General features: G+C 38.6%; 2 protein-coding genes across 3 annotated transcripts in view; both read left to right on the top strand.

The window, feature by feature from the left end:
* The window catches only part of LOC115520467 (guanylate-binding protein 5-like), a 14,294-nt gene extending 13,691 nt beyond the window's left edge, over positions 1 to 603 (top strand). For both annotated transcript variants that reach the window (XM_030324839.1, XM_030324838.1), the window contains exon 11: positions 1 to 603. This exon is cut by the window's left edge and continues 543 nt beyond it. The gene's annotated coding sequence lies outside the window, so the exon portion shown is untranslated.
* Positions 604 to 36,249: 35,646 nt separating this feature from the next.
* On the top strand, positions 36,250 to 53,497 carry LOC115520623 (guanylate-binding protein 4-like). The gene is made up of 11 exons (XM_030325161.2): positions 36,250 to 36,325; positions 40,371 to 40,566; positions 42,608 to 42,735; positions 44,933 to 45,042; positions 45,230 to 45,423; positions 47,208 to 47,453; positions 48,719 to 48,999; positions 50,447 to 50,659; positions 51,621 to 51,723; positions 52,063 to 52,256; positions 53,130 to 53,497. Exons 2-11 carry the CDS (start codon positions 40,377 to 40,379, stop codon positions 53,346 to 53,348), a joined length of 1,878 nt encoding a protein of 625 aa, XP_030181021.1. The 5' UTR covers positions 36,250 to 36,325; positions 40,371 to 40,376; the 3' UTR covers positions 53,349 to 53,497.
* Positions 53,498 to 72,089: the final 18,592 nt, after the last annotated feature.

Here is a 72,089-nt window from a genome sequence, read left to right as displayed (position 1 = left end):
TGCCAAGTGGTCTTATGCTGGATGTCATCAGAGGGAGACACCAATGGTGAGGACAACTAACCTCGCTTCTTACGGAAATAGCGTATGGTTCTCAAGTGCGTGTAGGCTCTAGGGGCAATGATGTGAATCCTAGGTACAGTTAGTAAACAGTCTGCTTAGATTTTAAGCTGAAAAAAAATCCCACATGGTAATAAAATAGGGGTACTCCAGAAGATGGAAAGAACTACCAGCATAGAAACTATGCCATTAGCTGAGGGCTAAATAAGACTTTTCTTTGTTCATCCTCACAAAGGGCATAACTTAAATGGGACAGTTTATATCATGAGGCAATTTATATTAGACTTAATGACTGTGTGCCACATGTTTATAATCCTTTAAGGCCTATAAATAAAAGGTATATGGAATGCTAGATAAGGCGTCAAAAAATCTGATGGGGATCATTTAATTTTATGCTTACCTTAGTGCTTAAGTTAAATCATCATAATTTTTTGCAATAACATATAAAAGCCTACTGATTTTTCTCTAAAATTATGGATTGTGTAAACATATTTGTTCGCATATATTTTTAACTGTAAATAACGATTAAATTTTTCAAAAACGTAACTGTACTCCTTTGTTTCTATTTTCTCCAAAATTGGAAACATTTGGAAGGTCCTAAATGTTTCAGACACAAGGTTATCCACTTGCATCCACTGCTCTCTCTCTCTACATGCGCCAAACATGGCCTCTGAACAGCAGGACACTCTCACGTGGCTAGCTTCCAAGACAGAGTGCTCCAAAGAGCAAAATAAGAAATTAAAGATCTCTTAAGACCCAGTGAACTCAACAGCCCTTTCGCTGCATTCTGTTGATCAGGATAGTTCCTAGGGACAGCCCAAGGCAGGAGAAATGAAATCTACCTCACTCTGTGAAGTATGGCAATATATTTGCAGCCATTTTTAATCCATCACTCAATTATGTACAGAGCAAAGGTGGTACATTGATCTCAGCATTCAAAAATTAAGTAAGACTGAAGCTGATGGGCTATTTGGAATACTGACTATGTACAGACACAACTGCATTGTTGAGGGATTTTTTACTACTCAGATTTACAATGGAAAGCTGGTTCACAGACCCAAGGAAGTAAAGGCCACTCCTTAGCTTCTGCCAATCCATAGCAAACTGCTATAATGACAGTCTTGTCTGCTGTCCTAGCAGCAGCAAGGCTTGGACTGAGAAGAAGGAAAAGAAGCAGCAGCAGCAGCAAGGGGCGCCTGGGTGGCTCAGTCGGTTAAGTGTCCCACATTGGCTCAGGTCGCGATCTCACAGTTCGTGAGTTTGAGCCCTGCATCAGTCTCTGTGCTGACAGCTCAGAACCTGGAGCCTGCTTCAGATTCTGTGCCTCCCTCTCTCTCTACCCCTCCCCTCATTCACACACACTTTCTCTCTGTCTCTCTCTCTCTCAAAAATAGACGAACATTAAAAAAAAAAAAAAAAGGCAGCAGCGGCTGCAGCAGGTTGTCCTTACGTATGTCACATTGGCGCACTGGCTATAGTTGCTTCCCAAGTGCTCAGCATGCCACATGCATGCCTCAGATTGTGCAGGCAGAGAGAGAACCTGCAGATAACCTTCTCATCACCTGAAGAATTTTGCCTAAGATAGAATGCCAGCTGGACGTTCTGAGTCCTGTTTTATTTACGTGGAATTTTAATTGAGATTCTATGTAAAGACATAGGCCTCAACTTATTTACACTCGACTAAAGTAGAGGTCACACGAGAGAAGAACTGCTATTAGGCTGGCATTCCAATGACTACTTTGCTTTCGACTTAACCACTTATCTATATTCCTTGAAATTTTCCCCATTTTCACTCACTTGCTATGTGTCGAAAAGTGGTTTCTGTTCCTTTTGTAAAAACTCTAATTTTAGGCTGCTTACAGTTGTGTGGTATGGTAAAGTCTCTATGCCCACATTCGTTACATCCAAGCATTTATACATTGACTAAACTATCATTGAACTGGTTAAGTCTTCACAATGAGAAATCCAGACCAAAGGTTTTCATGGTATTAGAGGGGTAAGTATACATATAGTTTTCAAGAGTTTCACAATGCCTCTCATTAGCAGGTATATATACACTGTGTACTTATACATAAACACTGTGTCAAGTCTATATATACACACATATGTATATTCATATGTATATATACATATGTATACACACACATATACATACACATACTGTGTAGCTACATACACATACTGTTTCAAACATGCAATATATACATATACATATATATATATATGTATCTATATGCTGAGTAGCAATGGTTCAAGCTGAAATACATTAGGTGATACATTAGATAATCTTCAAAACTATAATGATTTTGAAACAGAAATAGCTTTCCAGAAGTGCTTTACTTTAACAAAAGTGGAAAAAGTATATATACATATATATTTCTATGATTATAAAAATAATTCAATCATTGAAAAGAAATTCATAATATACAGAAAAGTATAAAAACAAAATATACCCTCTAATCCTTTGAAACTAGCAAAAAATGCAGGGGATATACTTTGTTATAAAAAATATTGCTGAACTAGAAATACTGTTAATTTTGGACTATATATTCTTCTAGGAATATATATTTATATATTATTGATTTATAGGGCTTTTTTTTTTCAGGGACAGAATGATCTTATACACACCATGAATTATCCTTTTTATTATTTATGTATTTATTTATGCATTTATTTATTTTTATAATGTTTATTCACTTCTTGAGAGACAGAGTATGAGCAGGGCAGGAGCAGAGGAGAGGGAGACACAGAATCTGAAGCAGGCTCCAGGCTCTGAGCTGTCAGCACAGAGCCCGATGTGGGCCTCCAACTCACAAACCATGAGATCATGACCTGAGCTGAAGTCGGATGCTTAACCGACTGAGCCATCCAGGTGCCCCATGAATTATTCTTTAAAAAAAAAAAAATGTTTAAGAAAGAGAGAGCATGAGCTATGGAGGGGCAGAGAGAGAGACAAACAGAATCCCAAGCAGGTTCCATACTATCATGCAGAGTCCAACACAGGGCTCCATCTTGCGAACTGTGAGATCATGACCTGAGCCAAAATCAAGAGTCAGACACTTAACCAACTGAGCCATCCAGGTGCCCCCACCTGTTGATGCATTATTCTTCATCAACATTTCCAAATTTGTCTACAGACAATATGTTTATCAGAAAGCAGTATTATACACTGATAAATTTGAAACTTCCTTAACCTTAAATGAACTATCCTTGAAAAGTTTTAAAAATGTATAACAGACACATGCAATTTTACAAGAATCTACTCACATGTAATATTCACCACCTGGAAACCAATGTCAAGTCCAAACAGTTACTGTTTTAATTTCACAGTTTGGATCTTGAGACCAAAGGTGAAGATGTTCTTTCCAACTGGCCTCACTTACAAATCACTAAATCTGTTCTTGGGGAAAGAGGCCAAGGCAAGCGAAGGAAAGACCAAGAGTCTGGGCAGTCCCTGCAGGTAGTACCTGTGGTCACCATCGACGATGTGGCATGAAATGAATAGAAGAAGTTAGGTGTAAAAGAGGAAAAAAGGTACAGTCAGCTGAACCTGTGCCAAGGAACAAGGAACCCAAGTGTCTCTCAGAGGGTGACATAAAAGATCTTTTTCATATTTACAAATAGGTGGTACCATATTTGGAAGGAAGCTACTTTTGTTCTCTAACCATTCATCCTACAAACAGGAAATCTTCCTAAATTTTCGTCTTAGTGGTCTGCCATTCATTTCCCTTAAGGCTGCTGCTGATGAAACCTTGGCTGAGGACAGCAGGAGTTCTCATTACTGCTTCCAATATGGCCCCTGCTGTTACTCACAGTTCGGTGGCCTCCTTACTCCTGAAAGTCTTGCCTGTCCACTATACCTTCTCTGACACCACCCAGTGAGAAGGGGGAAGGGTGCCTCATGATCACACAAAAAGAATGAGAGCCTAGGGGAGCCTGGGTGGCGGGGTTGGTTAGGCATTCCACAGGTCATGATCTCACTGTTTGTAAGTTTGAGCTTGGGATTCTCTCTCTGACTCCCTCCCCCCTCTACTCTCTCTCTCTCTCTCTTTCAGTATAAATAGAAACTTAAAAAAAAAAAAAAAGAATGAGAGTCTACATTCCTAGTGGATTTTCTGACACCATTTAGGCAGTGGATAACGGTACCTCTTTACTCCTAGGTGAGGCAGAAGTCTAGGCCTTTCCTTGCTGTATGGGAGTCTGGAGGTTGGTCCACAGATTTTACTGTGCTGTTGGGTTGGAACAAAGTGCTTTGCCTAAAATTTTCTTTGTCTTGCCAAGTTGCCTCTTTTGTAGGCTTCTGGCTAAAGAAAATGTGCTTTGCTGAGGTTTTTTGTTTGGGAGCCTACTGATATTTATGGGTTATCAGCTTTTCCAGCACTAAAACTGGTACACAGCTAATTTGCCTTCTCCTCCTCCCCTTCCAGAATCTTCTAAGGTTTGTTATGCCAACAATATCCAGGACAGTTAGTGGTAATTAGTGGGGAGAATAGGGAAAGCATTTCTCCTTTATCTTTCTGGAAACAGAAGTCTTCTCCTCAACACTGAATATTTTTAACTTAGGGTAAAAATAGTGGGGAAGATAAAAAGGAAAAGGGGAAGGAAAAAATAAATCCTCTCTTGACCCATATTTCAATCACAACACAATCTTTTGCTCCTTTTCAAAGCAATATTTTGACAAATGGCATCCCCGTTTTTGAAGATTTTGAAATATGACACATACGTAAGAGTGCACAGAACATAAATGTAAAATATACAATATAAATATAATTTTAAAACAAATACATAAATTACCACTAGGTATAGAAATTGAACATTTCTAAAATTCTAAAGGCACACATTTCAACTTCTGACAACCCTGCTCAGGGCCAACTAACATCACATATTTCACAATCTCTTTCTAGGATCTGATCATGTACATCTGAGCCCTAAATAACATTATTTATTTTGGCCTGCTTTCAGGCTTCACATAACTAGAATTACATTGTATGTATTGTATCTCGCTTCATTTGTTCAATAAGCTATTTGTAAAAGTCTCCTAGTTCATCGCGTGAATTGTAAGCTGCAAACATTGAGCTGTACGAAGATAATTTATTCATTTTACTATCAATAAGTATTTGGATTTTCAGGTTTATTTTTTATGAAATAGTAAAGATTTGTTGAACACAGGTATAAAACTCCCTTGCATAATAAACTCAGAAGTGGAATCCTAGGTCATAGAGGAAGGTTTGTCTTGGTACTGCCGAGTAGAAGGACCAGAAAATGCTTTATAAGCTGTACCAAAGCCTCCTGAATAAGCTCTCTCTCCGGTGTCCCCTCTCTATTCCCCCTCCCTCTTCTCCTCCCAACAGGGTGATGGAACTCAAGCACAGCTCTGAACGTGTCTAACAATCTTCAAAGACTACCTGCCCTGGAATAAAGTGTATGATCCAGGTAGCAATTGATATATTTTTTAATTTTTTTAATGTTTATTTATTTTTGACAGAGCGCGCAAAGCAGGGGAGGAGTAGAGAGAGAGGGAGACACAGAATCGGAAACAAGCTCCAGGCTCTGTCAGTACAGAACCCAACATGGGCCTGGAACTCATGAACCGTGAGATCATGACCTGAGCCAAAGTTGAACATTCAACTGACTGAGCCACCCAGGCACCCCAGCAATTGATCTTTCAACCTCAACCTCAAAGAGCCCACTGGCTACAATAGACTCCGGCTGATTCCTAGCATTTACTCACTACCTTTACATATTTGCTTATTCCCTTCCTTTGCTTTCCAATCTCTGTTTGATGAAATCAGAGTCGTTCGTCCTTCAAGATCCAGCAGAAATGGTACCTTCTTGTGAAGCCATCTACATATAATTTTTCCAAGTACAATTAATTGTTGCTCTTAAAGAGACTCAAATGTTTCATTTGTAACATATTAGCACTGATCACTTCTTATTTAATTTACAGTATCTGCCCCTTCAGTGTATGGTTTCACCAAGAGTAAGAACTCTGCTTTGGTCGTTTTTAAATATCCATTAACAATGAGTTCCATCTTGAGTTACACACATTAGTAAAATGTGCCCTGGAGTGTTGCAGAAGGAAAAAAAAAACCAACAAAAAACAAAACAAAACAAAACAAAAACCTCATTGCCCAATTTGAATAATCCCAAATAAAGACAACTGAAAAAAATAAGAATTTACTTTCACCATGATACTACCTAAGAAGAGTACACTTTAATATTTAATATGAGGAAGTATGGTATACAGGCTCGTTGAGGTCAACTTTCCAATAAAAATGTGATTAATAGCATTACATAATACATCAAAGAAAAAGAGATTTTAAAACAATATGAAATTTCATATTGAAATTCTTTTTATATGGTAGGTTACACTGTTATGATACAAGTTTGTCACATTAGGAACTTTAAAAAGCTATGAAAGTGAATCTCTAATATCTAAATGTTGGTACTTAGTTTCTACCTCATTATTGTCAGTCAATTTCACAAAAATATACTGGTGAAATTGGGTAAAATCCTTAGTATCTTCTCAATTCACTCAGAACATTCTGGACATAAAAAAGCAGCGGACGAACCAGAGACCACATGGGTCTATTAAAACAGCTCCTACCGGGGCGCCTGGGTGGTGCAGTCGGTTAAGCGTCCGACTTCAGCCAGGTCACGATCTCGCGGTCCCTGAGTTCGAGCCCCGCGTCGGGCTCTGGGCTGATGGCTCAGAGCCTGGAGCCTGTTTCCGATTCTGTGTCTCCCTCTCTCTCTGCCCCTCCCCCGTTCATGCTCTGTCTCTCTCTGTCCCAAAAACAAATAAACGTTGAAAAAAAAAATTTTTTTTAAAAAAAAACAGCTCCTACCTATATCCATCCAGAAGACAACATAATGTCGTGAAAGACTAATTTCAGTTCCTGTTCTGTTGCTCAGTATAAGGGAATACAATTTTAAGATGCATTCAAATAGTTCACCTGTATGCCTCAACTTTATATGCCAGAATTATTGCTCAAACTGAAATTCAAATATGACAGGAAGGAAGCACCCTAACAGAACTAAAAACTGGAAACGAAGATAAAATGTTTGTAGCATTTGTCAGCTTTAAAAAAAAAAAAGTTGCTTATGATTCCTTTGCTCGTTTTAAATATTTAGAGTTTTTATTCGTTATTTTCTTTAAAGCAGAACCCGAAATTATATAAGCTTCACGATACCAAAACTCATATGAACACATAGAGTAAAACTCAAGAAAAATATGCAACGAAATCATAGTGATTACCTCTGGACTGTTAATACTAGGTGTTTTATATACGCATGTGCATATATGTATTTTATTATGAAAACAATACTCACGTTAACTACAAGCGTACTTTTTAAGGTAAGCGTGAGAAGAGAGAAAAAATACGAAATGAGTAAGTAAATATTACAACCCCCACCCCCACCCCAAGCCCATTCAAGGAAACCAGCCCCAAGGCATCCCGGGAAACCGGCGGGTTCCTGAGGAGCCAGACGCTGGCGGAGCGCGCGAGGGGCGAGCGAGAGCTGCTGAGAACTTGTCCCCTGACCGCAGCGCCAGCGCCACGTAAGTTCGCTCCTAAACCCGGCTTTCCGCGCGCGCTTCGGCTACCAGACTAACAACACAGGCCCAGGCGCAGGCTCCGCGCCGCCCGCGGGAAGGCAGCGGGAGGCCGGCGCGGGGCGCTTTGCTCCCGCCACTCAGCGAGTGCGCGTCCACGCGGGCGCCTGGGGGGCGACGGCGCACGCGCGCCGCCGTCCCGGGAGGCGCCGCTCCCCCTCGGGCGTCCCGGGGAGCCCGGCGCGGGAAAAGGACCCGTGCGGGCCGCCGTGGCTGCGGAAGAGGGGGCCTTAACCTTCCTCCGGCTGGCTGGCGGACAGACCCCCGACCCCTCCTCGCAGGGACGCCCTCCCTCCGGGCAGCCCCTCCCTCCTCAGGCCGCCACGACGGTCCTCAGCTCCCCAATAACTTCAATCCCAAAAGATGGTTTCTGGTTTATTTTGTATTAACTATATTGAATTCCATAGAGGCTACAAAGCTGTGTTATGTGAACAATTCAGTCTCGTTTACACTGATCAACTGTTAAAAAGATAAAGTTTATTCATGTTTATGTATCATGTACTTTTTAAATACATGGTCCATGCACAAACTACATCAGAATTAAGTGGTTGCAAATATGGATGGAACACTTTAAAAATTTTTTTTAAACATTTATTCATTTTTAAGAGACAGAGAACACGAGTGGGGGAGGGCAGAGAGAGAGGGATACCCAAAACCCGAAGCAGGCTCCAGGCTCCGAGCTGTCAGCACAGAGCCAGACAGGGGGCTCGAACCAAGAACCATGAGATCACGACCTGAGCGAAGTCAGAAAGCCTAACCAACTCAGCCACCCAGGTGCCTCATGGATGGAACATTTTTAATCATCACTCTAGATTACTCTTATGAAAAGTTTCTTTTGGAACTGTTGATTGGCTACAGATCTAATAGAATCATCTCATTCTACTTGCATAATTTGGCGTTAAACGCTTCTTTGCTTGGATATCTCAGCCCTCCAATAATATTTAATGTTATTGATCACTGCCTCCTTTGGGACATCCGCTCCAACAAGGCTTCTGAGGCATGTTCTCCTGGAACTCATAAGACCATTTCTGACCACTCCTTCTCAGTTTCCCTCATGTCTTATTCTGTCTGTAGTAACACCCAAAATATTAGTGTTCTCAGGGCTCCATCACCATTCCTTTGCTTTTCTCATTCCAACTTTATGCATCCTCTGGGCAAAGTGTTATAAGGATATTCCTACTGTTTCCATGCAAACACTAGAGTCTTACAGATATATAATGCATGTGTATCTAACTTCCCAGGGAGAACTTTCTCCTAAGCCACACATTAGTTCATGGTAGCAATGTTTACTTAGTATCCTGTATGAACTGAGAATTGGCTTCACATCACAGAACAATACATATAGCCTCTGCCCCCTTGAACTATCAGGAGATACAGATAAGTATGATAAACTGTGAATAAATGCTTTTCTATCAGGAGATACTTGTATTCAGGGTTATGTAATTCCATTTGAATGTTCTATGAATATACAAGAAATTAAACATTTCTAGAAAAAATTCAACATCGACTGAATTTTATTTTTGTTACTTTTTGACATCTACTTAGTTATTCAAGCTAAAAACCTAGGAATCATTTAGATACCTTCTAATCATCTTAATCCTTTAAATCATTCTATATTCTGTTACTTTTCAATTTTAACTCTCTTCATCTTTACTAACTTGCTCCTTCTAGAAACTTTTTTTGCTCAGTTTTCCTTCAGTGATATTAGATTATCCTTCTATTTTGAGTATAGTTGTCACACAATGTTAGTTTTGGGTGTACAACTTACTGATTTGGCAAGTTTATACGTTCTGCTATGTTCATCACAAGTGCAGCCACCATCTGTCCTGCTACATTGCTATTACAGTATCATTGATGGCTTCTTTTGAAGCTGTTCCAAAAAATAGATATGCAAAGAAAACTTCCAAACTCATTCTATGAAGCCAGGATTACCTTGATTCCAAAACCAGACAAAGACCCCACTAAAAAGGAGAACTACAGACCAATTTCTCTGATGAACATGGATGCAAAAATCCTCAACAAGATACTAACTAGCCCACTGGATTCAAAAATACATTAAAAGAATTATTCACCACGACCAAGTGGGATTTATGCCTAGGATGCAAGGCTGGTTCAATATCTGCAAAACAATCAGTGTGATACATCACATCAATAAAAGAAAGAATATGAACCACATGATCCTCTCAATAGATGCAGAGAAAATATTTGACAAAATACAGCATCCTTTCTTGATAAAAACCCTCTAGAATGTAGGGATAGAAGGATCATGCCTCAGGATCATAAAAGCCATATATGAAACACCCACTGCTAATATCATCCTCAATGGGGAAAAACTGAGAACTTTCCCCCTAAGGTCAGGAACACGACAGGGATGTCCATTCTCACCACTGTTATTCAACATAAGTGGAAGTCCTAGCCTCAGCAATCAGACAACACAAAGAAATAAAAGGCAGCCAAATTGGCAAGAAGGAAGTCAAACTTTCACTCTTCACAGATGACATAATACTCTATATGGAAAACCCAGAAGATTACACCATAAAACTGCTAGAACAAATCCATGAATTCAGCAAAGAGCAAAGTCTCAGGATATAAAATCAATGCACAGAAATCGGTTGCATTCATATACATCAATAATGAAGCAACAGAAAGAGAAATCAAGGAAGCGATCCCATTTACAATTGCACACACACACACACAAAAAAAAACATAAAATACCTAGGAATAAACCTAACCAAAGAGGTGAAAAATCTATACACTGAAAACTATAGAAAGCCTATGAAAGAAACTGAAGACACACAAAAAATGGAAAAACATTCCATGCTCATGGATTAGAAGAACAAATATTGTTAAAATGTTGATACTACCCAAAGCAATCTACATATTCAATGCAATCCTTATCAAAATAACATCAGAATTCTTCACAGAGCTAGAACAAACAATCCTAAAATTTGTATGGAACCACAAAAGACCCGAATAGACAAAGCAATCTGAAAAAGAAAACTAAACCTGGATGCATCACAACTCTGGACTTCAAGCTGTATTACAAAGTTGTAATCATCAAGACAGTATGGTACTGGCACAAAAACAGACTCATAGATCAATGTAACAGAATAGAGAACCCAGAAATGGACCCACAAACATATGGCCAACTAATCTTTAACAAAGCAGGAAAGAACATCCAGTGGAATACAGTCTCTCCAGCAAATGGTGCTTGGAAAACTGGACAGCAAAATGCAGAAAAATGAACGTGGATCACTTTCTGACACCATAACACAAAAATAAACTCAAAATGGATGAAATACCTAAACATAAGACAGGAAGCCATCAAAATCCTTGAAGAGAAAGCAGGCAAAAACCTCTTTGACCTTGGCCACAGCAACTTCTTACTCAACACGTCTCTCAAGTCAAGGGAGACAAAAGCAAATACGAACTATTGGGACCTCATCAAGATAAAAACTTCTACACAGTGAAGGAAACAATCGGCAAAACTAAAAGGCAACTGACAGAATGGGAGAAGATATTTGCAAATGACATATCAGATAAAGGGTTAGTATCCAAAATCTATAAAGAATTTATCAAACTCAACACCTAAATAACAAATAATCCAGTGAAGAAATGAGAAGACATGAATAGACACTCTTCCAAAGAAGACATCCAGAGGGCTAACAGACACATGAAAAAATGCTCAACATCACTCATCATCAGGGGAATAAAATCAAAACTACAATGAGATACCACCTCACACCAGTCAGAATGGCTAAAATTAACAACTTGGGCAATAACAGATGTTAGCGAGGATACAGACAAAGAGGATCTCTTTTGCACTGCTGGTGAGAATGTAAACTGGTGCAGCCATTCTAGAAAACAGTATGGAGGGAGATTCCTCAAAAAATTAAACATAGAACTACCCTATGACCCAGCAATTACACCACTAGGTATTTATCCAAGGGATACAGGTGTGCTGTTTCCAAGGGGCACATACACCCCAATGTTTATAGCAGTGCTATTGACAATAGCCAAAGTACGGAAAGATCCCAAATGTCCATTGATGGATGAATGGATAAATAAGATGTGGTATGTATGTATATATATACATATACATATATACATATATATATGTGTGTGTGTGTATACACACACACACACACACACACACATAATAGAGTATTACTTGGCAATCAAAAAGAATGAAATCTTGCCATTTGCAACTACATGGATGGAACTGAGGGTATTATGCTAAGCGAACTTAGCCAGAGAAAGACAAATATCATATGACTTCACTTATATAAGGAATTTAAGATACAAAACAGATGAACATAAGGGAAGGGAAGCAAAAATAATATAAAAACAAGGAGGGGGACAAAACATAAGAGGCTCTTAAATACAGAGAACAAACTGAGGGTTACTGGAGGGGTTGTGGAGGGGGGCTAAATGGGTAAGGGGCATTAGGGAGGACACTTGTTGGGATGAGCACTGAATGTTATATACAGGATTGAATCACTGGAATCTATTCCTGAAATAGTATATTATAATCAGGAATTATAGTACTATATGTTAACTAACTTGGATGTAAATTTAAAAGTAAATAAGTAAATTTTAAAAATAAAATTAATTTTTCAGGTGTGGAGTTTGGTGAGTTCTTTATAGATTTTGGATACTAGCCCTTTGTCTGATATGTCATTTGCAAATATCTTTTCCCATACCACCGGTTGCCTTTTAGTTTTGTTGTTTCCTTTGCAGTGCAGATCTTATGTGGATCTTGAGAAACTTAACAGAAGACCATGGAGGAGGGGAAGGGGAAAAAAAAAGTTACAGAGAGGGAGGGAGGCAAACCATAAGAGACTCTTACGGACTGAGAACAAGCTAAGGGTAGATGGGGGGTAATGGTGAGGGGAAAGTAGGTGATGGGCAGGGAGGAGGGCACTTGTTGGGATAAGCAATGTGTGTTGTATGGAAACCAATTTGACAATAAATTATATTTTTAAAATAATAATAAAAAATAAAATTAATAAAATAAAAAATAAAAAACAACACCCGATTTTTACCTGGGCACATGACACATAGGTTGCAATGACAATGAGAAATTAGAATTTCTAATTTAAGTAGAATAAGAAATTACAACTAGAGAGATTAAACTCCCCAGGCTTCTTTGCAGATAATCTTACCATGAGATGTAATGCTAGTAAATAATTGTAAGGAGATGTTATTATATATAATCATTTAAGAAATGTATTAAAGGGAGGCAACATTGCCTCTTTTTCCCTATATTCTTCTGCTGAGTTGAAGGTACATGTGAAGATAAGAAAATTTTGACCATGATGTGGCATGTTAAACAGCTAAGGCAGCATATGAAAGGAACCAGGGATGTTTAATTCTTATAAGAGAGGGGGAGAAAAAAAAACACATACACACACATTAGGCCACCGAGGCCAGCTGAATGGGTGCGGACTGCACATGCATTGGACTCTAAAGTAAGGGGAGCCAGGGACCAGGAACAGGATGAGTGTCAACAAAGCCTAATCACAGGAGCAAGCTCTTAGGGCTATAAAGTATCAACCTAATTCCAAGACATGACCTACAGAAAAGCCCATATTCTCCATGAAGGCAAAGCAGAAGGAATCAGAGCTCAATGCCAGTATAAGGCAGGGGGAGCTGACAAGGGGTTTTATCCAGTAAAACAAGCTAATCAGAAAGGTCCAAAAGGGGGACAACTGTAACCCATTTGCAGCAGCCCTTTCAGAACAACTTTTGGGGAGTGGCCTCCCTCCCTGAATCCATGCTGGTGGTTGGGGCCATGCTGGAATGTCACAGGCATGAAGGATCCCTGGGAGCAAGGCGGTGGGAACAAGGCCTCCCACTGATCACAAACCCTGGCTACCCAGTGGGGAATATTGCCCCTGAAGGCAGAATTGGAGTCAGTGGCCTTGCCAGGGAGGTGCCAGGGCCTGCTGGCCAGGTGACCCTCTAATAAGTGACACCTGGGGGCCCTGGCTGCTGGAGAAGCCTGTGATCTCTCTAGTGCACAAATCCAAATGGGGATTGGCTGTTGCCAGTTTAAAGCCACCCCTCGGAATGATTTTCACCAAGTGAACTTCCTCCACCCTGGAGTCTCTGAGGGGGCTAAGAGACTGGCCCAAGCCCCACAGACAAGGAGGGCTTAGGCTGCCCCAAGCCAGCTGATGAAGTGTCTACTACCTATGTGTGGTCTGAGCGGGGCAGGGTAGCCAGGCACCTGGAGCAGGGTTAGTGCGGGCAGAGGCTGACTCACAGCGCACACTCTTGGAAGTACAAGTCATCTGCCTAATTCCAAGCCCTAAATGTGCACATTCCCCCTGAAAGCAGAGCTGGAGGAATCTGGATTGCCTTACCTGGTTCTGGATGGACTGGCTAGTGCGCTGACCTTCCATTAAGATATACCTGGGAGACTTGAATCTTGGAGAAGCCAGGACTCCATTATGCAGCAGGTTCAAACGGAACCTGTCGCCCAGTAGCACCTGAAACCTCAGGATTTTCAGGAGATGAGCTGCTTCCACCGTGGAGGGTACACCAGTAGTCACGGAGAGTCGAGCTCTACAGGTCGGGAGAGCCTAGGCGCCCCAGGCCAGCTAATTGGGTGCTTTATGCGCGTGCGCAGTCTGCAAGGAGCCAAGAACCAGCAGCCGGCAATTGGCCAACTAAGCATGTGGATATCACAAACTCTACCTACCCAATGGGGCATAGTTTCTTTGAAGCCAGAGCTGGGGCAATCTCCATTGCCTTCCCAGGTTCGGGCGGCACTGCCTGGCTGAGATTCCTCCCGTGACAGACTCCTGCAAACCTTGATTGCTGGAGAATCCTTGGATCGTATCAGGCAGCCAGTCTAAATGAGAATTCACTGTGGCCAGTTTAAAGCTACTGCCTCAAAAAGGTTTCAGGATATAGACTCTCTCTGCCCTGGAAGCTACGGAGGTGGCTGGGGCCTAGCGGAAGTTCTGCAGGTACGGAGGACCCCGGCTACCTAAGGATGGCTGATGGGAGGCTTACTGCGCATGCGCAGGCTTTGCAGGGTAGCATAGCCCTGGGCCTTGGAATAGTGCAAGTGTAGGCAGGTGTCCGGTCTCAAGAACAGGCTTTTGGAGGTGCAAGGCATCTGTCTAATCCTACGCACTAGGTACCCAATAGGGAATATTTCTGAAGGCAAACTGGAGATTTTTCACAGCTGCCTTGCCAGGGAGGGGCCGGGCAGGCAGGATAGGGTATCCTCTGTTAGGAAAAACCTGGGAGTCCTGGTTCCAGGAGAAGCCTGGGTCTCCATCAGGTGGGAAGGCCACATGGGGACTGACTGTTGCCAGTTGAAAGCTCCTCCCTCAGAAAAATTTTCTTGTGGTCAACTTTCTCTACCCTGAGACTATGCAAGTGTGTGGGGATCAGCTTGAGCCACACAAGCATGAAAGGGACAAGCGGTCCGAAGCCAGCCTATGGATTGCATAGTTCACATGCATGTGCCCTTGCAGAACAGGGTAGTCAGGGGTCTGGATAAGAGTGTCAGGATAGGCCAGGTCACAGAAATGGGCTCTTTGGGATACTAGGCATCTGCCTCATTCCAAATATTAAACTACACAAACGTGCATATTCTCTCTGAAGGCAGACCTGGAGGAATCTGGGCTGCCTTGCCAGGCAGACTTGTCATGATATCCTCTAATAAGAGACACCTGGGACTCTTCACTGGTGGAAAAGCCCAGAACTCCATCAGGCAGAAAATCCAAATGGAGACTGACTGTCACCAGTTTAAGGCTCCCGCCTCAGAAAGATTTTTAGTGACCCAGTTTCTTCCACATTTGAGGTTATGCAAGTGATTGGGGACAGGCCTGAGTCTCTCAGCTGCCCAAGGCTCGTTGACAGAGTGTGTACTGTTCGGACATGGGCCAGAAGGTCAGAGTAGCCAGGGACATGGATCAAGCAAGTGTAGAAAAAGGCTGGGTCACAGGAACAGGTCTTAGGGGTTCCGGGCATTGGCCTAATTCCAACCTCTCAGTTAAACAAATGAGCATATTCCCCCACCTGAAGGCAATACTGGAGGATACTATGCTGCTGACTTGCCAGGGAAGACGTGGCTGGCTTTCCAGTCTATTCCAATAAATTATACCTTGGAGCTCTGGTGGGGAAAGTCTGGTCTGCAATCAACAGCAAGTCTAAATGGAAAATGACTGTAGCCCACTTGCAGCTGCCACCTCAAGAGTAGCACCTTTTGAGATGTGGGCTCCTTACATCCTGGGAAGCAATACAAATGTTTGGGCCCAGGCCGTAGATTCCCAGTTCTAGTAAGTCCCAGCTGCCCAGTTTACTAAAGGGGTGTGTACTGTACATACACTTGCAGCTCATTTCAGTATTGTCAGTGATGTGGAATATAGCAAGGGTTGAGAGAGGTTGATCACTAGGAGCAGAATCTTGGCTAAGTAAGGCATCTGCCTAATCATAAGCCCCTACCTACTACCTACTGGTTAATATTCCCCCTGAAGGCAAAATGTGAGGTTACTGGCATGGAGGTGCTTGGCTGGTTCATCCTGGTTTCCTCCAACAAGAAATACCTGGGATTATGGGAGAAGCCTGGGACACAATCAGACAGCAAGTCCATTGGCGCCTGGGTGGCTCAGTCGGTTGAGCATTTGACTTCGGTTCGGGTCATGATCTAGTGGTTCTTGAGTTCAAGCCCCACATCAGGTTTGCTGCTGTCAGCCTGTCAGCGCAGAGCTCACTACAGATCCTCTGTTCCCCTCTTTCTGCCCCTCCTCTGCTTGAGCTCTCCCCAAATAAATATTAAAAAAAAAAAAAAGACAGCAAGTCCAAATAAAGACTGACTGTTCCAGTTTAAAACTGTTGCCTCAAAATAATTTTTAGCAGGCTCTCCATCGTGGAGTCTATACAGATAGTTAATCATGCGCCTGAGCTCCACAGGCCTAGGGACCCTGGATTCCCAAGGCCATAGGGTGGAATATGTACTGTGTTTGGGGGAACAAGGCATCTGCCATTCATAAGCTCTAACATACCCAGTGGATAATGTTACCTATGAAGGTGAAAGAGTTTACTTGACTGTCTTGCCAGGGAGTTGAGTGGACTGGCTATAGTAACCTTCAAAAGGAGACACCTGTATGCCTTGATGGGCATATTCTCATGGGAGTAGGTAATGGCAACCTGGGTAACTTCCATTTCTGAAAGTCGATTTGTATCATGTAACCTAATCGTGGGTTGAAAATCCAACAAATTCCCAGGGATGATGCAAATGCTTTCTTTGACTTAACCTGGAGCTTGATAACTAGTGTTCTATACAGGATCAACAGTTCTTATTATTTGTTATATGCATGAGCTTATGCTACCTCAGTGGAATTGAGACGTAATTAGGATCAAACTTACAGTCCCTCCCCAACAGGAATAACATATTAAGGGGATGGTACTTAGGCCTGACCCAGACCCAGCTCCTCCCCACTCTCAGTGGGATGGTACCGACGGTATCATGGGAAGGTATAAACCCTGGACACTTCCACTTTTCATGTGCATTCATATGCAAATATTGGACAAACTTATCAAAGAGCACCCTAAAGTGGTAGAGAAATAGACATAGTACTTGTTGAAATTGTTAAATATGAAATCTTGACTCTTCATAACTAGGGGTTTTCAAAAGTGGACCCTTTCTCTTTTATAGAACTGCTTAATGAAGAACTGCTTAATGAAAGATTTAAAAAACTGAGCAGTAGGGGTGCCTGGGTGGCTCAGTTGGTTAAGCCTCTGACTTCAGCTCAGGTCATGATGTCACAGTTTGTGGTTTGTGAGTTCAAGACCCGCATCGGGCTTTCTGCTGTCAGCACAGAGCCTGCTGCAGATCCTCTGTCTCCCTCTCTCTCTGCTCCTCCCCAGCTTGCATGTGTGCATGCTCCTTCTCTCAAAAATAAACAAGCATTTTAAAAAGTCAAAAAAAATAATAAAAACTGAGGAGTTGCATTTAGAGATACATTGACTAAAAGAAGAAATTGAAACAACTAAAAAAATAAGTGGTTATTGATTTCAAGGTCATTGATATGTCTGGCAGTGTTATAATTGTTTTACTATTTGGTGTTGGGATAAAAATTTTCAGTTCACTAACAAAACAGGTGTATATTTCCTGGCACGGATATTATAAAATGAAGTGTCTTTTGTTTTAATAACATAATACTGTAGCTCATTTTTGAAGTCTGTACGTCCTGCGACTTTCATTCAACAAGAGTTCAAAAATAAAGAAATTATAACAAAAAATATTAGTATATTATAATTATTAATATTATCAGCATTTTGCTTAATTTCTCTTTTTATATTTAATGCACATTTGTAAATTCTATTCAACTTTATTGCAGACCTTATTGTAGAGTTTTCTTCTTTGTAAAATAATAATCTTCTAAATACAAGTTGTTAGAACCATGGATTTATAGACACCATATTCTAATTAAATGACTTTCCTGTTTTTGTCCAATGGTCATAGGTGAAAACAGCACAGGGGAACAGCACAGTGAACACTCAAAAATGTTCACTGACAGGCTCAGCTGATAGAGAATGTGACTCTTGATCTTGGGGTTGTAAGTTCAAGTCCCATGTTGGGTGGAGAAATTACTTAAAAATAAAATCTTTAGGGGTGCCAGAGTGGCTCAGTTAGTTACGCATCCCAGTCTTGATCTCAGCCCAGGTCTTGATCTCAGGGTCATGAGTGCAAGCCCTACATTGGGCTCTGTGCTGGGTGTGAAACCTACTTAAAAAATAAAATAAAATCTTTAATAAAAAATGTTGGAATCCTTCTCTATTGGAAGTTTATCCTCCTATGATGTTGGTTCATCAGTATGGATTTGGTCAGGATAAAAGGGCTACCACCATGCATTAGAGAATTAGGGAATTATGTCAATATAGGACTAAATGATGCAGGAGATCTGGGGTGTGAAGGTCTGTATAGGGGAGACATGGTGGGATAAAGAGTTACTAAGCACTTCTGCCCGAAGCTTTTGTGCAGCTATAAAAAGGGGAGTTTGTAAGAAAGTCCAAAAACCTGTGCCCATCTGACTATCAACATAACACTGGAGAGATCTTCTGAACAGTTGCATCTGACCAGCACTGTGAATGAAGAAGCCAAAATTGCTCTAGAATAATGGTGTTGGCTCCACATCTGCCTTCCAAATAACCCTTGAAACTTGTATCTAGAATGTATAAAGAGCTCTTACAACTCAATAATAAAAAGAGAAATTACCCAAAGAACACATGGGCAAAAAATCTGCATAAACATTTCTCCAAAGAAGAAGATATACATGTGGCCAACAAACACATGAAAAAATGCTCAACATCATTAGCCATTAGGAAGATTAAATCCAAACCACAATGCGATACCACCTCACACTCACTAGGATGGTAATAACCAAAAAGACAGAGAGTAACATGTGTTGGTGAGGATGCAGAGCAATTGTGACCTTCATACGTTCCTAGTGAGAACGCAAAGTGGGACAGTCACTTTGGAAAACAGACTGGCATCTTCTCAAAAGATGAGACGTACAATTCCCATATGACCCAGCAATTCCAATTCTAGCTGTATACTAAGAGTAATTAAGTCAGGCACACAAAACCTCATATTGTATAATTACATTTATGTGAAGTTAAGGTTGAGATACATTTAATTTGGTTTCTGTTTGGGATGATGAAAAAGTTCTGGAGATAGATAGTGATGATGGTTGCACGACAATGTGAATGTACTCAATGCCACTGAACTATATATTTAAAAATGGTTAAAATGGTAAGCTTGGGGCGCCTGGGTGGCGCAGTCGGTTACGCGTCCGACTTCAGCCAGGTCACGATCTCGCGGTCCGTGAGTTCGAGCCCCGCGTCGGGCTCTGGGCTGATGGCTCAGAGCCTGGAGCCTGTTTCCGATTCTGTGTCTCCCTCTCTCTCTGCCCCTCCCCCGTTCATGCTCTGTCTCTCTCTGTCCCAAAAATAAATAAAAAACGTTGAAAAAAAATTTTTAAAAAAATGGTAAGCTTAATGTTACATGTATTTTACCACAATGGAAAATTAAAGAATCTGTTTACAGCCTTATTGGGCCAGCAACACCTAAATGGTCTGTTTTATGGTAGAATCCATTGAATCCATGGTCACATGAATTTAAACTCATTCTGTATTGTGTCAGTACCCAAGTTCATCTGCAAGAATTGAAGAGAAGCACACCTTGAGAGGAAGCCGTTGATGTTATGTTGTCCTCCTGGTATCCAGTGTAGAAAAGGAGCTAGCCAAAGAGCTATGGCTTTAACAGCAAATTAATAAGATGACTTTTAAGAATGAGCTACTTTTATTTTCTTATCATTTTGATGTGCTAGTACATGTGTGGAGGAAAAAATAAAGAGTCAATATAAGTTGAAGATAATATTGATAATATTGAAGAATTGAACATGCTGAAAATATTGAAGAGTTGGGGGTGCTGAAAATAAAACTATCTGATTCCTAATCAAAGTAGACCTCTGGCAGGTCATTAGTGCAGTTTCTGGTTTTTTCATAGTCTAGGAAATGTAACAACCAAGACAAAGGAGGTTGGGTTTAGTGATGTCTCTAATTTCCTCCCACTGAAGAAATTGTGTGAAATGATAAAATGTAGTCTAAGTGCTGCACTCTACTTCTATATTTGTGACGTGATTGTTAGAAACAGTATTTTGAAAGAGTAGTGGAGATGAGTAAGAAAGCAGACACTCCTGCTGGTGTATGTCTTGAGCTAGGAGGCTTAATGGAACCCATGGAACTGAATGTGAAATTTCCATTACATTATGAGCTCTTTATGGTGAAGAGGACAGAGACACTTAGGTCTTCAGGTTTTGTATTAGATTTGTTTTATCATCATTATTGTGGTAGGAACACTCAATATGAAATATACCCTCTTAACAAATCTTTTTTTTTTTTTTTAATTTATTGTCAAGTTGGCTAACATACAGTGTATACAGTGTGGTCTTGGGTTTTGGGGGTAGATTCCCATGACTCATTGCTTACATATAACACCCGGTGCTCATCCCAACAAGTGCCTTCCTCAATACCCATCACCCACTTTCCCCTCTCCCCTGCGCCCCCCCATGAGCCCTCAATTTGTTCTCTGTATTTAAAAGCCTCTTATGGTTTGCCTCCCTCCCTCTCTGTTTGTAACTATTTTTTCCCCTTCCCCTCCCCCATGGTCTTCTGTTAAGTTTCTCAAGTTCCACATATGAGTGAAAACATATGATATCTTTCTCTGACTGACTTATTTCACTTAGAATAATACCTTCCAGTTCCATCCACATTGCTGCAAATGGCAGGATTTCTTTCTTTCTCATTGTCAAGTAGTATTCCATTGTATATATAAGCCACATCTTCTTTATCCATTCGTCAGTTAATGGACATTTAGGCTCTTTCCATACTTTGGCTATTGTTGAAAGCACTGCTATAAACATTGGGGTACATGTGCACCTATGAATCAGCATTCCTGTGTCCTTCGGATAAATTCCTAGTAGTGCTATTGCTGGTCATAGGGTAGTTCTATTTTTAATTTTTTGAGGAACCTCCACACTGTTTTCCAGAGAGGCTGCACCAGTTTGCATTCCCACCAACAGTGCAAGAAGATTCCTGTTTCTCCACATCCTCACCAGCATCTGTTGTTTCCTGAGTTATTAATTTTAGCCACTGTGACTGGTGTGAGGTGGTATCTCAGTGTGATTTTGATTTGTATTTCCCTGATGATGAGTGGTGTTGAGCATCTTTTCATGTGTCTGTTGGCCATATGGATGTCTTCTTTGGAAAAGTGTCTGTTCATGTCTTCTGCCCATTTCTTCACTGGATTATTTGTTTTTCCAGTGTTGAGTTTGATGAGTTCTTTAGAGATTTTGGATACTAACCCTTTATCCAATATGTCATTTGCAAATATCTTTTCCCATTCCGTCAGTTGCCTTTTAGTTTTGTTGATTGTTTCTTTTGCAGTGCAGAAGCTTTTTATCATGATGAGGTCCCAATAGTTCATTTTGCTTTTAATTCCCTTTGGAGATGTGTCAAGTAAGAAATTGCTGTGGCTGAGGTCAGAGAGGTTTTTTCCTGCTTTCTCCTCTAGGGTTTTGATGATGTCCTATCTCACATTCAGGTCCTTCATCCATTTTGAGTTTATTTTTGTGAATGGTGTAAGAAAGTGGTCTAGTTTCATTTTTCTGCATGTTGCTGTCCAGTTCTCCCAGCACCATTTGCTAAAGAGACTGTCTTTTTTCCATTGGATACTCTTTCTTGCTTTGTCAAAGATTAGTTGGCCATACATTTGTGGTCCAATTCTGGAAGATATACATGTGGCCAACAAGCACATGTTCTGTATTCTATTCCATTGGTCTATGTGTCTGTTTTTGTGCCAATACCATACTGTCTTGATGATTACAGCTTTGTAGTTGAGGCTAAAGTCTGGAATTGTGATGCCTCCTTTTTTTGTTTTCTTTTTCGACATTACTTTGGCTATTTGGGTCTTTTATGGTTCCATACAAATTTCAGGACTGTTTGTTCTAGCTTTGAGAAGAATTCTGGTGTTCTTTTCATTGAAATTACATTGAATGTGTAGATTGCTTTGGGTAGTATTGGCATTTTAACAATATTTGTCCTTCTAATCCATGAGCATGGAATATTTTTCCATTTCTTTGTGGCTTCTTCAATTTCCTTCATAAGTTTTCTACAGTTTTCAGCACACAGATCTTTTACATCTTTGGTTAAGTTTATTCCTAGGTATTTTATGGTTCTTGGTTCAATTGTAAATGGGATCAATTTCTTGATTTCTCTTTCTGTTGCTTCATTATTGGTGTATAGAAATGCAACCAGTTTTGGTACATTGATTTTGTATCCTGCAACTCTGCTGAATTCATATATCAGTTCTAGCAGCTTTTTGGTGGAGTCTTTTGGGTTTTCCATGTACAGTATCATGTTATCTGCAAAAAGTGAAAGTTTGACTTCTTCTTTGCCAATTTGGATGCCTTTTATTTCATTTTGTTGTCTGATTGCTGATGCTAAGACTTCCAAAACTATGTTAAACAATAGTGGTGAGAGATGACATCCCTGTCATGTTCCTGATCTGGGGTGGGGGGGATTCCCCATTGAGGATATTAGCAGTGGGTCTTTCCTATATGGCTTTTATGATCTTGAGGTATGATCCTTCTATTCCTACTTTCTTGAGGGTTTTTATCAAGAAAGGTGCTGTATTTTGTCAAATACTTTTTCTGCATCTATTGACAGGATCATATAGTTCTTGTCCTTGCTTTTATTAATGTGATGTATCGCATTAATTGATTAGTGAATATTGAACCAGCCCTGTAGCCCAGGAATGAATCCCACCTGATCATGGTGAATAATTCTTTTTATCTGCTGTTGAATTCGACTTGCCAATATCTTGTTGAGAAGTTTTGCATCCATGTTCATCAGGGATATGGGCCTGTAATTCTCTTTTTTTGTGGGGTCTCTGTCTGGTTTGGGAATCAAGGTAATGCTGGCTTCATAGAATGAGTCCAGAATTTTTCCTTCTGGTTCTATTTTTTGGAACAGCTTGAGAAGGATAGGTATTAACTCTGCTTTAAATATCTGGTAGAATTCCCCTGGGAAGCCATCTGGCCCAAGACTGTTATTTGTTGGGAGATTTTTAATAACTGATTCAATTTCTTCATAGTTGTGGGTCTGTTCAAATTTTCTATTTCTTCCCGTTTGAGTTTTGGTAGTGTGTGGGTGTCTAGGAATTTGTCCATTTCTTCCAGGTTGTCTAGTTTGTTGGCATGTAATTTTTCATAGTATTCTCTGATAATTGCTTGTATTTCTGAGGGCTTGGTTGTGATAAATCCATTTTCATTCAATGATTTTATCTATTTGGGTCCTCTCTCTTTTCTTTTTGAGAAGCCTGGCTAGAGGTTTATCAATTTTGTTTATTTTTTTGAAAAGCTAGCTCTTAGTTTCATTAATCTGTTATACTGGTTTTTGGGAAATCTATATTGTTTATTTCTGCTCTGATCTTTATTATTTCTCTTCTTCTGCTGGGTTGGGGGTATCTTTGTTGTTCTGCTTCTAGTTCCTTTAGGTGTGCTGTTAGATTTTGTATTTGCGATTTTTCTTGTTTCTTGAGATAAGCCTGTATTGCAATGTATTTTCCTCTTAGGACTGCCTTTGTTATATCCCAAAGGATTTGGATTTTTGTGTTTTCATTTTCATTTGTTTCCATATATTTTTAAATTTCATCTTTAATTGCCTTGTTGACCCATTCATTCTTTAGTAGGATGTTCTTTAACCTCCATGCATTTGGAGGTTTTCCAAACTTTTTCCTGTTGTTGATTTCAAGTTTCATAGCATTGTGATCTGAAAATGCACATGGTATGATCTCAATTCTTTTATAGTTACTGAGGGCTCTTTTGTGACCCAGTATGCATTCTGTCTTGGAGAATGTTCCATGTTCATTTGAGAAGAATGTGTATTCAGCTGCTTTTGGATGAAATGTTATAAATATATATGTTAAGTCCATCTGGTCCAGTGTGTCATTCAGGGCCATTGTTTCTTTATTGATTTTCTGCCCAGATAATCTGTCCATTGTTGTAAGTGGAGTATTAAAGTCCCCTGCAGTTACCATATTCTTATCAACAAGATTCCTTATGTTTGTGATTAATTGTTTTATATATTTGGGTATTTCCGAATTGGGTGCATAAACGTTTATAATTGTTAGTTCTTCTTGATGGGTAGACCCCATAATTATAATATAATGCCTTTCTTCATCTCTTGTTACAGCCTTTAGTTTAAAATAGTTTGTCTTATATAAGTATGGCTACTCCAGCTTTCTTTTGACTTCCAGTAGCATGAAAGATAGTTCTCCATCCCTCACTTTCAATCTGAAGGTGTCCTCACTTCTAAAATGAGTCTCTTATAGACAACATATAGATGGGTCTTGTTTTTTATCCATTCTGATACCCTATGTCTTTTGATTGGAGCATTTAGTCCATTTACATTCAGAGTCATTAATGAAAGATATGGATTTAGTGTCCTTATGCTATCTGTAGGTTTCATGCTTGTGGTGATGTTTCTGGTCCTTTGTAGTCTTTGCAACATTTCACTCAGAGTCCCCCTTAGGATCTCTTATAGGGCTGGTTTAGTGGTAATGAACTCCTTCAGTTTTTGTTTGTCTAGGAAAACCTTTATTTCTCCTTCTATTCTGAATGACAGCTTTTCTGGATAAAGGATTCTTGACTGCATATTTTTCCTATTCAGCACATTGAATATTTCCTGCCACTCCCTTCTGGCCTGCTAAGTTTCAGATGATAGGTCTACTACTAGCCTTATGTGTCTACCCTTGTACGTTAAGACCCGTTTGTCCCATGCTGCTTTCAGAATTCTCTCCTTATCTTTGTATTTTGCCAGTTTCACTATTCTATGTCATGCAGAAGATCGATTCCTGTTATGTCTGAAGGGAGTTCTCTGTGCCTCCTGGATTTCAATATCTTTTTCCTTCCCCAGATTGAGGAAGTTCTCAGCTATAATTTGTTCAAGTACACCTTCTGCCCCTTTCTCTCCTTCTTCTTCTTCTGGAATTCCTATGATATGTTTATTATTACGTTTCATTGAATCACTAAGTTCTCTAATTCTCCCCTCATGGTCTAGAATTTTTTTTATCTTTCTTTTGCTCAGCTTCATCTTTTCCATAATTTTATCTTCTATTTCACTTATTCTCCCCTCTGCCTCTTCAATCCTCACTGTCACCACATCTAGATTTTTTGCACCTCATTTACAGCATTTCTTAATTTGTCATGATTATTTTTTAGTTCCTTGATCTCTGCAGCAATAGATTCCCTACTGTCTTCTGTGCTTTTTTCAAGCCCCACAATTAATCTTATGACTATTATTTTAAATTCTTGATCAGATATATTGTTTATATCTGATTTGAGCAATTCTTTAGCTGTCATTTTTTTCCTGGAATTTCTTTTGAGGAGAATTCTTCCATTTCATCATTTTGGCTAGTTTTCTGTCCCTTATATGTTTTTTTTTAATTTTTTTAATGTTTATTTATTTTTGAGACAGAGATAGACAGAGCATGAGCAGGGGAGGGGCAGAGAGAGAGAGACACACAGAATCCGAAGCAGGCTCCAGGCTCTGAGCTGTCAGCACAAAGCCTGATGTGGGGCTTGAACTCATCAACCACGAGATCATGACCTGAGCCAAAGTTGGACGCTCAACTGACTGAGCCACCCAGGCGCCCCATGTCCCTTGTGTGTTTTAAAAGCTTGTTATGTGTCCTGCACTTACAAGCACTACTATATTAAAGAGGGGTCATACAGTGTCCACAGCCTGGCCCTTCAGGAGGTGGTTTTTGGAGTGTGTTACTTGCTCTCTGTTGTTGTGACTCTGGTTGCTTTATCTCCCTTCTCGTAGTGATGTTTTGGGCTCTCCACCAGGTGTGCTTTGATTTGTTCATTGAAGGGAGCTCTTTGTATTTCCAGTCATAATCACAGAACCAGGTCCAGGTGCTCCAAAAAGGATGCACAGGTGAATGATTAGCCCTTTGGTGGCCTCGGCCAGTTTTCCCAGAATACCTTCTGCCGGCCGTGGAGGGAGCAGGATACCCCTGCATTTTCACCCTGGTCCCCAGATACTTTAGAAAAGGAACAAAAATTTTCCCTCTGCCCTTAATGGTGAGTGCTTGGCTGAGACACCTTTTCCTGTAGGGCACCTCATAGATGCATGAGCTTATCTAGGACAGAAGTTCTCCACCATGGCTGCTGTAACTCAAGATTGTCTTTGGTGGGGTTAACCTGCTATTTCAGCCTTCCAACAAAAGACTCACTGGAGGCCTCACACCAGATCCACTCTGGCACTGGAACCAGTCAGTTTTTAAAATGGACGCAGAACAACCCTTACCCTCTTAACAAATCTTTAAGTGCACAGTACATTACTGTCAGCCATAGGCATGTAGTTACACATCAGATCTCTAGAACTGATTCATTTTGTAAAACTGAGACTTTATGTGTGTTAAGCAGCAACTCCCTGTTACCTCCTTTTATTAGATCCTGCTTTTTCCTCTGGGGTGGCTCTAAATACAACCTTTCCAAAGTCTATCAACTTTCATTATGTGAACTCTCTGATACTCAAGAAATGGTAACATTAATCCAGGGATAACATTTTCTCCCTTATAAGTTGGGCGTAAAGAGGCTTTAGAGTGAGTACTGCCTAACAGTGAGACCTGAAACCAAAGTCAAAAATTTCAAAATTTCTCAACTTAAAGTGAACCAGCCCTGACAAGTGTTGCAAACACGTAAGGGGGAGTACTTCTTGAGGTGTGGCCCAACAACAGTGCACTTACATATGTCTTCACAGCAAAACAGATGTGCTGGGCCATGGTGGGGCCACACAGCTGACTGTTGTAAAGGTATTTTCCAGATTGGGTCTCTGGGACAAGGAAGAAATGTTTTTTCACTTCAGGCCCACTTATAGTCACTGAATTGTTCTCTGGGGGAGTCAGGGCAGTGTCTCTGAAGGGTGACCCTGAAGCAAGAATAACCAGGTACTTGGAGCTATAGCCCAGGGAGTGCAGTGATATGGCACCAGACTAAGTCTCACATCATTTAAGGGTGAATGAATGAAGGGAACACACTGGACTGAACTAGTATGGAAAAAGGGAACAGGGGATCTCCCAGGGCCTCTCAGAGAGTGACACGAGAGGTACTTTGGACTTTGATAAACTCATAAATATGTAATAATAGCTTTCCAGTGTCCAGACATTCCTCATGGCTCTTTCTTCTCCTAAATATCTATCCTACGAATTAAAATCCTCTGTAATTTTAGTGTCCGTGTGTTCCAAAAACATCATCACTGAATTGAATATGTACCCTTCCCTCTAGTGATGTAACCGTTGCTCTAGCTTCCTGGCAAGGTGACATATTTATTATAATCAACACCCAAGCAAGATCCATTGCCTTACAATTTGCATAGTTCTGAATTCTCTTCTTTTATTGTGTTTTTCTTTTTGTGTGTGTGTGGCAAAAATACCATCTATCCTTTAAGCAAATTTCAACAATAGAATACAGTATTGTTAGCTATAGTCACATTGTGGTAAATTAGATCTCCAGAACTTATCTTGCACGGCTGAAATGTTGTACTCCTTGACCAATATCTCCCCATTTCCCCTCCCCCAGCTCCCAGCAACCTCCATTCTACTCTCTGCTTCTATGATATTATTATTTTCGATTTTACACATATAAGTGAGATCATGCAGTATTTGTATTTCTACATCTAGCTTATTTGATTTAAGATTTGTCCTCTAGTTCATTCCATGTTGTCACAAATGGCAGGATTTCCTTCTTTTTTTTTAAATGAATAATATTCCATTTCATTTATATGCCAATTTTCTTTATCCATTTATTGATTAATGGGCATTTAAACTGTTTCATATCTTGGCTATTGTGAATAATGCTGCAGTGAACATGGGGGTGCAGATATGTCTTTGAGATCCTGATTTCATTTCCTTTGGACATATATCCAGAAGCTGGATTGGTGGGTAATATAGTAGTTCTGTTTTTAGTATTCTGAGGAACCTCCAATTCATAATAGCAATGAAAATAATAAAATACTGAGAAATAAACTTTACCAAAGAGGGGGAATATTTGTACACTGAAACTTATAAAACATTACTGAAGGAAAATAAAGAAAACACATATAAATGGAAATATATACTACATTCATGGATTGGAAGAATTAATATTGTTAAAAGGTCTGTACTACCCAAAGTGATCTACATAGTCAAAGCAATTCCTATTCAAATCCCAGTGGCATTCTGTGCAGAAATAGAAAAATTATCCTAAAATTTGTGTAGAGTCACAAAAGACTCTGAATAGCCAAAGCAATCTTGAGCAAGAAGAACTAATCTAGAAGCATCACATCTCCTGGTTTCAAAATATATTTTAAGTCTAACAGTAATAAAAAGAGTATATACTGGGGCGCCTGGGTGGCGCAGTCGGTTAAGCGTCCAACTTCAGCCAGGTCACGATCTCGCGGTCCGTGAGTTTGAGCCCCGCGTCAGGCTCTGGGCTGATGGCTCAGAGCCTGGAGCCTGTTTCTGATTCTGTGTCTCCCTCTCTCTCTGCCCCTCCCCCGTTCATGCTCTGTCTCTCTCTGTCCCAAAAATAAAATAAATGTTGGGGAAAAAAATTAAAAAAAAAAAAAAGAGTATATACTGGCATAAAAGCAGACATATAGACTAATGTAACAGAATATAGAGGCCAGAAAGAAACACACATATTTAAGGCCAACTAATCTTTTACGAAGGTACCAAAAACACACAATATGAAAAGGATAGTCTCCTTTAAAATGATGTTTTGGGGGCACCTGGGTGGCTCAGTTGGTTGAGCATCTGATTTTGGCTTAGGTCATGATCTCGTGGTTCCTGAGTTCAAGCCCCACATTGAGGTCACTGATGTCAGCCTGTCAGCACAGAGCCCACTTCAGATCCTCTGTACCCATCTCTCTGCTCTTCCCCCCACTTGGGATCTCCCCCAAAATAAATATTTTTTAAAAATAAAATAATAAAATAAAATGATGGTGTGAAAACTGGGTATTCATATGCAGAAGAATGAAATTGGACCCTTACCTTACATCAGATGCAAAAATAAACTCAACATGGATTAAAGGCTTAAACGCTGTGGGTTTTGATGCTCAAAAACACCCAACATGCTTAGTTTTCAGTTGATTTTTATAGTAATATCACAGTGCCTACCCTTTATGATTCTAGAATTCTTTAAGTCCTGTGCATCTTGTCTCTAAAGGACCCACATTCCTTTGCACACACATTTTTCTCAGCAACAGAATTGCATTAAACAGATTTCTAAACAAAAACCACTTTAAGCTTGTGTTCCTTCGGAAGGGCTAGGACATCCGTAGATTTATCACCAAGCTTGGTGTAGCAGGATGTTAAAATGAAACTCTTCCTGTCTGAGAATTTCCATCAAATAAACAGTTCCTAAAACACCCCCATTATTTTTGGAGTTAAAGTAGTATAACATGAAAAAAATTTCACTTATCTAACCTGTTTCATTAACTTCCATAAGTTTAGGAAACTATTCAACCATTCTTTCATTACTAACATTATACTCTCATTATTACTTGGACTATAATTTTAAATTTAAACCTTCAGAGATTTTTTTTTTTGCAGTAATTACAAACCTGGAAAGCTGGAAGAAAGACTCAAAATTAATTTTCTTCCATTGCTAAATAATAATTATTATTACCTTATTATTATAATTTTTAAAGTAAATATATATTTTACTTAAATATATAAAATATAAGCATCAAATTTAAAAGATATAAAATAATAAATTAAAATAACTTTTTAGATCTTTTAGGCAAAAATAACTAGCTTGAAATTCTTCATCCCTAGATTTGCATTTTTATAGCCTCATGAACAAAAACAAAAGAGACAGAGAGAAGCTTTTAATCAAGTTGGCTGAAGGATTGTACTCATGGGACTTGGCTCATGTGCCCACCCCTCCTCCAACACAAACCTCCGTTTCTCAAGATATACAGGATCATTGTATTCAGCCCAGCTAGGGTTAAAGTTTTGAAGCTGCCATGTTCAATTTCACAACTTAAAAACATCTGTCTGTGATATTTTTGCATAGACTTTTGAATGATAACCGACCATTAAATTCTAAATTTTGTATTTTTCTATTTTACCAAGTATCCCACCCCCCAGCAAAAAACCTGAATCCATCCTAATATAAGCTGAGAAGAAAACTGGAAGACAATGAAACAAAATATTGATGAATATCTCTGGAGTATAAAATTAGGGATCTTATATATACACACATGTATTTTTTGTTACATATGGAAAAAAAGCAGTATTAAAATAAGAGTACTTCTGAAAAGGGGGGAAGAGAAAAGAAACTACTAGGTAAAATCTTTTTAAAAAAATGCCTTCTCACTAACAAAAAATACTCTCAAGAGAGACGCTATAGAAGTCTTCTCAACCTGCCACTATTTTGTTCACATTCACACCTGGTTCTCTAGATTTATTGTGCTAGATGAGGACGTCTAAGGCACTTGTGGAAATTCCATTAATACTTCTTTGTAGATGGGTAGAGACAAGAAAACAGGGGTAAATACTAATGTACAAAGAAGACTTTAATAGACTACAAGAGACAAGGAAGGACATTAAATAATAATGAAAGTATCAATTCACCAAGAAGATATAACAATTATGAATATGTATGTACCCAACATCCAAGCTCCTAAATATATGAAGCAAACATTGACAGAATTGAAGGAAGAAACATTTACATAATAATAGGAGAATCAATACCTCCCTTTCAAGAATGAATAGAATAATCAGACAGAAGATCAATAAGGAAAGAAGGACCTGAGCAACATTAGAGGCCAATTGCACCTAACAAACATTTATAAAACGCTACACCCAACAACAGAATGCACATTTTTCTCAAGTGCATATGGAACATTGTCAGGGTAGACCTTATGTTAGGACACAAAATAAATCTTAAAACATTTAAAATTATTGAAATCATACCACCCGTCCTGATCATAGTGGAATGGAACTAGAAATAAACAACTGAGGGAAAATCGGAAAATTCACAAACATGTGGAAACTATACAACACATACCTAAACAACAAATGGCCTAAGATGAAATCATGAGAGAAATTAGAGACAAATGAAAAGTAAAACATAACATACCAATAAATAAATAAATAAATAAATAAATAAATAAACAAATAAATAAATAATAAAACATAACATACCAATGCTTATAGATACAGCAAAATAAGTGTAACAAGGGGCACCTGGGTGGCGCAGTCGGTTAAGCGTCCGACTTCAGCTCAGGTCACGATCTCGCGGTCCGTGAGTTCGAGCCCCGCGTCAGGCTCTGGGCTGATGGCTCAGAGCCTGGAGCCTGTTTCCGATTCTGTGTCTCCCTCTCTCTCTGCCCCTCCCCCGTTCATGCTCTGTCTCTCTCTGTCTCAAAAATAAATAAACGTTAAAAAAAAATTTAAAAAAAAATAAGTGTAACAAGGGAAAGTTATGGCTATAAATGCTTACATTAAGAAATAAAGAAGATCTCAAATTAACCACCTACCTGTACACTTTGAGAAACTGTAAAAAGAAGAACAAACTAAATCCAAAGCTAGCAGAAGGAAATAAAGATGGGAGCAAAGACAAATGAGATAGAGAATAGAAAACACAGAAAATCAACAAAATCAAGAGTTGGATTTCAAAAATATCAACAAATTTGACAAATGTTTAGGTAAAGTAACCAGATAAGAAAAAAGGAGAGAAGACTCAATTAAAATCAGAAATGAAGGAGAAGACATTACAACCAATTTTATAGAAATAAGGATTATAAAGAATGAAAAATTGTATGCCAACAAATTAAATAGCCCACATGAAATGGATAAGTTCCTAGAAACACAAGGCCCACCAAGACTGAATCATGAAGAAATAGAAAATCTGAACAGACCTCTAATTTGCAAGGAGATTGAATCATTAAACAAAAACCTCCCAATAAAGAAAAGCCTAGGACCAGATGGCTTCACTGGTGGCCACTACCAAATACCATTACATTCTTTAAAGAAGTAAAACCAAACCTCTTCAAACTCTTCCAAAAAATTAGGAGGGAACATCTCCAAGCTCATTCTATAAGTCTAACATTATTCTGATATTAAAACCAAACATCAAACATACAGAGAAATTGAATCACTCTGTTATACATCTGAAAGTAACATAACATTTTGTGTCAACTATTCTCAAAAAGACCAATATCCCTGATGAATATTTATACAAAGGTCTTCAACAAAATACCATCAAACAAAATTCAAAAGCACATTAGGAGGAATATATGCCAAGTGGGATTGACTCCTGCAATGCACAGATGGTTCACATTTCAAAATCAAGCAATGTAACATACCACATAAACAAAAAGAGGAAGAAAACCACCTAAAAATATCAATTAATGCAAAAAGCATTTGCCAAAATTTGACAGCGTTTCATGATAAAAACACACAACAAACTGGGAATAGAAGAAAACTACCTCAACATACTAAAGCCCACATATGAAAAGCCCACAGGTAATATCATACTCAAAGGTGAAAAACTGATTTTCCTCTAAGATCAGGAAAAAGACAAGGACCCTCACTTTTGCCACTTCTGTTCAGCATAGTACTGGAAATCTTAGCCAAACAATTAGGCAAACAAAACAAATAATAGCTGCTAAAATTGAAAAGGAGGGGACAAAATTATCCCTGTTTGAAGACAATATAATGTTATATCTAGAAAACCCCAAATATTCCACACACACAAAAAAAGATGTTGGAATTAATTCATTCAGCAAAGTTTCGGGATACAAAATTAACACTCAAAACCAGTGGCATTTTTATAAGTTTATAACGAACAAATCGTAAAGGGAGTTAGGAAAACAGTTCCATTTATAATAGCACCCAAAACCAATAAATTCTTAGGAATAAGCTTAAATAAGAAAGCTGAAGATGTATACACTCAAAAACTACAAAACATTGCTGAAAGAAATTAAAGAAGACAACAATAAATGGAAACACATCTTGTGTACATGGATTGATTGCAAGAGTTAGGATTGTTAAACTGTCAAGACCATCCAAAGAGATGTATACATTCAGGGCAATTCCCATCACAATCGCAATGTCACTTTTTGCAAAATTAGAAACACAAACAACAAAGCGTAATAAACATCCTAAAATTTGCATGGAATCTCAAGGAACCCAGAATATCCAAAACAATCTTGAAAAGAAACAATGAAGTTGGAGGTCTCACAGTTCCTGATTTCAAAATTTATTTTAAAACCACAGTAATCAAAACAGTGTGATACTGGCATAATGACATATAGACCAATGGAAAAGAAGAGGGAGCCTAGAGAGAAACCCGGCTTATGTGGTCAAATGATTTTCACCAATGGTGCCAAGACCATTTAATGGGAAAAGAGCAGTCTTTTCAATAAATGATGTTGTGAAAACTGCATTTCCACATGTAAAAGAATGAAATTAGACCCTTACCATATACCATATACAAAAAATAATTTAAAATGAATCAAAGACCTAAACATAAACATAAAACCTAAAAGTGTAACACTCTTAAAAGAAAACATAAGCAAAATGCCTCATGACATTGGCTTTGGCAAAGATTTCTTGAAAATGCACAAAAAGCAAAGACAAAAAATGGCATATGAAAATTAAAAAGTCAAACATCTGTGCATCAAAGGACACAATCAACAGAGTGAAACACAACTTTCAGAATGGGAGAAAATATTTGCAAACCATATTTATAATAAGGGGTTAACATTTAGAATATATAAAGAATTCCTACAACTCAACAACAAAAAACAACCCAATTTTAAAAATGGGGAAAGGACTTGAGTACACATTTTTCCATAGATGATACACAAATTGCCAACAAGCATATGAACGGATACTCAGCATCCCTAATCATTAGAGAAATGCAAATCAAAACCACAATTTTACCTCACACCGTTAGGATGGCTAGTATCAGGGGGAAAAAGACTATAACAAGTGTTAGCAAGGATTTAGGAAAATTAGAACCCTCGTGCACTGTTGGTGAGAATGTAAAATGGTGCAGCTACTATGGAAAACAGTATGGTAGTGCCTTAAAAAAGAATTACTGTATGACCTAGCAATATCATTTCTGGGTATACATACAAAAGTCTTGAAAGAAGGATCTTTTTTTTTCAATGTTTGTTTATTTATTTATTTATTTATTTATTTATTTATTTATTTATTTTGGGAAAGGAGGGGGCACACAGAGAGAGAGAGAGAGAGAGAGAGAGAGAGAGAGAAAGAATCCCAAGCAGGCTCTGTAAAGTAGGATTTTAAAGAGACTTGCACACCCATGTGCACAACATTATTCAAAACAGCCAAGAGATGTAAACAACCCAAATGTCCATCAATGGATGAAAAGACAAACATAATGTGGCATTATACATGAAATAAAATATTATTCAGACTAAAAAAGGAAGGTAATTCACATGCTACAATATGTGGAAATTAGGCTAGGGAAATAAACCAATCCCAAGATTTATATGGGGTATCTAGAATAATCAAATTCACAGAAAGAGAATGTAGAATGGTGGTTGCCAGGGACTGAGGGAGAGGGAAATTCGGAATTACTGTTTAATGGGTATAGTTTTGCACGATGAAGAGTTCTGGAAACTGATCTTTAACACTATTAAACTTTACGCTTAAAAAATAGTTAAGATAGTTATGTTATACATATTTTTACCACAATTAAAAAGAAATGTGATTGGCTGCATTCCATCAAATATCACAGGAAATGGGTCTATTCAAAATTGACAATTAAAAATTTGTTTTCTGATACTCCATGTACTTTCTTGATTCAAGTCTGTGATTTTAAGAAGCCATTTTTGATAGCGTTATAAACAATGAATCTCTAACATCTCTTAGTACTTCGTTTTTACCATGTTATTTTCAAAGAGCTGATTTCACACAAACATATTAGCAAAAACGTAATTAATACTCTTAACATCTTTTCAATTCACTCAGAACGTTTTAGGCAGAGGAAAGCCGTCAATAAACCAAAGCGCACAGATTCCATGGCACAGCTCCTGTCTATATTCATCCAGAAGGCAACACATTGTAATAACAGAGTAATCTGTTACACAGTCCAGTTCTGTAGCTCCATACTATGGAATGCCTTAAATTAACATATTTTGTTATTTTTCCAGAATTCTTGCTCATACTAAAGTTCAAATATGATAGGGAGTACCCTAATAGAAGAAACACTGAAAACGGGGGGGGGGGGGGGAATGCAGCATTTGTTAGATTTAACTTTTTTTTTGTTCTTATTTCTTTGTTCGTTTTAAATACCTGCTTATGAAATTTTCCTGATATTTGAGTGACCCCCCCTCCCAAATATATAAGCTCCAGTTTCCCAAAATCTGCATCCACCTAGGGGAAAAAATTGGAAAAATATGACTTAAAATAATAGTGATTATTTCTGAACTATAAAATAATTATTTCTAAACTACATGTACATATCCCCCAATTTTATACGTATACATACATATTTTATTATTATTTTTAAAGTACTTACGTTAATACCAAAAAGACTTTTTTTTTTTTTAAAGCAGTGGGATAAGAAATAACCAAGTAAAAACTTAAAACAGACAAACAAAAACTTGTTCCCTGACAAAGTACCGCTGCGAAAACCGGCTGTTGAAATATTCACAACCTACTGTTATTTCGCTCACATTCGCTCCTACTGCTCTGTATTTACTGGGGGACCAGGGAAGCCCAAGCCAACTGTACAGGAGGGACCGGTGTGGAAGCTTCTACTTCTAGGATTTCCTGCTTCGCCTCATTCACACACTCCAGAGTCCTGACTTAGCTAAAAGTGAAAATCCACCGCAGTTGAAACACGACTAAGCATGTCGTTTCGATTTCAGGACTCCTTCATCCCGAACCTGCAAAGAATGGCTGTAATATCCGGTTTGCTTTTCACTTCTAAAGAGAACGGTCCATATCCGTAGAAGGCAGACGCTGCAGGAGCGCGAAAGGATAGGCGAGGGCAGCTGAGAACTTGTCCCTGACCGCAGCGCCCGCCCTAGGTAAGTTCGCTCCTAAACCTGGTCTTCCATGCACAAATCCATTAACTAACAACAACAAATTCCCAAGCGCAGACCCCACGCGGGCAGGCGGCAAAGACGGCATAAGAACGGCGAGGGTGCTCCGCGGTGTGTGGCCCTTGGGATGGTTTGCTCTGCCTGAAAAGCGACAGCGCCTGCACCGTGTCCCCGGGATGCGTTGCCCCTCTTCTGGCACCCACCCGGGTTTGCACCAAAAGCCCTGCATGGAAGGACTGCATCCGACTGCATCTTTAGAAAGGGGGATTGCAGTCCTTTCTTAGACTGAGGGACCAAACCCCGACCCAGTCACAGAGGTGCGGCGTAGACTCGCCCCCTCCCTTCCCAACGCCCTTTTTCAGACAGGTCCTGCCTGCGCCCCTGCTGGGCATTGGGAAAACAGAGAAAAAAGATGATCCTTACCTTAGGGACCGTGTAAATCTAAATTTGGGACTGTTGGTTGTTCTTTCATTAATTACACTCAATATTCTGAAGTTGCTACAAAGCTATGTTACATAAAATAATTCAACATTCTTCCTAATCGATTGTTAATCAACTGTTAAAAATAACCGTATGACCGAACTATATGGTTTGCTCATCACGCACTGTTTCTAAACGCACCATCCACACAAATAATAACCTGCAGTATTTATTAAAAATACAGGTTTGGAGCATTTTTAACCATCACTCTAGATAACTCTTACAGGCAGTAACTTTGGAAAATAATGATCATTTATCAGTATATAATACAGCTATCTCATTCTACTTTTTATTTTGGAGAGAAAAGCTTCTTGCCTTGTTTCCACAGTCCTGCTTTGCATTAAACATTTTTTAAAAGAAAATCACTTTGTAAGATCATCTCTTTCCCAAAGCTTTTCATAACATTAACTATGAGAACTCCACATTTCCTCCTAACACGGCATTACAAAGGCTCATGTTTTACTTCTAATTTCTCCTTGAACAACCATAGAAGAAGTCTCATGAGAATCAGGTTGAATTTTTTAACCAAAAAATATTATAGTTACCCTCTTACTCCTTGGTAATTTCCAGTTTACAGAATCCTATTGACACAGAACTTGTCTCACTATTCTGCGGCTTCACAGGCTCATTATTGAAACAGTACATTAATTGTGGAAAATTTAATGTATTGAGAGGTTTTGTCATTGATCCAGACAGTAATGAATTAACCAGGAATTACCGTTTTACCCATAACACTGATAAGAAAGTTGTAATTTACCGAGGCGAGTTCCTTTTTCAAGGTCGTCCAGGCAATAGATGACTAGAACTCTAGGTGTTAATTCATAGCAGTCTCCCTCCAGAATCTGTACTGTGACATCCCAGGTGTCTCTGGGTTGCCCCTGCCTAACACTCTCCACAGTTCCCTCCTTGTCTGTGGTTCCCTTGGGGTCTGATTCTGCCAGCTCATACTTCTCATGGGACAGTTTGTTTGTGGTAATCCTTCCTTCCTTCATACCAGCTTTAACTGTGGGAAGGAGTTGTCACCATTTCTACCCAAACCAATTCTTTGCCTTCTTTTGGAATTTCACCCTTCCTGCCTCTTTCAATACTTATTATTTAAGCAATACTTACATTGCATTTATTATGTATCAAATATAATTTTAAGTGGTTCATATGTATGCAGTCTGGGATACTTTTTATTCTAGTGGCCCTACAATTTAGTTATTATAAGAATTCCCATTTCACAGATGAAAAAAAGGAGACAGAGAGATATCTTTCCAGTAATCACGCAGCTTGGAAAGTATGGATCCAGTGTTTGAGCCCAGGCAGTTGAGCCCCAAACAAACAGTATGATGCTGTCTCTCTTTAACTTATCAGCCATCCGTTTCTTTCCAGGATCTTCAAATAATCTCTCTTTCTCTGTCTGTCTGTCTGTCTCAATCTTTATCTCCTTGCTCTTGCTCTAATTTTAGCTCTACTCTACATCTCCCCCTCTGCCATCAACACCTTTGACAAATCCCTTTTATGGGCCTGAAAATTCATGGATATCTGCCATGTAATTAATCATTTTTGTTTCTCATAAGAAACAAATGGACAATATTTTCTATTCCCCCCAAATGTAGAGAGTAAATATAATATTGAAAAGTTATGTAAGGATGCATTTTTTATCCAGAAATTATTCTTAGTTGCAGACTGCTATTTCAATTACTATCCCGAATTAGCTAAGAAAGTTGTAATTGCGTGTTACCACCTGTCCCAAACTATACTGGATCATATTATCCAGACTCACCTATAATGATACAGGAGTGGTGAGCTCACTTCTGTCTCCTGAAGGAGGTGCCCAATTGTGCCCAATGAGCATTTACTTGAGGGCATGCCCTTGTAGGGGCACCTTTTTGCATGAGACCTCCTACCATTTTGGGTCCCGTACTGCCTAAATGACTATTCAAGTAACCCCACCTTAGGCAGAGGACTGGAACCAGTGTGGGGACATGTGAATGTTGCTTAGCGTTATCTTAGAATAAAGGCACAGTAAATGTTCTTTGGATGGTCTCTATCTTTTGGTATGATGAAATGTTCCATTCATTTAGATGACAACAATCAAAGCAGAGTCTAGCTCAGATGTGGAGCTCTGTCAGATCCGGGAAGATCCTCAAACATCCTCACAACTGGCTCTCTTTGCTGTAAACTTATAAACGAGAAATGTTTTTCAGTACATGAATGAATCCTGGCCCCATATATTTCCTTTTTTAATCTTTCTTTCTTTCTTTCTTTCTTTCTTTCTTTCTTTCTTTCTTTCTTTCTTTCTCTCTTTCTTTCTTTAGAGAATGAGCAGGAGAGGGACAGAGAGAGAGATTGAGAATCCCAAGCAGGCTTCTCGCTGTCAGCTCAGAGCCCAACATAGGGCTCGATCTCACGAGTCCTAAGAGTCTGACACTTATAACCAACAGAGCCACCCAGGAACCCCTGGACCCATATATTTCTTTAAGCACTGTGTATAAAGGTTTTGGATATTGAGACAAGCTGCATTATTTCTTTTCCCTTCTTCTACACTCACTCCCCCAACCAATCCACCTCCTGTCCTCTTCCTTTCACTAAATCTATCCTTATCACGGGCACTGTTCACCTTCATTTTCTCTTTCTCAGAATATTTTGTGTATAATTCAACCCCCAATAACCCTATCTATTGCCGTGTATTTCATCTCTTGCTTACTTTTCTCCAGACCACTTACCATCATCTAACACATGTAGATCTTTTCTCATTTGTTTTGTTAATTACCTGACTGCCCCTACTAGACTGGAGCTCCACGAGGCAAGAATCTTATCCATTTTGTTCATTTCTGGATACTGAGCACCTAGAACAGTGCAGCATACAGTAGATACTCAATAAATATTTGCAGAATTGATGAGCCACTATATTGTCCTGGAATTCTTAGAAACTCTATGACCACTCTTCTCATTTCCTTCGTGTCTCATTCTGCCTTACCCCCAAAATGTTGGTTTTCTCAGGACTCTATCATCAGTCCTTTGCTTTCTTCATTCTGTTCATTTTATGCATCTCTTGGATGTGATTATTTTAGGATTCACTTTAAGAACAATTAAGATAATAGATACAGGTTTTCTGTACCAAGCCTTAAGGCACTAACTAGGGTACACACTTTTCCCTTAGGAATGATGTCTATATTCCATAAGCAGAAAGCTGATATGTATGTAATTTGTACAACCATTAGAGGTGACTTCACAGAGGGGGGCGCCTGGGTGGCTCAGTCAGTTTAGCATCCCACTTCGGCTCAGGTCATGATCTCGTGGTCCGTGAGTTCAAGCCCCACGTTGGGCGCTGTGCTGACAGCTTGGAGCCTGTTTCAGAATCTGTGTGTCTCTGTCTCTCTGACGCTCCCTCGTTCATGTTCTGTCTCTCTCTGTCTCAAAAATAAATAAACATTAAACAAAAAAAAATTTTTAGAGGTGATCTTGTGTTTTTAGAGGTGATCTAGATCACCTCTAAATAGAGGTGATTTAGAGGTGATCTTCAGGATCTTGTGTTATATTGAACAGTTCTTCTGGATTACAGGTTACCATGGCATCTGGACTCACCATGGAAGCCCCCATTTGCCTGATAAAAAACAAGGAAGAGGAGCTGGTGGTGAATCCAGAAGCACTAGAGATTCTTGACAAGATATCTCAGCCTGTGGTGGTGGTGGGCATTGCAGGGCTGTCTCGGACAGGAAAATCCTACCTGATGAACCGCCTGGCAGGACAGAACCATGGTGAGTGTTGTCCTGGGACCAGGGCCATTTACTTGGAACCATCAATATAACAGGCTGTTCAGGCCTCCTCTAGTGTCATCTCAAGGAAGAGCCTAACCCCTCCCACTGAAGAAAAATTCTAATTCTCACCATCAAATTTACAACCTAACCCTATCTATCCACAAAATCTTACTCTTGTATCTAGTAAAAAAGAAGAGTCTCCAACCCTGCTTGTTCTCTGGAACCCATCCACTCTCATCAGCTCAGCTCCTGTCGTGATTCCCTTTCTTTCTTTTGTGTCACTTTTGCCCAAATTACAGGGCCATTCCCAGCAGCATAAAATTTTAGTTTATTGTGTCTTCTTTTTACAAGAGATAGAAAAAGGGGCGCCTGGGTTGCTCAGCCGGTTGAGCAGCCGACTTCGGCTCAGGTCATGATCTAGCGGTCCATGAGTTCGAGCCCCGCGTCAGGCTCTGTGCTGACAGCTCAGAGCCTGGAGCCTGTTTCAGATTCTGTGTCTCCCTCTCTCTGACCCTCCCCTGTTCATGCTCTGTCTCTCCCTGTCTCAAAAATAAAAATAAAAAAGCGTTAAATTGTTTTTAAAAAAAAATTAAAAAAAAATAAAAGAGATAGAAAAAAAGAGGAAGGAAGGAATGAAGGAGGGAGGGAGGAAGAACCTGTTATTCCCAAATCTCAAGGGAGCTAAGATTAAATTTTTTCTTCCATTTCATAACAAAAGTTTGATAAATTGTGCTCCCTCTCTTTCTGTATTCAGTGTTTTCTAATGTGAAAACTGTAATATGTCCAGAAAAGTTTGTAAAACATACATGTACTATAAAGTTATTAAATGTAAGATGGTCACCTGATCAGGTAAAGAAATTTAATATTACCAACACTCAAAGCCCAAATCACACCCTCTCACACTCTTATCTGTGCTCACCAGTATTTTTAATTTTGATGGCACTTCTTTGCTTTTTAAAGATGGTTTCAGGGGCACCTGGGTGGCTTGGTCAGTTGACTGTCCAACTACTGATTTTGGCTCAGGTCATGATACCAGGGTCATGAGATAGAGCACTGCATCAGGCTGTGTGCTGAACCCTCTCTCTCTCTCTCTCTCTCTGCCCCTCTATCCTCTTCGTGTGTGCGTGCGCTCTCTCTCTAAAAAAAAAAGAAAGAAAGCAAGAAAGAAATGGTTTTATAGTCTATGCATTTCAAAAAAGTTTAATTTGGTCTGCTTTTAAAGTTTATATAAATGAAATTGTACCATGTGTATTCTTTTGTGTGTTGTTTTTCTTGTATGTATTTGTAATTTATTTCTGTTAACTGCTGCATAGTGTACAATCGTATGAAGATATCAGAATTTGTTTCTCCATTTATTATTAATGAATGTTGAGATTGGTCCCAGATTTTCTTGTTTATGAATTCAACTATCATAAATGGTTTTGTACTTAAATTCCAGTACACACTTACTCAACCTTCCCCCGTTGATTATACCCAGAATTGGACCCACAGGGTGACAGGGTATCTGTGTTTTCAGCCATTCTGGACAGTCTCAAACAGCTTTTTAACTTTTATGTACAATTTACATGACTGTTAGCAGTCATTGAGATTTTCCCACATCCTTATCACCATTTGGTAATGTTAGACATTTTGGCTTTTGCTAACCTTGTGACTATATAGTCACATAGTCTATGTCTCACTATGAATCAGTTTGAGAACCTTTTCATATATATATTTGCTGCTTGTATTTCTTATTTTTTTCAGTGCAATAAAGTTTTTTTTCCTTTTAAGGGTCAGCTAAAACTACACAGGTTAGTAGAGTTTACATTAATCTGTCCTATGACCTATTTGAGCCTATACAGGTACAAGATGAATAGGGGGCCCAAAGTGTTTCCTCAGAAAATCCTTAATGTCTGTAAACAGTAGATTGTCGCTGAAATGGAAGAAACTCCTTTCCCTGCTGGACCCTGAAATGGAAGACATTTATAAGTTTCACCACTGTAGCTCCTGGGGAACCTGGACTATCTACTGTCCCTGTATGTTGTTAACTCCTCTCTTGCAGGTTTCCGCATGAACGCCACAGTGAGATCTGAAACCAAGGGCATCTGGATGTGGTGTGTGCCCCACTCCTCCAAGAAGAACCACATCCTTGTCCTTCTGGACACTGAGGGCCTGGGGGATGTGAAAAAGGTAAGGAAGAAAGTTGAGTAAACTTCCTTGCTCTTGCCTATTAATTCACTACCTCAATTCCACTTCTGTGACCTATTCCTACAAATAGCAAGTGCAAATTATAGATAATGAGGTTAAATTCTCTTATCTTGAACTTTTTTCCTTGAGAGCACAAATATTTTGATATTTTGAGTTAAGATATTCATCTTACTTTTAACACCAGGGTTAATGACACAATTTAATAAACACTTTTGAGTAGCTACATCCAGGCCTCTCTGCTAAGTACTACAGACACAGCAGGGAAGAAAGACCCAGAGGTTAGCGGGGAGACCTCAAGTACTTAGTACAATCAGTACAAGGTGCCATGGATGCAACCTCGTAGTGAGTAGGGATTAGATTTCAACTTTCCTGGTGAAAGTTGACTTTCAGAAAACTGACTGAAGTGTAACCCATCAGGTCAATGGGACTACCAGTTAAATTGTATGGATTGGTGAGTTTGAATATAGTAGCCTCAAAAATAGGTTTGAACAAAGTAATATATTTAAATAAACTCCAGAAAAGCTTTGGCTGTTCCAAGAACATCCATAATGATTTTAGTCTAAGTTTCTTCACTGACTTCTAAAAAGCATGATCTTGACCAATAGAAAATATTGTAAACAAGATACTTGTAGGCGTGTTGTCTTCACAGTATTGGGCACAATCAGTAGTTTCTCCTTACTTCATATAAGTCTGAGTCTACATTGTAGCAGCAGAAGATGGGTTGATTCTGATACTGCCCCTCAAAAAATAAAGGAGAGACTTAGAAATTCTTAATTAAAATTTTTTAATGTTTTAAAACTTTAAGTTATAAAGTCCTCAGTATAAAATAAAGTGTAAAATAAAAACAGAAAAGAAACTAAAACAAAACCTATCAGGCCTCATGAATTCATCTCACCATATGTTTGGATTTTAACAAGTTTATCCCTTCTTTGAATGTACCAGCAACTTCTCAAACTAAGAAAAAAGAACAAAAGTACCAACTTGTTACTTACCATTCAAGGGCCCTGCAACTTAATTCTTAGTGAGTTAGATCTACTCTAATTACCACCCCCCACCCAAAAAATGAAGAGGGACTCTTGATGGTGAAATATATTATATTTTGGCCAAAACTTGTTTCTTTTTATCTAATTACACTTGTTTAAGGGACCCAAACATACCATATTATTAATAACTGGTGGCAATAGAGAACAACTCACTAAATTTAGATTTAGGTAGTGTCTAATTCTGTTTTCCTGGCCTTCAATGCCCCTCCCATCTTGTCTTGAATCTCCTTCCCAGTCTTGTCATCTACTCTCACACATTTATACATTGCTTCAGCCAAATGGAGTAATTCTATAATACATTTATATGATTGTGCTTTTTAATTCCGACTTGGCTTGTGTTGGTCCTCCCATGATCTTTTCATTTCCACAAATCCACACTGCATCATTTCTTTAAAACCCACCTATTTTTTTTTACCCACTGCCATCATTTCACAGTCAGATGTAATCTCTTGCTCAGAATTCGCAGGACACTTTTCTTTTTTACGTTTTTGGTTTTTACCCCTTTTCCTTTTACATTTTAGGCTTCTGGTTCTACTCCTGGCAGAGATCATTAACTTGGTTAATGTTTCTTTTTTTTTTTTTTTTAATTTTTTTTCAACATTTATTTATTTTTTGGGACAGAGAGAGACAGAGCATGAATGGGGGAGGGGCAGAGAGAGAGAGAGACACAGAATCGGAAACAGGCTCCAGGCTCTGAGCCATCAGCCCAGAGCCTGACGCGGGGCTCGAACTCACGGACCGCAAGATCGTGACCTGGCTGAAGTCGGACGCTTAACCGACTGCGCCACCCAGGCGCCCCAACTTGGTTAATGTTTCTTGGTTGTATGTTTACTCACTGGTTGACCAGCCCAGAAAGTCAACTTCTTGAGGGCAACGACTATCATATGGGTGGTTGTGTCCACACAACCAAATGTATTGCCTGACATTTAGAAGACAACCGATGAATAGTTGTTGAATTTAACTGAATGACATTGTGTTTTTAATGTTGTCCATGACGCATAAAGTTTGCTGTAGGAATAATTTCCTGCTTACTGGCATATATCTACTGTGTTCTAGTCACTGTGTTAATGAATGGAAATGTTAACAAGTAAATGAAGGGGAGACTCTTTAGTCTTTTGCTCTAATGTGCTTTCCAGGTCAACCCTAAGAATGACTCATGGATCTTTGCCCTGACTGTGCTTCTGAGCAGCACCTTGATCTATAACAGCATAGGCACCATCAACCACCAGGCCCTGGAGCAGCTGCAGTATCCTTCCAGGGACCAAACCACCACGTTTTATTGAGTTTACAGGAATGGCAACTGAGACTGTCATCTTAATTGTCTGGTTGAGGAGAAGGGACATGGGAAATAAGTTAATGTTTATAAAATTTGTTTTTATAAGACCTGGAAATTGTGGTATAAATCATTTCTCCTTCCTTAGCTGAATTCTTAGCTACGTGGCTGAACTAACGCAGCTCATCAGGGCAAAATCCTCAACACCTGATGAAGTAGAGGACTCCACCGAGTTTGTGAGTTTCTTTCCAGACTTTGTTTGGACTGTCCGGGATTTCACTCTGGAGTTGAAGATAGATGAATCCTCAATCACTGAAGATGAGTACCTGGAGGATGCCTTGAAGCTAATTCCAGGTCTCAGAGCATGGCATGGGTGATGGAGGTTCCAGAGGGAGTGGGAGCAACTAAGCCCTGTCCTTCAGGACTTGAAATCAAATTTTGTTTGCCCTTGGTTCGAGATATAGTCTATTAGTGAGGGGTGATTGGTGAATGATGTGTGGTGATTGTTTTTCATAGGTTATTAGCTGTAAAACTCCAGCTGCTGGAGTAAGCTCACTGAGGAAATTTAAGGACCACTGTGGAACCAAATGATTTTAGACCAAATGGGTGTTGTGAAACATTTTTCTAGGTTACAGTGCTGCAGCTTCCTAAGGCCTACATACTCGTGTTCCTTTTATGTGCTCCTCTTGTTTCATACTGACAAAAATAGCTCATCAGATTAGAAGTTGGTGAACATTGAATCACAAGAAATAAACAGACATAAATTGTTTGTTATGGAAAAATATACAAAACATAAAATTTACCATCTTAACCATTTTTGAGCTTATACTTCTGTGGCAATAAATGCATTCACATTGTTGTACAAGCATCACCACCCACCAACTCCAAAAACTTTTTATCTTCCCCATCCAAAGTTGTACCTGCTAAACACTAACTCCCTAATACCCCCTACCCACAGCCCTTGGCAGCCACCATTCTACTCTCTGTCTCCATCTAGGTACCTCATAGAAATGAAATCATACACTACTTATCTTTTTGTGACTGGCTTATTTCAGTAACCATAATGTCCTCAAGATTCATTCATGCTGTAGCAGGTGTTAGAATTTCTTCCTCTCTGAGACTAAATAGTATTCTACTATGTATATACCATATTTAAATGACTGTATTTTAAAAATATATTTCATGTTTCTATGAAATATTCTATGAATACTTTACTAGTGCCTGGACAGTTACAAATTTCAGAGAAAGGATATTTACACATTAAGAGTCCAGAAAAAAAAAAAAAGATGTCCTTCTAGTAAGACTTTCAGATCCACATCTATCTGTCACATGATTTCACTTTCTTCTTTCTTACGGTCTTGTACATTATGTTACCATTTTAATATCATTAATTCACTACATGTTAATTTTACTTGCATTTTATTTTTACTTTATTTTAGCAGAGTGAATCATTGATGGCACCTGGAAATAATACAAATTTTCATTTAATCATTCATGTATTCATTTTTCCAAAAAAATTTTATTGAACATCTTATATATCCCCAAAAATCATTCTATGAAGTACTTCCAAGTCAGATCTAGCCTGATATAGATAGTGTTAAGACCTCCAAATTACCTGCAGGTTAACCTTACCACGTGGACACTTCCGCTAAAAGAGCTCCAAACATATTTTTTTAGTGTGATTTTTTTTTACTCTGAATTTTAGAAATTTTTTTCTTCCCTTGGTATTATTTGTCCATCTCCTGTTATTTTCACAAACAATGTCTTACTCTTCTTTCTGGCATTACTTTATTTTAGGAATTTTCACTACTTTTGTTCATTCATCAGTCATTTGATAAACATTTTATAAATACTTAAACCACTAAACTCCATACCAATGCTAAGGAAACCAATTGTAAGTTTGTTCAGTTGAGCCTGATGCCTTTCTTTCTTCTCCCATAGTATTTTCTTGACTCTGCTCCATGCAGAAATGGATTTTCCATACCTGTGGTGATGGCCCAGGTTGGTTAGAAATGACTGGATGAAAGGAGATTTACAGACACAGGAGCTGCAATGATGGGAAAATTCCTGGAAATGAAGTCCTCACTCCTCTACCTGAAGGCTGCCTTTCAGTGATCACTTTTTTTCCACCTTTGCAGGCACAAATCCCAAAATCCAAAATTCCAACATTCCCAGAGAGTGTATCAGACAGTTCTTTCCAAAACGGAAGTGCTTCATCTTTGACCGGCCTACAAATGACAAAAATCTCTTAGCCCATATTGAGAACGTGCCAGAAGACCAGCTGGACAGTAGTTTCCGGGAGCAATCAAACAAATTCTGCACCTATATTTTCACTCATACAAAGACCAAGACCCTACGAGAGGGAATCATTGTCACTGGGAACCGTGAGTCACCTTTGTCCCACAGCATGTCTCTGTATCACTGTGCGTGGGGGAGCTTTGAGTATACTCTGAGTTTGGCAGTAATTTTGTTGACATCTGTGTGTAATGATGGGGAAGCAGATATTCATGCCATGAAAAGGTATCCATACATGTTTCTTAATTAGTCTCCCTATGTGAGGGTTTGCTGAGACTTAATATATCTCAAAACCCTAATTCACTAATTATAAAAAGGCAAGACAGAGTTAAAGAGAGGACATCTGCAGATTGAGAAATCCTATAGGATATCTTCTGGTCTTTAAGGATATAGTAGATATTTTGTAAACTTACATGAGTCAGATCATGAATAGGAAGCTATAAGTTCCGGCAAGCCCATTGACAAAGAAACTTACGTATAGTCTTATATGCAGGGCAGGCTTCATGGGCACGTGACTTATATAGTCCGGTAATACCTTGTGCAGAGATGAGCCAATACTCTCTGTGTGTTTTGTTTTAAGTTTCCTTATTTATTTTGGGAGAGAGAATTCTAAGCTGTCAGCGCAGAGTCTGATCTGGGGCTCCAACTCAAACCATGAGATCATGATCTGAGTGGAAATCAAGAGTCGATTGCTTCACCAGCTGAGCCACCCAGGCACCCATCTATCCGTGTTTTGAATTCTTGATCATTTTCAACTAGGAGCCCACGTTTTCATTTTGTCCTGGGCCACACAAATTATGTAGCTGGTCTTGTTTGTGTATACTACTTCACCTGTATAATCTATTCCTTTTTATTCTCATTGAATGGGAAACTATTTTTCCAGTGACCCACGAGCATATTAATTGCAATTAATCAATTATTAAAAAAATTGTTTTAATGTTTATTTTTGAGAGAGAGAGAGACAGAGCACGAGCGGGGAAGGGGCAGAGAGAGATGGAGATACAGAATCTGAAGCAGGCTCCAGGCTCCAAGCTGTCAGCACAGAACCCTGCCCAGAGCTTGAACCCATGAGCTACAAGATCATGTCCTCAGCCAAAATTCGATGCTCAAATGACTGAGCCACACAGGCGCTCCTGTAATTGATCATTTAAATTATAATATGAAGAAATGGAGAACAATAAAAGAAAGAATAGGAAAACAATGTTGTTAGAAAGAAATAGATTCCCAAAGAAGAAAATAAAGTTTGTTTCTAAATAAGGTGGGGTTTTTGTGATCTCCGAATGATGCTCCATAAAAACTGGAAGCCAATGATTAAGACCTCGCTATTTATCCTCAAATTTCCTGCCTTATTCAGGGCTGGGGACTCTGTTGAAAGCCTATGTGGATGCCATCAAGACGGGAGAAGTTCCTTGCTTGGAGAACGTGGTGACAGCTCTTGCCCAGCGTGAGAACTCAGTGGCCGTGCAGAAGGCAGCCGACCACTACAGCGAGCAGATGGCCCAACGAGTGAGCTTCCCCACAGACACGCTCCAGGAGCTGCTGGATGTGCATACAGACTGCGAGAGGGAAGCCATTGCAGTCTTCATGGAGCATTCCTTTAAAGATGACAAGCGGTCTTTCCAGAAAAAGCTTGTGGTAGTGTGTCTTAGCATTTATCCTTCCTAATTCCTACCCTTCTGGATGAATGCTTACAGTACATTTTTTTGACTCTGCAGCTCTTCTACCTCTCATGGTGGATGGAACCTGGGTTCTTGTGAGTGACAGGGCACTACAGGGTTACTAGTCACCTTTTTACTAAAAGATGGGCATTCTATTAATTTTCTATTGCTACATTTGAAAATTACCATTAATTTAGCACATTGTAATAATAAATATATATTTGTATATATATATTATTCATATATAATATATATAATACATATATAATATACATGCATAAGCTTACCATTCTGTAGGTCAGAACATAGGCATAGGATGGCGCCATCCTCTGCTCAGAGTGTCACAGACTAAAAACAAGATGTTGGCCAAAATGAGTTCTCAGCTGCAGGCTCTGGAGTGGCTCCAAGTTCATTCGGGCTGCTGACTGAATCCCCTTCCTTTTGGTTGTAGGATTCATGTTCCCTTTTTTGTTGGCTTTCAGACAGGGGGTGCCTCCAGCTCCTAGAAGCATTTTTTGTATATCTCCATGTTCTCCTTTCATCTTCAGGACAACAATGACACATAAAATTCTTTTCATATTTTAGTTTTTTTGACTTCCTCTTCTACCAAGAGCTTGGGAGAACTCTCTGCTTTAAAAGACTATATGGTCTTATCTAAGCCTTCTCCAATCCTACCCTCTAGTAATCTCCATTTCTTAAAGTTAACTTGTACCATGTAATATCTAACCACTGGAATAAAATTCAGCAAATTCATAGGCTCCAGGACCATGCAAGGGGTATACATCAGAAGAAGGAAATCTTGGAGGAGAGTTTAATTCCTGGGGACAATTAATTACCATTGGCATCTTTCTGGAAGTTTGTCTTTCAGTCTATGACCACCCTACAGTGAAAAAATTCTCTTTGTTCGTATTGAGAAAATGCCAGAAAGTCAGCTGTATTGTAATTTTCAAGAGCAGGGGAAATGTTTATTTTTTCCTCTTTACACACTCAAATTCTTGTTAAAAGAATTCATGGAGCGTTCCAAAGTCTGCTCAGAATACACTTTAGTCATTACCAGATGATTGTTTGGGGGGCAGGGGGATGTACATTTTCATCCATAACAACCCAAACTCTCTGAGGAAACTCTACTTCTAGCTACAATTCAACTTCCTATTGCTCATTGTTGATGATTGGGTCACTGTTAATCATACTACAGCAGAAGGAACCATGGAGTTCATGTCTTCAACCCCAGGGAAGTAAAGGGACTTCCCACAGGTCACACAGAGAATTGGTCAGAACTAGGGCTAAAAGTCTCTTGACTCCTGGTCTGTTCCATGTTTCATTGTACTCTTAGGTAATCAGGATGCTTTTTCTAAAAGGATGACAGTTGAACTTTCCCTCCTAACAGCTTCTTCCCATTGGATTTCTCTACATTTCCCTGGCAGGACACCATAGAGAAAAAGAAGGATGATTTCTTGATGCAAAATGAAGATGTATCTTTCAAATATTGTCAGGCTGCAATGGAGCAGCTTTCAGAGCCTCTGAAGGAAAGCATTTCAAAAGGAACTTTCTCTGTTTCTGGAGGATATGATCTGTACTTAAAAGCAAAGAGAAATGTTGAACTTGGTTATAAAGAGGTGCACAGGAAAGGAGTTAAGGTAAGGAATAAAGGGAAAGAGGTTGAACCGTAGAGTGGAGTCAGGTGGCCTTTGTTGCACCTTCTGAATATCTAAGACCCTAGTACCAATTATGGGGAAAAACAAGAGCAAGGCAATAATTCCCTATGGAGCATATGATAATATTTGTGCTAAGTCCCTGGGGAATACAAATATTAGAGACACAACTTTGCTCCCAAGATGCTGATTTTACCAGAGATACAAATAGTGAACAGGATAGGGTATGATAAAGGTTATACTGGTATGCTAATAGACTAATGATAATGGTAATGATGATAATAATGGTTAACACATTGAACACTGACTCTCTCTACCACACATGGTCTTTAGGTGCTTTTGTTGGGTTATTAATTTAATCATCAGAGTAATATTGTGAATTAGGTACACTACTATCTACATTATACACTTGAGAAATGTGATGCACAGAGAAGTTAATAAATTGCCTAAGGCCATGCCACAGTAAGTGGTAGAGCTGGTAGGGCAAATCAGTATCTTGGTGGCCATTCAAAGCTCAGATGGCAGCTTAGGAAACATTACAGAAGGTTGCTCCTAGAAGTTTAAGATGAAGTATTCATAGATGTTAGCTTTATTAAGAAAAGCTAGAAGAGCTTCCAGGAAGAAGAAAAGAATGTCCAAATACATATAAACAAAGTTTTAATATGTTTGTAGAATCAGGAGTCTGGTTGGCTGTAACCCATGGTGGGGCTTGGGGGTGGGCATCAGTTAGAAAAGGGTCTCAAGAACTAAGAAGACTATGATGGAGTTTTTCCATTCTCATCAATAGATTAGAATTTATGCTGTGGACATAGAAGGAAGGGAATCACTCAGGGATACACAATTTACTGGGCCACATTTGAGGTTTTGTTGAACAATTATTTCTGCAACCAGAGACAAGATCTTTGTTGCCTGACATGTATTTGCTCCTTGTTGGTTGGTTCCTCAGGCAAATGAGATCCTCCAGAACTTCCTACAGTCACAGGCAGCAGTAGAGGAATCCATCATGCATTTAGACAAAGCCCTCACTGCTGGGGACATGGCCAAAGCAGGTACAGGGGAGGGCTCAACTCACAGCGGGATGGGTAGATTCCTGCAGTGCCCACTGACAGATCTGACCAAAGACCTTCTTGCAACAAGGAGTTTCCTCTTCTACCACAGAAAACATGCTCTGTTCAATAAATTCTGAAAATAACAAGACAAGTGGTAGTTGTACATCAGCCAGCCAGGCAGAGTCTCTAACTTCAAAATGAGAAACCTGTCAATGGTGTGGCCATCTGGTGAAATTACACATTTCCCAGTCACCTTTGCAAAGTCAGTTAAGTCTCTAAGCTCAGGAGGGTCAGACCTGACCTGTTATTTTATTCCCTTTAAAAACTTGCATGGGGCAGTGGAGCAGGCCAAAAGGGAGGCCTCTGAGAAGGAACAGGAGCAGCTAAAACAGAAAGAAAATGAACAAAAGCAAAAAATGGAGGCTCAAGAGAGGAGCCTCAAGGAAAACCTAAGCCAGCTGGAAGAGAAGATAAAGAAGGAAAAAGAAAACACTCAGGAAATGCTGGAAAGGATGTTGAAACATTATCTGAAGGTAAGTCTGGCCTGGATTTGGGCAGATCCTCACTCCTCAGGAAGAGAAGGACAAAATTTTAAGCAAAGTCATGATCCAAGAGTGAAACACAAATGGCATGTGATTTACTAACTTTCTCAGTCCATGTGGATCCTCCTATAACCCTTAAAGCCATAATACATCTGTCCCTTCCATAGTGCTAGACTTTCGAGTATACAAATAACACCCTTGAGGAATGGTTTGCTATTTGGAGTGGTTATGGAATGGTCTTGTGAACCCCAATTGAGTAGGGTCTTTGTCTTCTAGTCCTATAGTCCTTAGGATTCTTGATACCACCATCAGAGAGATCAGAAATAGATTTTTTTTTTGTCTTGAAAGTATCCAATTAGGTCTGATATGAAATGAAAAGGCTCCAAAACTTGCTGCATTTTTTTCCAGATCTGTCTGAATATCCTGGGATTATTATAAAACATAGAGGAAAATCTTTCCTTGGTCCAACCTGCAGCTTGATAAGCAATATTCTGTACAGAGTCAGTAGTTACCATGCTTTATTAGATGATTGTGGCCATGCAACCTCAAATAGAACTGAGAATTAATTAGAATTAAAACTGTATTCCTACCCAAAGAGTATTGTTTGGGCTAGAATGCGTTATGGGGAAAGTTCTCATGTCTGATCTAGGCCCAACACCTACCCACCCCCAGAGAGATGATGCTGAGGACATCTTAGGATGTTATAAACCATGGATACTCTCATTATCCAGGTCAAAATGTATGGACACATTGGATATCCTCCAAACAGCAGTCTAAAGTGGCAGAAAAATAGATACCTACGTTTGCTGCTGGCTGAATCCTGATAATGGTGATTTTCACAAGTGGACTCTTTTCATTTTATAGGTCCAAGAAGAATTGCTTAATGAAAGATTTGGAAAGAAATCCGAGGAGTTGAATAAGGAGATAAATCGACTACAAGAAGAGATTGAAAGAAACAAAAAAACTGATCCGTTATTGATTTCAAAGGCGATTGATGTGGCTGGGAATGTATTAATTGTGGCACTACCTGAAATTTTTAGGCTAGTCCGTCAAGGGAGGAAAATTCTCAATGAAAACAATTAAATAAGCTTAGATGTCTTGTTAAGGATACTATAAAATGAGGCTTCTTTTGTTTTAGTAGTGTAATACTGTGTTTATTTTTGAAATACATGTGTCATGCCACTTTCATACAACAAAAGTTTAAAAATAAAAAGTGATTGCAAAAAACATCAGCTCATGGCATATACAAGATAAACTTAATTTTGACTGAATGAAATAATTTAGTGGAATGGGAACCAAGTTGAAAAATACAATGGAAGAAAAGGCTAAATTTTCAATGCCATTGTAACAAAATAATTCTGAATAAGGTTATAAAGACATTTGTAAAATTTACATAGAGACATACTTTAAGTGTTACTGAAGAACACAAAAATTTATAAAATGAACTAAAGTAAATAAGACATACATGGTGTATGTGTGTGTCTGTACATATATACATATATGTATACATATGTGTATATGTATGTATGTACATGTACACATATATGTACATGATTCCAACAAATACATCAAAAATGTTTTCAAAGTAGACAAATTTGTTTTACAGTATACATTGAAAAACTGTAAGCAAAAATATCCAATGCAATTCTATAAAGAGAAAAATAATGAGAGGCAGTTATCTCTAACTGTATGTTAAAACATCCCAACAAGTAGCACAATGAATATTGAATGAATAGCACAATGGTGCTGGCACCTGAATATTTAAACATCAGTAAAATAGTGTTGAAAGTTTGGACATCAGTAAAAATTCAGATAGAAATTTATTATACAATAAGTTTGGCACTTCACATTAGTGAAGGGATAAGGAATATTCTGTAAGTGTAATTTGGACTCTACATACCCATCTGGAAAAAAAATTTCAAGTCTTCCTTTCACTTCATACCAAAGCAAATTTCAGATGTATCAAAGATTTTTAAATGAAAATTAAATTGTAAAAGATTAAAAAGTAGTTTTGTGGTAGAAAAGTCCTTTTTCAGTGTGAATATGATGATTAAAAAGAAAAGATTAATATATTCAACTACATAAAAATAATGAAATTATTCATAGAAAAGAAAAAGCAAGGCAAGAAGACAAATACCAATATGAATATAAATTAACAACTTCTATCACAACGAGTATATTTCATGAAGCTATAGGAGCCCTTATAAATCAGTGAGAAAAGATAAACAACCCCATTAAAAATGTGCAGAACGGTAAGTAGAAAATATAGTTGGTCAATTCTGCTGATAATAAGAGCTATGTAAAGTAAAACTGTCAGCTACCCGTTTCACCTCTATGATTTACAAGGAAGAACACATTTGACAGAAGACTAGGTTGTAAAAATATGGAGAAGCAGGAAGAGTCTGCTCAGTAGAGCAAGGAACTAGAAAGACACAGAGATGCTCCCAAATCTTGTTTTCATTAAGACTTTTCAATAAAGCCTGAAAAATCCAGCCCCTCGTTTCTTTTTAGATAAAAATTCACTTAGGAAGTCTTCTGGAGTAGCCTCTGAATTCCAATTCAAATTGATAACATGGGTAAAAGAAAAGGAAATTTTTCTTTGAGGTCAATTCAACTTTTATGGAATTCCTTTCCATGTCTCTGTAGATTCTGTAAATTCTGCTCTGGCTAGAATGAATTCCTTCTGATTCTCCAAGCTTCATGTGTTTTATCTGGACTCTGGGCTTTTGCACAATACATATACTTATTTAAATAACCCTGCTTGATATTCTTTATATGTTAGCCTCTGTTCCTCCTTCTGGTCTCCTATTTCCTGACTTCCTGAGACTAGATGAGGTGACCCTTCTCTATGCTGCCATTGTGCCTTGTCACTCCTACCATAGCACTTTTTATATAATTATAAAATGAAACTGACCTATTTACCGCTGCCTCTCCTACTGTCTCTTGATCTCAGGTACTCAGTCTTCTTCATCATCTTATCTTTAGTTCCCAACAGGCCCACCATATGATCACCCAGCGTTCAAAAAATGTTGATTGAATAATTATATAAGCTGCCATCCAAAAGGACTCCAATTTACCATGTTCTAACTACATTATCTGATCTCTGGGGTCTAAACATAAAAGATGTAGCAGTTTCAAGGCACAGCTGACATGAACTACTGGCCCTGCCATATGATATGTCGTATTCATACAAGGGTATCAGATCCTTTCCCTTCTCCTAATCCATCGCATAGTTTAAACTCTACAGACTTCATTATTTAGCCAAACATTATGCCACAGAAAAGAGTGCTTCCTGTGTTAAATCACCAGCTGTTAAGATGATCATTACAGACCAGGGCAATTCACATGCTCACTAATCACTCCAAGGGCAGAAATTGGAGTTAGCATATAAACACATACATCACACTGCTTATTCTGGAGTATTTAAAAGTAAATTATCACATTAATAAGGTAATTTACCCCAGTTCCAATCTACTGCTCTCATAGTTTGTCTCCTCTATTTGTTCACCAGGAAAAAGCATTCTTTTTACCCAGCAACTGTATCAAAAGCTGCTGGTATCTGTTCAAACCAGAGACTGGTACAACCCTTCATCCCTAGCGACCTTTGTGATCAGAACTATCATACTATAAGTAGCTCAAATGTGTCCAGTTGAACCCTAATATGTGACAAAGTTTTATGTATAGTCATTGCTTATTAAATAATTGTCTAACAAATAAATGTCTAATCTAAAGGCACTAAACCAGTACATGGAAGGTACTCAGAAAATGTTTCTTGAAAAAAATTGGCATTCTTTTGAAAATAGAAAACACCTTGTAATTATGTGTGTATGTATATTATAAAAATACATCACATTCATTGAAAAGAAATTCATAATACGTAGAAAACTCTTAAAAAAGCTAACTCCTTCAATGAGCTACTAAATTTCAGAATATATATGCTTTTAGAGTTTTATCTATGCATCATTGATTTATAAGTGTTTTTCCAAATAGAATCACACTGTATACTATATGTGCCAGGAATTAAATTACTCAGCCAATATTTCGAAAATTTTCCACAGAAAGTAATTTCCTTTTCCCAGAAAGGGCTTGGGAGGGTAGGCAGGAAATTCAGTCCCTTTATAAGCAAAATTCACAGGAAGATTCAACTGTTCCTATAACTGTGTTTGATTGCTCCTTATAAACAATAGACTTGGGCACCTGGGTGGCTCAGTTGGTTAAGTGTCTGACTCTTGGTTGCACCTCAGGTCATGATCTCATGGTTCGTGAGTTGGAGTCCCACGCCGGGCTCTCTGCTGTATAAGCAGAGCTTGCTTCAGATCCTCTGTCTCCCTCTCTCTCTCTGCCCAAGCCCCCCCCCCCCAATAAATAACTAAACATTAAAAAAAAAATAGACTTCATTTATCAGAAGAAAAAGCAAGTGATTTCTTAGCATTAGTCCTATTTCCAAGTAGCCCTGCCCTTATTTTCCTTTTCAAACTCGCTTATAAAGAGAAACAAAGTTTCAAATTTTGTCCTAAAATGGACACCAGAACTTAAAAAAGATGGAGATAAACTATAGACTTAGTCATTACAATTCGTTAATCACAAACTGAGAAAGATAGGAGAGGCAACAGGAGAGACAAGCCCAATCAATGAGCCCTGGCCCTATTTTTCCCAGACTAGAGTTGAACATAGCCCCAATTCTACTGATACAGTGGTCATTTTAGGTTCTAAGCTTATATTGCTGGTGGTTTGGGTAAGAACCTGAATTCTGGATCAAGCGTAAAACTGTCCAGTGACAAAGATTCTCTCTTTGACCAAACTTTAGACAGACTCCTCTGAATTCTCTTCTCAAGTAGGCCTTGACTTTGGGGCTTCATGTTTGTCTCTGCATCGTCCAATTTTAGCAAGAATCCTGCTAAGTCAGGTTAGCCAGAATTGCCCACTCCTGATATCTGATTACCCTCAATATCTGATTGGGTTCTTTATCCCCCAGGTGATGTTTGATCACGTTGACCTGCCTTTACCAAGAACCCTGTAGTGTCCGTTTAAACAAAATTCTCCCTTAGTCCTCTTAGTAATTTTCTATCCACTGACCACCCCCTATGCTACTTCTTGGCTGTAAATTCCCACTTTTCCTTACTTTTGGAGTTGAACCCTATCTCTCTTCCTACTGAAAAATCCCATTGTAGTGGTCCCTCTACCTAGTCTTCCTTGAAAAAAGTCTTTAGGACCATTTTGACAAGTATCATGAACTATTTTTCAGTGCTGTGATTCTGCAAGAGCCCAAATTCTATTAGTTGCCTGTGACATAAAAGAGGCAAAAGTTCTGAACACGTTTGTTTGTTTTGACACAAAGCATTTATAATTAAAGGACCCAAGGGACACCTTGGTGTCTCAGTCAGTTAAGTGCTCGACTCTTCATTTCAGCTCAGGTCATGATTTTACACTTCATGGGATCCAGCCCCACATCAGGCTCTGTGCTGATAGTGCGGAGCTTGCTTGGGATTCTCTCTCTCCCTCTCTCTCTGCCCATCCCCCACTCACTCTCTCTCTCTCTCTCTCTCTCTCTCTCTCTCTCTCAATAAATAAACATTTTTTAAAAGTTATTTCTAAAAAAAAAAGGACCCAAGTGTTTTTTATTACGATAAAGACTTATACCAGAAATTTTATTTTTGCATTTTAATTAAACTATAAAATAGGAACAAAACAGTGTTCAGCTTCAAGATGTACAACCAGTAGGAGCGCCTGGGTGGCTCAGTTAAACATCCGACTTCAGCTCTGGTGATGATCTCATGGTTCACAGATTTGAGCCCCCCATTGGGCTCTGTGCTGACAGCTCAAAGCAGGAGCCTGCTTTGGATTCTGTGTCTCCCTCTCTCTCTGCCCCTCCCCTGCTCATGCTCTGTTTTTCTCTCAAAAAATAAACATTAAAAAAAAAAGATGTACAACCAGTGAAACGCCACAAAATTAAAACATTCCTGTAATTAATACCCAAGTCAAAAAAAGGAAAAGAGCACTAACAAAGCCCCAGAAGTTTTACCTGTGCCCCTTTCCCATCATACCCTCCTCTCCTGTTCAATGATGCCCATTTTTCTGAACTTTTTTTTCTAATTTTTAATTTTGGTGAACTACACACAACGTAACATTCACCATTTTAACCATTTTAAAGTGTACAAATCAGCAGTGTTAAGTCTTTCACATTATCATGCAAACAATTACCTGGACTTTCACCTTGCAACAATTCCATTCTTTCCTATGCCGCAGCTCCTGGCAACCACCAGGCTACTTTCTGTCTTTGTGAATTTGACTGCCTCTTTTAATACCTCTTATAAGAAGAATCATACATTATTTGTCTTTTTTCACTGACTTATTTCACTTGGTATCATTTCCTCAAGATTCATTCATGTTAGAGCAGGTGTCAGAATTTCCTTCCTTTCTAAGGTTGAAAAATATTATATTGTATGTGTATACATACCACATTTTCTTTACCCTCTTTTCTATAGATGGACACTCAGATTGCTTCTACCTTTGGATTATTGTGCATAGTGCTGCTATGAACATAGGTGTACAAATACCTCTTTGGGATTCTGCATTCAATTATTTTGGGTATATACTCACAAGTGGAAATGAGCATTTATCAGATGTATGATTTGCAAATATCTTCTCCCGTTCAGTAGGCTTCCTTTTGGTTTTGCTGATGGTTTCTATCACCGTGCAAAAGCTTTTTAGTTTGAAGTAATCCCATTTGTTTATTTCAGCTTTTGTTGCCTTTGCCTGAAGACACTGGTTCAAAACAAATATTGCTAAGACTGATGTCAAAGAGCTTACTTCCTGTGTTTTCTTAGAGGAGTTTTATGATTTCAGGTCTTACGTTTAAATTTTTAATCCATTCTGAATTTATTCTTCATATATGGTGTAAGATAATGGTCCAGTTTCATTCTTTGGCATGTAGCCATCCATTTTTCCTAATACCACTTATTGAAGAGACTGATTTTTCCCCATTCTATACTCTTGCATCCTTTATCATTGACTGCATATGTGTGGGTTTACCTCTAGACTTTCTATTCTGTTCCATTGACCTATGTGTCTGGTTTTATGCCAGTACCACACTGTTTTAATTACTATAACTTTGTAGTATACTTTGAAATGGGGGAGTGAGAAACCTCCAGCTTTGTCCGTCTTTCTCAAGATTGCTTTGACCATTTGAGGTCTTTTGTGCTTCCATACAAATTTCAGGATTCTTTGTTTTAGTTCTGTGAAAAATGCCATTGGTTTTTTGAGGAGGATGCAAATAATCTATAGATGCTTTGGGTGGTATGGACATTTTATCAATATTAATTCCTCAAATCCATGAGCAAAGAATAACTTTCTATTTATTTGCGTCATTTTCAATTTCTTTCATCACTGTCCTATAGTTTTCAGAATAAAGGTCTTTCACCTCCCTGGTTAAATTTCTTCCTAGATATTGTATTCTTTTTAATCCAATTGTAAATGGGATTTGTCCCCCTAATTTCTCTTTCTGATAGTTCATTATTAGTGTAAAGAAACAGAACTGATTTGTGTATGTTAATTTTGTATTTTGAAATTTTACTGAATTTATTTATTAATTCTAATAACTTTTTGGTGGAGTCTTTAGGGTTTTCTCTGTATAGTATCATGCCATCTACAAATAAGAACAGTTTCCTTCTTCCTTTCCAATTCCGATGCCCTTTTTCCCCATTTTCCATACCTAACTGCTGTAGTTAAGACTCCCAATCCTTTCTGAATAAAAGTGCACAAGTGGGCATCCTTGTCTTTTTCCTAATTTTAGAGAAAAAGCTTTTAGTTTTTCATGGGTTAGTATGATGTTAGAGGTGACAATATGATTGTCATATATGGCTTTTCATATTGAGGTATATTCCTTCTATACCTACTTTGTTGAGAGATTTTTAAATCATAAATAGATGTTTAATTGTGTCAGATGTGTTTTGTACGTCTATTGAGATGACAACATGATTTTTTCTTTTGTTTTGTTAATATGGCATATCACATTGATTAAACTGCAGATGTTGAATCATCCTTACTCCCTGGAATAAATCCCACTTGATTGTGGTATATGATATTTTAAATGTATTTTTGAACTTGGCTTGATAGTATTTTGTTAAGGTTTTTTGCATCTATGTTCATCAGGGATATTGGCCTTTAATTTTCTTTTATTTGTGATGTTTTCTATTTCTGTTTCAGTGTCAGAGTAATGCCATCCTTGTAAAATGAGTTTGGAAGCATTCCCTCCTTTTTTATTTTTGGAATAATTTGAGAGGAATAGATACTAACTCTTGTTTGAATGTTTGGTAGAATTCACCCGTGAATCTGTCTGGCTCTAGACTTTTGTTTTGGGGGAGTTTTAAAATAACTGATTCAATTTTATTACTTGTGATTGGTCTATTCAAATTTCCTATTTCTTTGTGATTCAGCCTTGGAATTTGTGTATTTCTCAGAATTTATCCATTTCTTCTTTTAGGTTTTTGTTTGCATGTAATTGTTCATAACATTCTTATATCTGTGATGTCAATTGTAACTCTCATTTGGAATTTTTGGTATTTGGGTCCTCTCTTCTTTTTTTCTTTTTTAAAGATTTTATTTTTAAGTAATCTCTATACCAAATGTAGGGTCCCAGAAGATGAAGAGAGAGAAAAAAAGGTAGAAGGTTTATGTGAGCAAATCATAGTGGAAAACTTTTCCTAACCTGGGGAAAGACAGACGTAAAATCCAGGAAACAGAGAACTCCCATTAGATTCAACAAAAACCGACCATCAACAAGGTATATCATAGTCAAATTCACAAAATACACAGAAAAGGAAAGAATTATGAAAGCAGCAAGGGAAAAAAAAAAAGTCCTTAACCTACAAGTAAAGACAGATCAGGTTTGCAGCAGACCTATTGACAGAAACTTGGCAGGCCAGAAAGGAGTGGCAGGATATATTCAACGTGCTGAATTGGAAAAATATGCAGCCAAGAATTCTTTATCCAGCAAGGCTGTCATTCAAAATAGAAGGAAAAATAAAGTTTCCCAGGCAAACAAAAACTGAAGTTTGTGACCACTAAACCAGCCCTGAAGAAATTTTAAGTGGGGCTCTCTGAGGGGAGAAAAGATGAAACAAAACAAAAAAGACCAAAAGCAACAAAGATTAGAAAGGACCAGAGAACACCACCAGAAACTCAAACTCTATAGGCAACAACACAATGGCAATAAATTCATATCCTTCAGTACTCACTCTAAATGTCAGTGGATTAAATGCTCCAGTCAAAAGACTTAGGGTAACAGAATGGATAAGAAAATAAGATCCATCTATATGTTGTTTACAGGAAACCCATTTTAGACCTAAAGTCACCTTCAGATTGAAAGTAAGGGGATGGAGAACCATCTATCATGCTAATGGTCACCAAAAGAAAGCTGGAGCAGCTATACTTATATCAGAAAAACTAGATTTTAAAATAAAGACTGTAACAAAAGATGAAGAAAGGCATTATATCATAATTAAGGGCTCCATCCAACAAGAACACCTAGTAATCGAAAACATTTATGCCCCCAATGTGAAACAACCAAATATATAAATCAATTAATCACAAACATAAAGAAAATCATTGATAATAATACCATAATAGTAGGGGACCTCAACATCCCACTTACAACAATGGACAGATCATCTAAGCAGAAAAGCAACAAGGAAACAATGGCTTTGAATAACACACTGGACCAGATGGACTTACAGATATATTCAGAAAATTTCATCGTAAAGCCACAGAATACAAATTCTTCTCAAGTTCACATGGAACATTCTCCAGAATAGATCACATACTGGGACACAAATCAGCCCTCAATAAGTACAATGAGATCCAGATCGTACCATGAATATTTTCAGACCACAACACTATGAAGCTCGAAATCAACCACAAGAACAACAAATACTTGGAGACTAAAGAACATCCTACTAAAGAATGAATACGCTAGCCAAGAAGTTAAAGAGGAAATTAAAAAATACATGGAAGTCAATGAAAATGATAACACCACAGCCCCAAACCTCTAGGACGCAGCAAAGGTGGTCATAAGAGGGGAGTATATGGCAATCCAGGCCTTCCTAAAGAAGGAAGAATGATCTCAGATACACAACCTAACCTTACACCTTAAAGAGCTGGAAAAATAACAACACTAAAACCCAAAACCAGCAGAAGACAGGAAATCATAAAGATTAGAGCAGAAATCAATACTATCAAAAAACAAAAAACAAACAAAAACAGTGGAACAGATCAAAGAAACCAGGAGCTGGTTCTTTGACAGAATTTAAAAAACTTGATAAACCCCTAGCCAGTTTGATCAAAAATAAAAAGGAAAGTACTCAAATTAATAAAAAAAATCAAGAATGAAAGAGGAGAGATCACAACCAACACTGTAATAATACAAACAATAATAAGAGAATATTATGAACAATTATATGCCAATAAATTGGTCAATCTGCAAATAATGTAAAATTTTCTAGAAACATATAAAGTACCAAAACTGAAACAAAAAGAAATGTAAAATTTGAACAGACCCATACTAGTAAAGATATCGAATTAGTAATAAAAAATCTCCCCAAAAACAAGAGTGGGCTGGCTGACTTTCCAGAGGAATTCTACCAAACATTTAAAGAAGAGTTAACACCTATTCTTTGAAGCTGTTGCAAAAAATAGAAATGGAAGGAAAACTTCCAAACACATTCTATGAGGCCATAATTACCCTGATTCCAAAACCAAAGACCCCACTAAAAAGGAGAACTATAAACCAATTTCCCTGATGGAGCTGGATGTAAAATTTTTCAACCAAATATTAGCCCACTGGATCCAACAGTACATTAAAAGAATTATTCACCACAACCAAGTGGGATTTATACATGGGATGCAGAGCTGGTTCAATATCCATGAAACAATCAGTGTGATACATCATATCAATAAAAGAAAGGACACGAGCCACATGATCCTCTCAATAGTTGCGGAGAAAGCATTTGACAAAATACAGCATCCTTTCTTTTTTTTTTTTTTTTTATTTTTTTCAACGTTTTTATTTATTTTTGGGACAGAGAGAGACAGAGCATGAACGGGGGAGGGGCAGAGAGAGAGGGAGACACAGAATCGGAAACAGGCTCCAGGCTCCGAGCCATCAGCCCAGAGCCTGACGCGGGGCTCGAACTCACGGACCGCGAGATCGTGACCTGGCTGAAGTCGGACGCTTAACCAACTGCGCCACCCAGGCGCCCCCAGCATCCTTTCTTAATAAAAGCCTTCAGGAAAGTAAGGATAAAGGATAATATCTCAAGATCATAAAAAGATGAAAGACCCACCGCTAATATCGTCTTCAATGAGGAAAAACTGAGAGCTTTCCCCTTATGGTCAGGAGCATGACAGGGATGTCCATTTTCACCACTATTATTCAACATAGTATTGGAAGTTTTAGCCTCATCAATCAGACAACACAAAGGAATAAAAGGCGGCCAAATCGGCAAGGAGGAAGTCAAACTTTCACTCTCCATAGAAGACATGATATTTTATATGGAAAACCCAAAAGATTCCACAAAAAAACTGCTAGAACTGATCCATGAAAATTCAGCAAAGTCGCAGAATATAAAATCAATGCACCGAAATTGGATGCATTTCTATACACCAATAATGAAGCAACAGAAAGAGAAAACAAGGACTCGATCCCATTTACAATTGCACCAGGAACCATAAAATACCTAGGAACAAACCTATCCAAAGAAGTGAAATATCTACACACTGAAAACTATATAAGGCTTATGAAAGAAATTGAAGACACACAAAAAAATGGAAAAATATTCCATGCTCGGGGCGCCTGGGTGGCACAGTCGGTTAAGCATCCGACTTCAGCCAGGTCACGATCTCGCGGTCCAGGAGTTCGAGCCCCGCGTCAGGCTCTGGGCTGATGGCTCAGAGCCTGGAGCCTGTTTCCGATTCTGTGTCTCCCTCTCTCTCTGCCCCTCCCCCGTTCATGCTGTCTCTCTCTGTCCCAAAAATAAATAAACGTTGAAAAAAAAATTAAAAAAAAAAAATTCCATGCTCATGGATCGGAAGAACAAATATTATTAAAATGGCAATACTACCCAAAGCAATCTACAATTGCTTTCAATGCAATCCCAATCAACATCGCACCAGTGTTCTTCTCAAAGCTAGAACAAATAATCCTAAAATTTGTGTGTAACTACAAAAGGCCCCAAATAGCCAAAGTAATATTGAAAAAGAAAACCTAAGCGGGAGGCATCACAATCCCAGACTTTAGCCTCAACTACAAAGCTATAATCATCAAAACAGTATGGTACTGGCACAAAAACAGACACAGAGACCAATGGAATAGAATACAGAACCCAGAATTGGACCCACAAATGTATGGGTAATTAATCTTTGACAAAGCAGGAAAGAGTATCCAATGGAAAAAAGATAGTCTCTTTAGCAAATGGTGCTGGAGAACTGGACAGCAACATGCAGAAGAATGAACCTGGACCACTTTCTTACTCGATACACAAAAATAAAGTCAAAATGGATGAAAGACCTAAATGTGAGACAGGAAGCCATCAGAACTCTAGAGGAGAAAGCAGGCAACAAACCTCTTTGACCTCAGCCACAGCAATTCCTTGCTCAACACATCTCCAAAGGCAAGGGAATTAAAAGCAAAAATGAACTATTGGGACCTCATCATGATAAAAAGCTTCCACACTGCAAAGGAAACAATCAACAAAACTAAAAGACAACCAACAGAATGGGAGAAGATATTTACAAATGACATATTGGATAAAGGGCTAGTATCCAAAATCTATAAAGAACTTACCAAACTCACCATCCAAAAAAATAAATAATCTGGTGAAGAAATGAGCAGAAGACATGAATAGACACTTTTCCAAGGAAGACATCCACATGGCCAATAGACACATGAAAAGATGCTCAATATCACTCATCATCAGGAAAATACAAATCAAAACCACACTGAGATACCACCTCACACCAGTCACAGTGGTTAAAATTAATAACTCAGGAAACAACAGATGCTGGTGAGGATGTGGAGAAACAGGAACCCTCTTGCACTGCTGGTGGGAATGCAAACTGGTGCATCCACTCTGGAAGACAGTGTGGAGGTTCCTAAAAAAAATTAAAAATAGAACTACCCTACGACCCAGGAACAGCACCAGGAATTTACCCAAAGGATACAGGAGTGCTGATTCATAGGGCCACATGTATCCCATTGTTTATAGCAGCACTTTGAATAATACCCAAATTATGGAAAGAATCTAAATGTACATCATCTGATGAATGTTTATATATACAATGGAATACTACTTGGTAATGACAAAGAATGAAATCATGCCATTGCAGCAACCTGGATGGCACTGGAAGGTATTATGCTAAACGAAATAAGTCAGTCAGAGAAAGACAGATATCATGTTTTCACTCATATGTGGAACTTGAGAAACTTAACAGAAGACCATGGGGGAAGGGAAGGAGAAAAAAATAGTTACAAACAGAGAGGGAGGGAGGCAAACTATAAGGGACTCTTGAATGCAGAGAACAAGCTGATGATTGATGGGCGGGAGGGGAGAAAGGGGAAAGTGGGTGATGGGCATTGAGGAGGGCACTTGTTGGGATGAGCACTGGGTGTTGTACGAGAGCAATGAACCATAGGAATCTACCCCCAAAACCAAGAGCACACTGTGCCAATTAGTTATATTAAAAAATAAAAATAAAGAAATAAAATTTGTAAGGTACCAGAAAAGATCCAAATAGCCAAAGCAATCCTGAAAAAGAAAACCAAAGCTGGAGGCATCACAATTCCGGACTTCAAGCTGTATTACAGAGTTGTAATCAAGACAGTATGGCACTGGCACAAAAACAGACATTCAGATCAATGGAACAGAATAGAGAACCAAGAAATGGACCCACAAACCTATGGCCAACTAATCTTGGACAAAGCAGGAAAGAATATCCAATGGAATAAAGACAGTCTCTTCAGCAAGTGATGCTGGGAAAACCGGACAGCGACATGCAGAAAAATTAACTTGGACCACTTTCTTACACCTTACACAAAAATAAACTCAAAATGGATGAAAGACCTAAATGTAAGACAGGAAGGCATAAAATCCTAGAGGAGGAAGCAGGCAAAAACCTCTTTGACTTCAGCCACCGCAACTTCTTACTCAACACGTCTCTGGAGGCAAAGGAAACACAAGCAAAAATGAACTACTGGGACTTCATCAAGTTAAAAAGCTTCTGTACAGCAAAGGAAACAATCAGCAAAGCTAAAGGTTAATGACGGAATGGGAGAAGATATTTGCAAATGACATATAGGATAAAGGGTTAGTATCCGAAATCTATAAAGAGCCTGTAAAACTCAACACCCAAAGGACAAATAATCCAGGGAAGAAATGGGCAAAAGACATGCATAGACACTTGTCCAGAGAAGACATGCAGAAGGCTAACAGACATATGAAAAAATGCTCAATATCGCTCATCATTAGGGAAATACAAATCAAAACTACAATGAGATACCACCTGACATCTGTCAGAATGGCTAAAATTAACAACTCAGGCAACAATAGATGTTGGCGAAGATGAGGAGAAAGAGGGTCTCTTTTGCATTGTTGGTGGCAATGCAAGCTGGTGCAGCCACTCTGGAAAACAGTATGGAAGTTTCCCAAAAAACTAAAAATAGAACTACCCTAGACCCAGCAATTGCACTAGTAGGTATTTATCCAAGGGATACAGGTGTGCTGTTTTGAAGGGACACATGCACCCCCGTGTTTATACCAGCACTATCAACAATAGCCAAAGTATGGAAAGAGCCCAAAGGTCCATCGATGGATGAATGGATAAAGAAGATGTGGTATGTATATACAATGAAGTATTACTCGGCAATCAAAAAGAATGAAATCTTGCCATTTGCAACTAGGTGGATGGAACTGGAGGCTATTATGCTAAGTGAAATTAGTCAGTCAGAGAAAGACAAACATCATATGATTTCACTCATATGAGGACTTTAATAGACAAAACAGATGAACATAAGGGAAGGGAAACAAAAATAATATAAAAACAGGGAGGGGGGCAAAACAGAAGAGACTCATGAATATGGAGAACAAACTGAGGGTTGCTGGAGGGGTTGTGGGAGGGGGGATGGGCTAAATGGGTAAGAGGCACTAAGGAATCTACTCCTAAAATCATTGTTGCACTATATGCTAATTTGGATGTAAATTTTTTAAAAAATAAAAAATAAGGGGCGCCTGGGTGGCGCAGTCGGTTAAGCGTCCGACTTCAGCCAGGTCACGATCTCGCGGTCCGTGAGTTCGAGCCCCGCGTCAGGCTCTGGACTGATGGCTCAGAGCCTGGAGCCTGTTTCCGATTCTGTGTCTCCCTCTCTCTCTGCCCCTCCCCAGTTCATGCTCTGTCTCTCTCTGTCCCAAAAATAAATAAAAACGTTGAAAAAAAAATTTAAAAAAAAATAAAAATAAAAAATAAAAAATAAAATAAGTTAAAAAGAAAAAAAAAGGATACTGTTATGGCCCAAACTTAACACATCCAATATGTTTGGGAGGGTTCTTTTCATGAAAGTGCTGGTTGACTTGCCAGAGGAGAGCAAAAGAGAGAGTGACTTCTTCCCACTCCAGAGAGGCTGGAAGACATCTCTCAGCATAGTCAGTATACTTGGTTGATTTGGTCTGCCACTGAGGGAGAAGTGGGGCTACCAATTGTGATATTTTTTTCTCCCTCCCTCCCTCTCTCTCTCTCTCTCTCTCTCTCTCACACACACACACACACACACACACAACTTTCATCTAACAGACTGGCTCTGGTTGGTGAATGACACTATATTGTTCCCCTTTAACTCCTCCTTTTCTCCCCCTCCTAACTCTGCCTTGCCAGGGACTTGTCATGGTCCCTTTTCAGCTTGACAGCATTTTCTCACTTCTTTCCCCCTTCTACTGTCCACCTCAGTCTTTTTTGGCTAACTCCACATTTCCCAAAACGGAATCTGATTGGCTGTACTGATGCTATCATATCAGGCCACTTGGATCATTGACTCGTGTATAGTTGGACTTCCCTAGGATCCAACACTTTACTCAATGTCCAGACAGCCAAGGCCAGAGAGGTGGAGTCAGATGGAACAGACATGGCAAGTGCTCAATTGCTCCTCAATAGGTTATGCTGAGAGTATTCACATCAATAGAAGGAGGACAGAAAAACCCCAAACCTAATGTGGACACAAATCACTGTATAAGTACTTGGCAGACTCCCTAAAGAAAGACAAGATTGGCTAGGATTCATGTTCATGGTCACGTTATAAACTCTGGGCTAGGGGTAATAAAAAAATAATTAACTTATAAAAAAAATAGAACTACCCTATGACCCAGCAATAGCACTACTAGGTATTAATCCAAGGGATACCGATGTGCTGTTTCAAAGGGACACATGCACCCCAATGTTTATAGAAGTGCTATCGACAATAGCCAAAGTATGGAAAGAGCCCAAGTGTCCATGATGGATGAATGGATAAAGAAGATGTGGTATATATATATATATATATATATATATATATATATACACACACACACACACACAATGGAGTATTACTTGGCAATCGAAAAGAATGAAATCTTGCCATTTGCAACAACATGGATGGAACTAGACAGTATTATGCTAAGTGAAATTACTCAGTGAGAGAAAGACAAATATGATATGACTTCACTCGTATGAGGACTTTAAGATAGAAAACAGATGAACATAAGTGAAGGGAACCAAAAATAATATAAAAACAGGAAGAGGGACAAAACATAAGAGATTTAAATATAGAGAACAAGCTGAGGGTTACTGGGGCGTTGTAGGTGGGAGGATGGGCTAAATGGATAAGGGACATTAAGGAAGACACTTGTTGGGATGAGCACTGTGTGTTGTACATAGGGGATGAATCACTGGATTTTACTCCTGAAATCATTATTGCACTATATGCTAACTAACTTGGATGTAAATTTATAAATGAATGGATGAATGAATGAATGAAGTTTATGGGCCTGTCTCTTCAAAAGAGATTGATACCTTTGGAAATCAGTTTACCTGCTTGCCTTTTGTCTTCCGTTCTTAGATGGGTTAAAACATGATGATTTCGTAGAATGTCCTTTTTGTAAAGATGGGAGAAAATAAAGAATTTGTACCTTTTGTTCTCTTTATTTGTCACCACAGCTTTACCAACCTATTAAACTTTACCAAAGACCAACATTTTAGATACTTTGACTCTATTTTATATTTGTTGTCTATTTCATTAAGTTCTACTTTATTTTTTGCTTTTCTTCCTTCCATGGTTTGTCTACTTTCTAACTTCTTGGGCCTGGTATTTAGCTAATTCTTCCCTAATACATGGGATTAACATGATGAATTTCACAATAAAATATAAGGATTATTAATATTTTTCAGGTTAAAATATTTTAGCTTTTATTATGAAGTCTTCTTAGACCCATAAGTTTTTTTTAGAAGTATAATTTTTACTTTACATGCTTATAGGGATTTCCATGTATCCTTTCATTATTGTTTCTTAACATTGTATCAAAGTAAATCACACTTGGCTTCATTGAAAATCTTTAAACCTGAAAATTTTTCTCTACCATATTTTAGTACCATTATCTATAGAGTAAATCACCATTTGTTCAGTTTTCTTAATTATGATGTTCAAGTCTTCAATATTATCACATATTTTGTAGTTTTGATCCAACAAATTGTCACTAAAGTATTATAAATGTTTCTTTATAATTGTAGTCTTTTCTATTCTTGTAGTCATTCCCATTTTTGCTTATTTTGAAGTTATATTTTGGGTACAGAAAATTTAACAACATTAAATCCTCCTGAAAACTGGAATTTTTAAAAAAATTTTTTCATGTTTATCTGTTTTGAGGGAGAGAGAGACAGAGTGCAAGCAGGAGAAGGGCAGAGAGAGAGGGACCTCTGAGCTGTCAGCACAGAGCCCAATACAGGGCTCGAACTCATGAACCTCAAGATCATGACCTGAGCCAAAGTCAAACGCTTAACTAACTGAGCCACCCAGGCACCCCCTGAAAACTGGGATTTACATCTTTTTCTGCATCACTTTTCATCTCTAGGCATACTTTTTTTCTTAATATATCGTTTATATTGTACTATCTATTATACAACACACATAGAGACACATACATTATAATATTTCTATTAGCTTTCTTCTCTGCTCTCATGTAGACAATTGACAGAGTGATTATTGATATAGTGGGGTAAATATCTACTATATTTATTACTGTTTTCTACTTGTTGCTCTTGTTTTTTTGTTCCTATTTTTGTCTTCCAGTCTTTTTCTGCCTTTTTTGTGATTTTAACTGAGCCTTTTATATGTTTCTCTTTTTCTCTCCCTTCTTAGTATATTGGCTGGGTTTTCTTTTTCATTTTTTAGCAGTTGCTCTAGAGTTTTACACTAATTATTTACAACTAATCCAAATGTCCTTTCAAATAATATTGTACTGTACCATCTCACAGATAGTGTAAGTCCCTTAAAATAACAAAATAAGCCTAATTCCTCCCTCCCATTCTTTGTGTTGTTGCTGTCACTCATTTCACTTATATATAAGAATACATAAGCATATATCTATACCCATATATATGTTATACATACCAAGATATATACATTAGCATACATAATCAAATACATTGTTGGCACTGTAATTTTGAACAAACTGTCATCTGTTAGGTTAATTAAGAATAAGAAAAATCGAGGCACCTGGGTGGCTCAGTTGGTTAAGTATCCGACTTCGGCTCAGGTCATGATCTCACAGTTCCTGGGTTCGAGCCCCAAGTTGGGCTCTGCACTGACACCTAAGAGCCTGGAGCCTGCTTTGGATTCTGTCTCTCTCTCTCTCTCTCTGCCCCTCCGCTGCTCACATTCTCTCTCTCTCTCTCTCTGTCTCAGAAATAAACATTAAAAAAATTTAACAGTTGGGGCGCCTAGGTGGCTCAGTTGGTTAAGTGTCCAACTTCGGCTCAGGTCATGATCTCATGGTTTGTGAGTTCGACCCCATGTTGGGCTCTGTGCTCATAACTCAGAGCCTGGAGCCTGTTTCGGATTCTGTGTCTCCCTCTCTGACCCTCTCCCCTTCATGCTCTGTCTCTGTCTCACAAACAAATAAACATTAAAAAAATTTTTTTAAAAATTAAAAAAATTTAAGAGTAAGAACAATCAACACACATGTGTTTTTCACCTAAAAATTGCCTTAGGCAGATATCAGAACTGAAACTCCTTCACATCTGTGCTCTCCGGAAGGGCTGGTACATCCATAACTCTTTGTTCTTTCACAATGTGTAGCAGGATGTTACAATGAAACTTTTCCTAAGAACTTCCAGTAACTTCAAAAGCTGGTATAGTACGTGCCAAAAAAAAAAAAAAAAAAAAAAAAAAAGCTAAAATAACATGATAAGCTATTTTTTTGGATACAAATGAATACAAAATGAAAAAAAAAAAACCTTCATCTGTGTTAAACGAAGCCTCATTTAAATTCCATCAGTTCAGGAAAATTTTAACAACTCTTCCTTTGCCAGTATTATGCTCCAAAATACAATTATAAAAGATTTTTTGCCTTGAAACAATTATAAGCAAGAAAAACTGGAAGAAAAACTCTAAATTTATTTTTTTCTTTCATTGCTAAATACTAATAAAAACATTTTGCTGTAAAAAACGTAATATTGTAAGATTGAGAGTGGGAGGATGTTGGGATGTTTCAGTGTGCCATTGAGGAAATTACGCCATACATGGATGGTATA

Source organism: Lynx canadensis, chromosome C1 (assembly GCF_007474595.2).
Source record: "Lynx canadensis isolate LIC74 chromosome C1, mLynCan4.pri.v2, whole genome shotgun sequence".
NCBI classification, from domain to species: domain Eukaryota; kingdom Metazoa; phylum Chordata; class Mammalia; order Carnivora; family Felidae; genus Lynx; species Lynx canadensis.
The sequence above is the reverse complement of the archived record's forward strand: the minus strand, read 5'-3'. Positions and strand labels throughout refer to the sequence as shown.

What these genes read in the sequence shown, in the direction of transcription:
- LOC115520623 (XM_030325161.2), top strand. Translation starts at nt 40,377, where the DNA reads ATGGCATCTGGACTCACCATGGAAGCCCCCATTTGCCTGATAAAAAAC. An exon ending in CCTGGCAGGACAGAACCATG is followed by an intron (nt 40,567 to 42,607) that starts GTGAGTGTTGTC and finishes CCTCTCTTGCAG; the next exon opens with GTTTCCGCATGAACGCCACA. An exon ending in GCCTGGGGGATGTGAAAAAG is followed by an intron (nt 42,736 to 44,932) that starts GTAAGGAAGAAA and finishes TGTGCTTTCCAG; the next exon opens with GTCAACCCTAAGAATGACTC.